We start from the raw sequence: 72089 nt of genomic DNA, 5'->3' as shown, positions 1-72089 counted from the left end.
GTGTAATGCATGCAGGTGTCAGGGTCCTGATCCACACTCCATCCTTACCTGAGAGTGAGATATCACACCTCTGGGTGAAGTGCAATACCTCTGTAGCAACCAAGCCCTCGGGGTGCTACAGTTCCATCTATCTTCAGCCTAGGTGACGTATTGCTATACAGGGCCGTGATTTGACTATAAAAGGGTCCCCCAAGCTTTTTAAGAGAATAATATATGGCGTGCCAGGAGACTCTATGGAATGCTTTCTCAGCATCCAACGAGAGTATCTAATTACAAATTTTTAACTGCATCTAGTCCAGGAAATACTTTGTGCCTAGTAGCAGTGTCTGCTAGTCAGCGGATTATCCCAGCTGTTAAGCAAGCTACACCACCTGTAGTTTGGACACTTAATTTTTTCAAAGGAAATGCTTCGGGACCCCGGGATACTCGGTGAAGAGCATCAGGAGGCGCCCCAAGGCATAGGGGCTGGGACTGGCGGTAGGACGCCTTGCGGTGGACCGCCGAGCTCGATCCTTCTAAAAGCTTTTTAACTGCAGCAGCTTTAGTGGACGCTACTGGAGCTGGAATTACGCGGCTGCTGGCATGAGACTTGCCCTCCAATAGATCCTTGTAAAAGGATTTAAAGTGTATTCATTCAAATTAGAGAGACAATTTAAATTAAAAAGCTTAGAGCTGCCTCCACCACAGGGGGGCTCGCTCAACCCACCAGCGGACAGGCACCAGTATTGGGAGAGGGGGGCTGGCTGTCAGGGTCCACCGCGGCTCTGGCACAAACCCGGCGACACGGAGGTGGCACGGGCAGAAACGGACTGGCCGTGTCGGCTTCTCACTTTTTGGATTTTAGAAGGGCATGACATGCCTATATCTGTGTCTCCCCCTCCTTTTACTCCTCCACCTCTTTTCTTTTCGCATGACTATATGTACTTGTCACTTTTCCATGTGTTAGTTATGTCTTCTGAGCAGTTTGTCAGCTTTTGGACACCTTTGAAGGTGTTTTCTATGTGTTTCTATGTGTTTTTGTTTGCCTGCCATTGGTTTTAACGGTGTTCGAAGGTGTTCGACGAACAGTTCAACGAACAGTTCGGCGAACACACGGGTGTTCGACGAACCGAACCGAACTCGAACACTACGGGGGTGGCTCAACACTACTTGTGACTGATGTTTATTTTGCTGTACTATTGTAAGAGGTGCTGAGCTATCCCTATGTCCCAGCATGTGATGTGTAAGCTAGTGACATGTGTTGTGAATTTGTGTCTCCTGAGTTATTCTCCGTCGTATTATTTGTGATGAATTCTTTGCATAGAAAGTTTCAACATTGTTTAATGAATGGGAGATGCAAAAAAGTAGAGAGCTAAAGTTTATTCTCTGCAGATAATAAACATCTTAGGTAACACTCATTTGTCTTACAAGATTGTCAAGATCTATACTACCGTTCAAAAGTTTGGGGTCACCCAGACAATTTTGTGTTTTCCAGGAAAACTCATACTTTTATTTATCAAATGAGTTGCAAAATGAATAGAAAATATAGTGCAGACATTGACAAGGTTAGAAATAATGATTTTTATGTGAAAGAATAATTTTCTTTTTCAAACTTTGCTTAAGTTAAAGAATGCTCCCTTTACAGTAGTTACAGCATTGCAGACCTTTGGCATTCTAGCTGTTAATTTGCTGAGGTAATCTTGAGAAATTTCCCCCCATGCTTCCTGAAGCCCCTCCCACAAGTTGGATTGGCTTGATGGGCACTTTTTGCGTACCACACGGTCAAGCTACTCCCACAATAGCTCAATGGGGTTGAGATCTGGTGACTGTGCTGGCCACTCCATTACAGATAGAATACCAGCTGCCTGCTTCTTCCCTAAATAGTTCATGCATAATTTGGAGGTGTGCTTTGGGTCATTGTCCTGTTGCAGGATGAAATTGGCTCCAATCAAGCGCTGTCGACAGGGTATGGCATGGCGTTGCAAAATGGAGTGATAGCCTTCCTTATTCAAAATCCCATTTACCTTGTACAAACTTCCCACTTTACCAGCACCAAAGCAACCCCTGACCATCACATTACCTCCACCATGCTTGACAGACGGAGTCATGCACTCTTTCAGCATCTTTTCAGTTGTTCTGCATCTCACAAATGTTCTTCTGTGTGATCCAAACACCTCAAACTTTGATTCGTCTGTCCATAAAACTTTTTTCCAATCTTCCTCTGTCCAATGTCTATGTTCATATTAATCTTTCCTTTTCATTAGCCAGTCTCAGATAAGGCTTTTTCTTTGCCGCTTTGCCCTGAAGGCCAGCATCCCGGAGTCACCTCTTCACTGTAAACGTTGACACTGGCGTTTTGCGTGTACTATTTAATGAAGCTGCCAGATGAGAAGCTGTGAGGCGTCGATTATTCAAACTAGAGACTCTAATGTACTTGTCTTATTGCTCAGTTGTGCTGCGGGGCCTCCCACTTCTCATTCTACTCTGGTTAGAGCTTGTTTGTGCTCTCCTCTGAAGGGAGTAGTATACACCGTTGTAGGAAATCTTCAGTTTCTTAGCAATATCTCGCATGGAATAGCCTTCATTTCTAAGAACAAGAATAGACTGTCGGGTTTCACATGAAAGTTCTCTTTTTCTGGCCATTTTGAGAGTTTCATAGAACAAACAAATGTAATGCTCCAGATTTTCAACTAACTCAAAGGAAGGTAAATTTTATAGCTTCTCAAATCAGCCAAACCGTTTTCAGCTGGGCTAACATACTTGTGCAAGGGTTTTCTAGGGTTTTCTAAACATCCATTATCCTTCTTACACAAAACGGGGACATTATTACATACATTGCCCAGGACTGGGACATTATTACATGCAGGGCTCAGGACGGGGACATTATTACATACAGGGCCCAGGACGGGGACATTATTACATACAGGGCCCAGGACGGGGACATTATTACATACAGGGCCCAGGACGGAGACATTATTAGATACATGGCCCAGGACGGGGACATTATTACATACAGGGCCCAGGATGGGACATTATTACATACATGGCCCAGGATGGGGACATTATTAGATACATGGCCCAGGACGGGGACGTTATTACATACAGGGCCCAGGACGGGACATTATTACATACAGGACCCAGGACGGGGACATTATTAGATACATGGCCCAGGACGGGAACATTATTAGATACATGGCCCAGGACAGGGACATTATTACATACATGGCCGAGGACGGGGACATTATTACATACATGGCCCAGGACGGGGACATTATTATATACATGGTCCAGTACGGGGACATTATTACATACATGGCCCAGGACGGGGACATTATTACATATAGGGCCTAGGATGGGACTTTATTACATACATGGCCCAGGACGGGGACATTATTACATACATGGCCCAGGATGGGACATTATTACATTCAGGGCCCAGGACGGGGACATTATTAGATACATGGCCCAGGACGGATACATTATTACGTACATGGCCGAGGACGGGGATATTATTACGTACATGGCCGAGGACGGGGATATTATTACGTACATGGCCCAGGACGGGGATATTATTACATACATGGCCCAGGACAGGGACATTATTACATACATGGCCCAGGACGGGGACATTATTACATACATGGCCCAGGACGGGGACATTATTACATACAGGGCCCAGGATGGGACATTATTACATACAGGGCCCAGGACGGGGACATTATTACATACAGGGCCTAGGACGGAGACATTATTAAGGGACAAGGGATGTTATTACAGGACAGGGGGCGTTATTACAGGACAGATGACATTATTATAGGACAGGGGACTTTATTACATACATGGCCTAGAGCAGGGATATTATTCCAGGATAAGGCCAGGACAGAGAATATTATTACAGGGGCCCCAGTCCAAATTTTGCATTGAGGCCCATAGGACTCTAGTTACACCATTGATCATCTGATGTCTGTGCACATCACACAGCACAGCACAGCCAGTATACAGATTAATATATACTATACTTTGGCTACAGACATCAGATGATGTATAATATAATGTGTACACTGAGTGTGTTATACTATGCACATATACAATGTTATATGCACTGACTGATCCTAGCTACAGGGCCTCACATGTTATAACATATGGTTATATATATACATATATATGATGTCCTGTAGGCTAAGGATCAGTCAGTGCAGGGTGCTGTATACACTGTGTGCAATCGCTGTATCTGACTCTCACTGAGTTATTGCTGCAGACTGAACGATCCGGTGATGCTGGAGCCAATGACCCCACTGACCTGATCTGTGTGAGGGTTCAGGCTGCTGCAGAAATTCAGACTGTGCCTCAGATAGCACATCTGCCAAATATGCTGAGGCCACTGTGAACATACCCAGAGGTGAGCCTCCTTCTGTCAGCTCCTCAATGGGGGATATCGGAGAGCACCTGCCTGTCCCCGGCCCTATGTTGCTGACCTTCTGTATCCTCTGCTAAGTGCTTACAGACTCGTCTCCTGACTCCTGCTAGCTGGAAGGCGCTGGTGAGGTGAGTTCTGCAGACAGTGTGGGAGTGTCTGCAGTGCAGGGATGCTGCTGGCCAGCACTTGCACAAGTTAAGGCTGCGTTCACACATAGCGTATTTTCGCGCTTTTTTGCGCGTGCTTTTTCAAAATACGCAATGTGCCTTGTGTCTGCCAGCAAAGTGAATGGGAAATTCACTTTGCCATTCAAACACAGTGTGATTTTACGCAGCGCGAAAGCGCAGCTGCGTAAAGAATTGACATGTCAATTCTTTATGCAGCTGCGTCCCGCGCTTTCTCCTATTGTGCCCATTATAAGCGATGGAATTACGCAGCGGTGTTCACACACTGGGTAATTCCAGCGCTTTTTTATGGAGGCGCAGGAGAAACTATGGATACTCACCTATCCGATGGATGGGAGAGGCGTCCGGTCCGGTCCCGCGCTTCCAGCATCTGCCGGTGAAGCGATCAGCTGTTAGCTAACCGGCTTGTAACCGGCTTCCGGTCAGCTGATTTACAAGCCGGTCACGTGACAGTCAGCTGATCGCTTCACGGCAGATGCTGGAAGCCGCGGGACTGGAGCGGACGCCTCTCCCATCCATCGGATAGGTGAGTATCCATAGTTTTTTTCTTTTAAAGCAGTGTATGTTCTATAGCCAGAAGCTGTCTGTACATACACTGCTAGGGGACACTCACACACACGACACATAGACACATACATTACACATGTCACACTTCATTTCACACTGCGTTTTTTGCTGCTCTTTTTTACGCAGTGTGTGAATGGAGGTGCTTTTTTACCTGCGTAAAAAAACGCAGGTAAAAAAAGCAGGAAAATACGCAGCGTAAAAAAACGCAGGGAAATACGCAATGTGTGAACGCAGCCTAAATGTTCAGTGTCGGCATCAGACACAGGGCAGCCCGAAACAGCTGCTGAGGGACCGGCCTGTGGGGCATTTGCCCCTCTGCCCCCCAACCCAGTCCACCCCTGGCTGAGTCCAAACCGTTGCTACTCCGGATCGTGGGCACGTACCCTAAAAGTCTGTTTACCCAGTTATACCAACACTGTGCATAAAGCCATTCATACACCTTAGTACCAGGGCGGTATTTGACGTTCATGCTGCCCTATGCACTTTAAGTGGTTACGCTCCATACTGATAAGTCAGACTAAGATTATGTCTCTGTAACATAAAAGCTAAAACAAATGAATATATGCACTGCAGTATAAAAACGATTTGTTGTTCATATGTTCAGACTTTTGAGCTTCTTTTAACCCCTTCAGGTTTTCAAATATACCAAGCAGTTAAAAGAACGGACCTGACCTTTTTTCGGGCAGCTCCCACTCGGAAGATGCTCACTAGTTGATTTAATACAATTTAAATATAAAATACGGTGGCCAAAAGATGTCAGAAAAGGCAATTGAAAAGTAGCAAAAAAGGGTCACTTAAGGACAAAAAAGATGCCAGTGTGTACTGGAGCGTATTCTGCCTGAAAAACTTGCAGGGTTTGCAGATGTCCAAAAGACATCATGTGCACATACCCTTTAGTTAGTAGTTAAAGGGGTTTTCCCACAAACAAAAGTACATTTTAATCAATAGATCTTGGAATAATAATCATCTCCACAATTGAATGTGTTTAAATAAAATGTTCCTGTGCTGAGATAATATTATAAATGTGTCCCTGCTGTGTACTGACTGTATAATGGCAGGTTCTCACCGTGCAGGAACATGGTCTGATCATACCACATCTCATGAGCAGGGGAGGAAGCAAAAGGGTATACAGCATGGGATCATTACAGACATTACAGCACAGGATTGCAAATTATTCTTTCTTTGAAGTAAAACATTGTTTAAAAACAGGCAGGAAAATATTTTACCTCACAAAAAGAATTAGCTGTGATCCCCTGCTGTAATATCTGTATTGTCTTTTGCTTCCTCCTCTGCCCAGGAGATGTGGTATGATCAGACCATGTTCCTATACGGTCAGACACGGCCATTACACAGTACACAGCAGGGGCACATTTATAAGATTATCCCAGCACAGGGACATATTATTTAAACAAAAATTGTGGAGGTGGAGGTTATTATTATTTCAAGATCTATTGATGAAAATGAACTATTGTTCGTGGGAAAACCTCTTTAAGGCACCCATAGACATTAAACTAACGTTATCCCAAACCAGGGATATTGACAGGTTCGGCTGACAGACTAGTGTATATAAGTGCCCGAGAATGACGATTTTCAGGGGAGATAAGGATCCGTCATGTCCAATTGTCAGACTGCGGATCCTTTTGTTTCCTAATGGAAAAGTCAACAACAAATTTCTTGCAACGGTTCTCTCACAGAGAACACAGGAGCGCTCCTGTGTATGTAAGAGTTCGGCATGACAGTTGCTGGCCGAATGATGGGACAACTGTTTATAGTGAATAGGGGCTTTTTTGTCAAACTTGTTCGGGTGACATATATGGCCTCATTAAGACGGCTGTATTTTTAGTCTGGCACACTGACCCAATAATGATCTAGTATGGTGTCTAATAAATTAAAGAGTACAACAACTACATCATCAGAACCACCGTCGGCACACGACTACTTCACCAGAACCACTGTCGGTAAACGACTACATCAGCAGAACCAAGGTCGGTATACAACTAAAACCACGATGTGACTATGGGCTCATTGTAATGCTGTATTCCTGCCTGTGGCTGCCACTCGATGCCCGGGAGGCGTAGCAAGCAAATGGTTAGTGAGGAGGAGAGGGTACTGTGACATGTGCATACTGTCTTTTCATTTCTTCCACACACTTCCTCTTCATTGAAGCCGCTCAAGCAGTAGCCAAAAACCAGGAACTAGGCACCAGAACACTCCCACAGCCACATTGTGTATGCCCACACTAAGATATGGAGCATCAATGGAGAGCTGTCAATAAAGACAAATGACTGGCTTTAATATGCAAAGACGAGAGTATACGCCACGCCAAGGGTGCACCTAAACACCCTCATTTGCATAATGTATAAAAGTTGATTTTTCTGCAAATATTAAAAAAACACTTGGGTAATTTTTTCCTCCTAAACCTCTGTAAATGTTTGAGTAGTGAAGTGTGTTAAGATATACTCGTCTTCTCCGGTATCTAGCGCTGTTCCGCTCCATTTTTGAGGCACGGATATTCAGACTCTTTGGATCACACTGCACTGTTTACAATGTAAATCTAGGAAGTGTTATAACGAGACACCATAGACTTGCATTATAAATTACTTCCGACTCACACAGACAGCTCAGTGTGATCTGGAGAGTCTGAATCACCTTCAGATGACTCAAAAGAGGAGCGGAGCGGCACTGGATAATGGAGAAGACAGTGATCATTAAATATATTGACATATGTACAGTACACTACACTAACATTTACACAGGTTTAGGGGGAAAAAATTAAAGGAAGTGCTTCTTCAAGTTTTTTAGGGGCTACATCCCCTAAATATGTATGCAGTTTAATTGGCATATCATCGTTCTCAGCAGCACATTGTCCTGTGTATACATGTGCTGCTGAGAACAATGGTTGTCTATCTGCACAAGACGATCATGTTAATGGTCGTTCTATGCACATGAAAGTGAGGTCACATCTAGTCTACCAGGCTATTAAATGATTGCTGATCGGCTTCATATTCTTATTCTGATTCTTGATAATGGTAAAATTTCTTTGATATGACTTTCGTTTATTTGTGAAAATTCGGAAATTTGGCGAAAATGTTGAAAATTTTGCAGTTTTCACATTTTTATTTTTATGCCCTTAAATCAGAGAGTCGTGTCACACAAAATAGTTAATAAATAACATTTTCCACATGTCTACTTTACATCAGGACAATTTTTGAAACATAATTTTTTTGTTTGTTAGGAAGTTAGAAGGGTTAAACGATTTCTCATTTTTACAACAACATTTACAAAACCATTTTTTTAGGGACCACATCACATTTGATGTGACTTTCAGGGGTCTATATGACAGAAAATACCCAAAAGTGACACCATTCTATAAACTGCACCCCTCAGTGTGCTCAAAACCACATTCAAGAACTTTATTAACCCTTCAGGTGCTTCACAGGAGTTAATGGAATGTGGAACGAAAAAATAAACATTTAACTTTTTCACAAAATTTTTCCTCTAGACCCATTTTTTTTTACTTTCACAAGGGTAACAGGTGAAAATGAATCCCAAAGTTTGTTGTGCAATTTCTCCTGAGTATGCCGATACCCAATATTTGGAGGAAAACTACTGTTTGGGTGCACGGCAGGGCTTGGAAGGGAGGGAGCACCATTTGACTTTTTGAATGCAAAATTTGCTGGAATAGTTAGCGGACGCCATGTGGCATTTGGAGAGCTCCTGATGTGTCTAAACAGTGGAAACCCCCCACAAGTGAAGCCATTTTGGAAACTAGACCCCTCAGAGAACGTACAAGTGCTTCTCACTAAATTAGAATATCATCAAATTGTTAATTTATTTCAGTTCTTCAAATCAAAAAGTGAAACTCATATATTGTATAGAGTCATTACAAACAGAGTGATCTATTTCAAGTGTTTATTTCTGTTAATGTTGATGATTATGGCTTACAGCCAATGAAAACACAAATGTCATTATCCAAGTAAATTAGAATAATTAACAAAAAAGACCTGCAAAGGCTTCCTAAGCATTTAAAAAGGTAAATTAGTCTGTTTCAGTAGGCTCCACAATCATGGGGAAGACTACTGACTTGACAGATGTCCAGAAGGCAGTCATTAACACACTCCACGAGTTGGGTAAGTCACAAAAGGTCATTGCTAAATAAGCTGGCTGTTCATAGAGTGCTGTATCCAAGCATATTAATGGAAAGTTGAGTGGAAGGAAAAAGTGTGGCAGAAAAAGGTGCACAAGCAACTGGGATAACCGCAGCCTTGAAAGGATTGTTAAGAAAAAGCCATTCAAAAATTTGGGGGAGATTCACAAGGAGTGGACTGCTGCTCGAGTGATTGCTTTAAGAGCCACCACACACAGACGTATCCAGGACATGAGCTACAAGTGTCGCATTCTTTGTGTCAAGCCACTCATGAGTGACCAATAGACAACACCAGAAGCAACACCTGGGCTAAGGAGAAAAAGACCTGGACTGTTGCTCAGTGGTCCAAGGTGTTGTTTTCAAATGAAAGTAAATTTTGCATTTCATTTGGAAATCAGGGTCCCAGAGTCTGGAGGAAGAGTGGAGAGGCCACAATCTAAGCCGCTTGAGGTCTAGTGTGAAGATTCAACAATCAGTGATGGTTTGGGGAGCCATGTCATATGCTGGTGTAGGTCCACTGTTTTTTTATTAAGACCAAAGTCAGCGCAGCCATCTACCAGGAAATTTTAGAGCACTTCATGCTTCCCTCTGCCGACATGCTTTTTGGAAATGGACATTTCATTTTCCAGCAGGACTTGGCACTTGTCCACACTGCCAAAAGTACCAATACCTGGTTTTGAAACAACAGTATCACTGTGCTTGATTGGCCAGCAAACTCTCCTGACCTTCACCTAATCTATGGGGTATTGTCAAGAGGAAGATGAGAGACACCAGAGCCAAGAATGCAGACGAGCTGAAGGCTGCTATCAAAGCAACCTGGGCTTCCATAACACCTCAGCAGTGCCACAGGCTGATCGCGTGCATGCCACGCTGCATTGATGCAGTAATTGAAGTAGCCCTGACCAAGTATTGAGTAATGACTTTTGAGTTTTCATTGCCTGTAAGCCATAATCATTAGCAGAAATAAACACTTGCGGTAGATCACTCTGTTTGTACTGACTCTATATAATATGAGTTTCACTTTTTGTTTTAAAGAACTGAAATATATTAAATTTTGATGATATTCTAATTTAGTGAGAAGCACTTGTATCTCGATGTGTGGTGAGCATCTTGAACCCCCATGGTGCTTCATAGAAGTTTATAACATTGAGCCGTGAAAATAAAAAAAATCAAATTTTTCCCACAAAAATGTCTTTTTAGCCGCAAATTTTGCATTTTCACAAAGGTAACAGGAGAAGATGGACCCCAAATTTGTTGTGCAATTTCTCCTGAGTACACCGGTACCCCATATGTAATAATAATAATAATAATAATTTTTATTTGTATGGCGCCAACATATTCCTCAGCACTTTACAATTAAGTGGGGACATATACAGACAATAAATTCAATACAACGTAAGAGAGTTTAAACAGTTAAATTAGGAGTGAGGGTCCTGCTCGCATGCTTACAATCTACAAGGGCATAGGGAGACACAATAGGTGAAAAGTGCTTGTTATTTCAGGGCTAGCAATTATAATAAATAGGGATTTTCATATAAAGCTGCATGATCCTGTTATCAGCCCGTATGTTTAAGTGCAATTATTAAGTATGAAGTGCAGTTATCCTGTGCATGGTAACTGGTAACCAGTGTAATGACTGGCACAAGATGGCGGCATCGGTGAAGCGGCTGGACAGAAATATGACCCTGGCTGCTGCATTCAGGACGGATTGGAGAGGAGAAAGTTTGGTAAGAGGGAGACCGATCAGAAGAGAGTTGCAGTAGTCCAGACAAGAATGAAGAGCGACAGTAAGAGTTTTAGCAGTTTCAAAGGTGAGGAAAGGTCGGATTCTGGAGATGTTTTTAAGATGCAGGTGACAAGAGTGGGTGAGTGATCGGATGTAGGGAATAAAGGAAAGTTTAGTGTCGAAGATGACCCCAAGGCAGCAGGTGTGCTGCTTGGGAGTTATGGTTGAACCCTCCAAAGTAATTTCAATGTCAAGTAATGTTAGGTTAGTAGAGGGGATAAACACAAGAAGTTCAGCTTTGAAAAGATTCAGTTTAAGATAGAGGGAGGACATGATATTAGAGACAGCAGACAAATAATCCTTGGTATTTCGTATTAGGGTAGGGGTGATGTCAGGAGAAGAGGTGTATATTTGAGTGTCGTCAGCATAGAGAGGATACTCAAACCCAAATCTACTGATTGTTTGTCCTGTAGGGTCTGTGTATAGAGAGAAGAGGACCGGGCCTAGGACTGAGCCCTGCGGAACCCCAATAGTAAGGGGACGAGAAGAGGAGTAGGAGCCAGCAAAAGATACAGTGAAGGAGCAGTCAGAGAGGTAGAAGGAGAACGAGGAGAGAACTGTGTCATTGAGGCCGATAGAGCGGAGCATAGTGAGCAGGAGCTGGTGATCCAGTGTCAAATGCAGCAGAGAGATCCAGAAGAATCAGCAGTGAGCAGTGACCTTTGGATTTAGCTGTTAATAGATCGTTAGAGACTTTAGTAAGGGCAGTTTCAGTAGAGTGTAAAGAGCGGAAACCAGATTGTAAAGTGGACCAAGCGTTCCAGGACTTAAGAGATGAAAGGGAGATTAGAGACAGGTCTATAGTTAGCAATTCTGGTCCAAGGATGTTTTTTAAGTAAAGGGTTTATGATGGCATGCTTAAATGAGGAGGGAAAGATACCTGAAGAAAGAGAGAGGTTAATTATTTTAGTTAGGTAAGTGGTGAACACTGGTGAGAGAGACTGCAGGAGATGTGAGGGAATAGGGTCACTGTTGCAGGTTGTAGGCTGAGAAGAAGCAAGGAGCTTGGCAACTTCTTCTCCAGTGACAGGCTCAAAGCTGGCAAGTGAACTTGAGGGGTGGCAGGCAAGGGGATCCAGGCACTGAGGATATTGGACTGAAATGTCCTGATGGATGTGGTTGATTTTTTCTAGGAAATAAGTGGCCAGATCCTCACCATTAAGGTTGGTGACAGAGGCCTGTGCTTTAGGGCTCAGGAGGGAGTGTAAGGTTTCAAAAAGTCGTTTTTGATTGTTAGCTAGTGAAGTGATGAGGGTTGTGAATTAGGATTGTTTGGCCAGATGAAGGGCAGAGTTATAGGTTTTGAGCATTAACTTATAGTGGATGAAATCCTCTGCTAAAAGTGACTTTCTCCACTGAAGCTCAGCGCACATTGAGCAACGCTGAATAAAACGTGTTTGCAGCGTGTGCCAGGGTTACCGTTGCCTGTGTTGGGTTTTTCTGCGTGTCGAAGATGCTGCTTCATCTAGGGCACTTTGCAGTGTATTATTGTAGTGTGTCAATGCTAAGTCTGGACAGGAGAGGGAGGAGATGGGAGCTAAAGATGTGGGTAGATTGTCCATAAGCTGCTGAGTATTAATGGTATGTGTATTCCTATAAGTGTGGTAAGTGGGGGTGTCTCGGGTGAGGAGACAATTCTTGACAGAGAAGGAAAGAAGGTTGTGGTCCGAGAGAGGGAAAGGAGAGTTAGTAAAGTCATGCAGCGAGCAGAGACGGGAGAAGACCAAGTCCAGAGTACTCCCGTCTTCATGTGTAGGAGAGTTAGTAAACAGTGAGAGGCCGATTGATGAGGTTAGAGAAAGTAGGTGAGAGGCAGATTGGGAGAGGGGATCATCGATGGGGATATTAAAGTCTCTCATGATGAGGGTGAGGATGTCAGAGGATAGAAAGTGAGGAAGCCAGGTGGCGAAGTGATCCAGGAACTGGTGGGAGGAGCCTGGAGGGTGATACACAACCACCACTCACAGGGAGAAGGGTTTAAAAAGTCTGACGGTGTGGACTTTAAAGAAAGGAAACATAAGTGAGGGAACCGGTGGGATGAGCTGGAAAGCACATTGTGATGAAAGGAGCAAACCAACACCTCCACCTTTTCTGTTCTCAGGTCTGCCGGTATGTGAAAATTTCAGCCCACCAAACGAGAGAGCAGCAGCGACGGTGGTGTCTGACTGCTGGATCCAGATTTCTGTAGGAGCCAGAAGGCTAAGGGAATTAGAAAGGAAAAAAAGTCAATGTATGTTAGCTTGTCACACACTGACTGTGCATTCCAGAGGGCACAATGAAAAGCAATAGGAGAAGGCATGCACTGAATGTTAATAAGATTGGCAGGGTTTCTATATGCAGCAGGAAGAGAATTATGTATACTGGTGGAGGGAGGCCTAGCGTTGGGGGAGATGTCACCAGCAACTAGGAGAAGGAGAAAAAAGAGAGAGCAGGTGGTGCAACAATTTGTATGAACGTTTTGAGTCCTGTATGGTGGTAGTGGATAGTTTGGAGTGGGTGAGAAATGTCAGTAGAGCCTTAGAGTTATATATGGGAGAGGGGAGAAGGGAGGGGTTGATGTGGAGAGAATGCACAGAATGTGTTAATGGGCGGAAGAGTTGTGAGAAAGCAGAAGTTGAAACATGTAAGAAGCAGAGTGATATGTCCAATACATAATGCAGTACAACTGGCCAAGAAGCATGTTTGTTTGAATGTCTTATGCACCTTAACTGTCTCCTCACCTCTCCAACTGCCATGTACAACTGCTAAACACTTTAAAATATTGCACGTGTGACCCAGCACTCGTGCTCTCCCTAGCCAGAACTGAATATATAAGAAATATCTGCTAGAGTCTAACACCAGTTGGCCACATCGCATAATTAACCAATTAGCACAAGACCAGAGCAGGCATTTCTATGGAACTTAAACAAACCCATGCTGAACAAAGAGGCCATAAAACATCAGTGAAAGAGATAGCTGTGAATACTTTAAAACAGAGGAAAAAAAGCAAGGATGGTTTAACCCCTTTACAACCCAAGGTTGTTTGCATGTTAATGACCAGGCCAATTTTTACAATTCTTGAGGTAATTACTCTGGAACGCTTCAACGGATCCCCCTGATTCTGAGACTTTTTTCGTGACATATTGTACTTCATGATTGTGGTAAAATTTCTTTGATATCACTTGCGTTTATTTATGAAAAAAATGGAAATTTGGCAAAAATTTTGAAAATTTAGCAATTTTCAAAATTTAAATTTTTATGCCCTTAAATCAGAGAGATATGTCACACAAAAAAGTTAATAAATAACATTTACCACATATCTACTTTACATCAGCACAATTTTGGAACCAAAATTTTTTTTTATTAGAGAGCTATAAGGGTTAAAAGTTGACCAGCGATTTCTCATTTTTCCAACAAAATTTACAAAAACATTTTTTTAGGGACCACATCACATTTGAAGTCACTCTGAAGGGTCTTAATGACAGAAAATACCCAAAAGTGACACCATTCTAAAAACTGCACCCCTCAACATGCTCAAAACCACATTCAAGAACTTTATTAACCCTTCAGATGCTTCACAGGAATTTTTGGAATGTGGAAGAAAAAATGAACATTTAACTTTTTTCACAATAATGTTACTTTAGACCCAATTTTTTTTTTTTTTCGCAGGGGTAACGGGAAAAACTGGACCCCAAAATTTGTTGTGTAATTTCCTCTGGGCACGCAGATACCCCATATGTGAGGAAAAAACACTGTTTGGGCGCATGGCAGGGTTCGGAAGGGAAGGAGCGCCATTTGACTTTTTTAATGTCGAGTGGGCGCGATCGCAAAGACGTATTAATACGTAACAGGCTCTTAAAGCCCAGGGCGCAGATACGTATTAATACGCATTGCGATGTGTTGAGCGAGCATGCTCGACACTGCTCGGTACTCGCCCGAGCATCTCACTACTCGGGATGTTCGGCAAGCACCGAGCATTTTCGGGTTACTCGGGCGGGAGCTCGGGTCTCCGCCCTGCATGTTTGGCACTCTTTACAGAGCCAATGAACATGCAGGGATTGCCAGCCAGTCACTGTAATGCTTCAGCCATGTTGGTTGTGGGCATTACAGTGATTGGCTGGCCGCACAGCATCACCTCGAGTATTTAAATCCAGGCGCCGCCATCTTGGACACAGTCGCTCCAGATCAGACAGTGTAGGGAGAGTGCTGCTGAGCTAGGGAGAGATTTATTCTGGAAATAGGTAGTGTAGGGTCTCTAAAGCCTGCAAAATCAAACAAACAGTCCTTCTGATATCCCAGATATCAGGCAGTCTGTATAGGAAATGCAGTGGTTAAACCAACAAACACTGCATTACAGTCCTGTGTGCTGCAGCTGCTCAAATTGCTAGACTTAGCCCCAGGTTTAAGGGGCCAGGAAAAATCCTTTTTTTTTTTCATCTAAATACTTTTTTTTTTCCTCAGTCAGACTGTACAAATACCCGTCTTATTAACCTTTCAGTATTCCCCCCCCCCCAAAAAAAAATTGAGTGTGTCTGTGAGTGTTCAGACACAAATATATCTGTTTAAAAGAGTCTGGTTTCGGCCAGATAACTAGAACTGTGGTTTTGCAGTTCCACAGTTCAAATCTCTGTATTATCCACTTTTTTACCTTTTTTCCATAAAAGAAAAACAGTTTGAGTGTCTCGCTGACTGTTCAGACACAAATATATCTATTTAAAAAAGTCTGGTACACGCCAGGAAATTAGAACTGTGGTATTCCTCTTCCACGGTTCAAATCTGGGTGTTATCCACCTTTTTGCCTTTTTTCCATAAAAAAAAACAGTTTGAGTGTCTCGCTGACTGTTCAGACACAAATATATCTGTTTAAAAGATTCTGGTGTAGGCCAGAGAACTAGAACTGTGGTTTTCCTCTTCCACGGTTCAAATCTGGGTGTAATCCACCTTTTTGCCTTTTTACATAAAAAAAAACAGTTTGAGTGTCTCGCTGACTGTTCAGACACAAATATATCTGTTTAAAAGATTCTGGTGTAGGCCAGAGAACTAGAACTGTGGTTTTCATCTTCCACGGTTCAAATCTGGGTGTAATCCACCTTTTTGCCTTTTTTACATAAAAAAAAACAGTTTGAGTGTCTCGCTGACTGTTCAGACACAAATATATCTGTTTAAAAGATTCTGGTGTAGGCCAGAGAAATAGAACTGTGGTCTTCCTCTTCCACGGTTCAAATCTGGGTGTTATCCACCTTTTTGCCTTTTTTACATAAAAAAAAAACAGTTTGAGTGTCTCGCTGACTGTTCAGACACAAATATATCTGTTTAAAAGATTCTGGTGTAGGCCAGAGAACTAGAACTGTGGTTTTCCTCTTCCACGGTTCAAATCTGGGTGTAATCCACCTTTTTCCCTTTTTTACATAAAAAAAAAAACAGTTTGAGTGTCTCGCTGACTGTTCAGACACAAATATATCTGTTTAAAAGATTCTGGTGTAGGCCAGAGAACTAGAACTGTGGTTTTCCTCTTCCACGGTTCTAATATCCTTTTTATTACCCTTTTGCCATTGTTAGTGCGAGTGTAAGCTATTTTACTTCATTTACAATGGGCAAGGCGCTTGGCAAGGGACGTGGAACTGGACGTTCTGGTGATGGTGCGTGCAGAGGACGGGGCCGTGGCCAAGGTGAAAATGTGCCACAACCAACAGCCACATCTTCTCGCTCCCAGTTCTTGACCGAATTACTAGGGAAGCACACAACAACACCACTATTGCGAACTGATCAGTGTGAACAGGTTTTTAATTGGATAGCAGATAATACTTCCAGTCACCTGGGCCCCACCACCTCCGGTCTGTCTTCCACATGGTCAAGTCTTAGTAGCTGTGAGTCTCGACCGCATACTCCTCCTCACCATGATGCTCCTTCCTCCCACCATGCCGAGTGTCGTCAGACAGCAACTGATCCCACACTTGGACACTCTGAAGAGCTGTTCACTGGTCCATTTCCATATTTGGACCCCTCGCCTGCTCCGCTTGAAGTGGTGGAAGAGGAGATCCCATGTAGCGATGGCCAAATATTTGAACAGCCACGGCCACAGGAAGGTGACCCTGGCAATTTGTCACAAGAGGTGGACGATGACAAGACACAATTGCCATGAAGTGAGGAGGAGGACCATGGTGCGGAAGAGGAGGAGGTGGTGGATGATCTAGTAACTGACCCAACGAGGCTGGAGAACACGCAGAGCGAGGCCAGCAGCACACAGGGGGAGGGAGGCAGAGTACCCCAACAGGCAGGAAGAAGCAGTGTGGTGGTCGCAGACAGAAGGCGGGCAACTGTTCCTCGTAACACCAACACGAGGGACGTTGCCAGTACAACCGGTAGGTCTTCCAGAGTCTGGAATATTTTTAAAGACTCTGCTGATAGCCCCAAAAAGTCCATTTGTACCAACTGCCAGGCCAGCATCAGCAGGGGTGACAAAACTACCAGCCTGACCACCACCAGCATGATCAGTCATATGTCAGCAAAGCACCCGACTTTGTGGGGCAAACCCCAGGGTCCACGACCAGTGTCAGCGGGTGTCACCACTGCTTCTTCCGCTGTTGTGTGTGTAAGAGAACCCCCTGTTGTGCGTGAAAGGCAATCCCCTGTCCATGCTGCATGCAAAGATGCCCCCTCCTCTCAGTCTTCACTTGTTATGGCAGTTTCTCAAGAAACAGCATCAACGTCCACGTCCCACCGAAGCATTCAATTGTCCATATGCCAGACCTTTGAACGAAAGCGCAAATTCGCAGCCAACGTCCCACAGGCCACAGTCCTAAATTCGCACATTTCACGACTGCTTGCACATTTCACGTTGGAAATGCTGCCTTTTAGGCTGGTGGAGATGGAATCCTTCTGCAACCTTATGGCGGTGGCCGTCCCTTGGTCCCTCGGTACTCAGTCCCCAGCCGATACTATTTTGCCCGGTGTGCCATCCCCCCACTACAAAAGCACGTGTCCCAAAACATCTGCCTTGCCCTCAACAACGCAGTTACTGGGAGAGTCCACCTGACAATGGACATGTTGACAAGTGCTTATGGCCAGGGACGGTACATCTCCCTGACGGCACACTGGGTAAACATAGTGGAAGCCGGGATCCAGTCGGACCTTGGGACGGAACACATCCTCCCCACACCGAGGATTGCGGGCCCTATGTCAGTCAGAGTTGCCCCCACAGTGTACAGCTCCTGCGCATCATCCTCCTCCTCCTCATGTTCAGCCTCCATCTCAGATATCACCACATCAGTTACAAGCTGGAAGCACTGCAGTACTGCCTCAGCCAAGCGGCAACAGGCTGTGCTGAAACTCATAAGCTTAGGTGATAAACCTCACGCTGCTTGTGAGTTGTGGACAGCTGTGAAAGAGCAGGCAGATCTGTGGCTGAGACCGCTGAACCTACATCCAGGCATGGTCGCGTGTGACAAAGGCCGTAATCTGGTGGCGGCTCTGAGGCGAGGCGAGATCACACACGTACCATGCCTGGCTCATGTGCTTAACCTTTTAGTTCAACGGTTTCTTAAATCGTACCCGAGTTGCCAGATCTGCTCATCAAAGTACGCCGGCTGTCAGCTCATTTTCGGAAGTCGGCTACAGCTTCCGTCGCCCTTGCTGTGTTTCAGTAGCATTTGCAGCTTCCGGCGCACCGACTGGTGTGTGATGTCCCCATACGTTGGAACTCTACCCTCCACATGTTGCAAATGATTTGTGAGCAGAAGAGAGCTGTTGTGGAGTACCAGCTGCAACAAGGCCGTCGATATTCAGGTCAGACTCCACACATAAGACCTCAGGAGTGGACCTGGATGTCTGACATATGTACCATCCTGACAAAATTTGAGGAGTCCACCAAGATGATGAGTGGCGATGACGCCATCATTAGCGTCAGCATCCCACATGTCTGTCTTTTGCAACTCTCTCTGCAGAGAATTAAAGAGGAGACATTGCAGCCAGAGTATGATGAGATGGATCAAGAAGCCGTAGTGGGCGATTACACACAGCCCAGCCTCATCCCAACGTGCATTGGGGGACAATGAGGAAGAGGAGGAGGAGGAAGAACAGGAGCTGGTATCATGCGCTGTAGACGGTAGTACCTGTACAACTGTCATACCGTCGGTTCAGCGTGGGTGGCCTGAGGACAGGGGAGGAGGAGGAGAGCATGGTCAGTCATCATCTTGGTGAGGACACGGAAGTCTTGCCCGTTACCAGTCTGGCGCGCATGGCTGACTTTATGTTACGCTGCCTTAAACGTGACCCTCGCGTTGTCAAAATGTTGGGTGACAATCATTACTGGTTGGTGATACTTTTAGACCCCCGCTACAAGGAGAACTTTTATTCTCTTATTCCTGAGGTGGAGAGGTCTACAAAAATGGGGCAGTACCAGAAGGCCCTTGCTGCAGAACTGTTAAAAAAATTCCCAACTGAACACACTAGCGGCAGAGGTCACAGTTCATTGCCCAACCAAGGCGTACAGGCGAGAGAGACGCAACTCCAATCCAGCAGAGGCAGGGGAACACTGTCAACGTTCTGGGACAGTTTTCTGAGACCCGCCCAGCTTACAGGCCCTGAGGCGCGGGGTACTCTCACAAGGAGTGGAAAGTTTCAAAAGATGGTGAGGGAGTACCTTGCCGACTGTACCAGCGTCCTCCATGATTCCTCTTGCCTTTTAATTATTGGGTATCCAAGCTGGACACTTGGAATGAACACGCCTTGGAGGTCCTGGCCTTCCCTGCCGCTAGCGTGTTATCAGAGCGTGTTTGTAGTGCCGCTGGGGGAATTATAATTGATAAGAGCACTCGCCTGTAAATTGACAATGCTGACAAGCTGACCCTTATCAAAATGAACAAGGGCTGGATTGGGCCTGACTTCTCATTACCACCAAATGACAGCAGAGTAACATAAAGTCAAATCCACTGTGTTATTTCGGGAGGTGTATTCACATGCACAGCTTCACATCCACACATGGGTATACGCTTCCTCATTTCGTCTGTTTTTTGCTCTTCTCCTTATCCCCAGCCTCCACAACCACTATACCACCAGGGTGACCGTGGTCCATGTTGCCAGCATTGCAAGTTCCACCGTCCTAATTTTTGGCAGCTTTTGCTTGGAAGGCATAGGCAAAGACTATGGGAGACCCACTCCGCAATAATGGGAATAATGTTTTTAATATGCTGTACTGCATGGCTGTTGTAAGGGGCATTGCAAGTTCCTCCGTCCTAATTTTTGGCAGCTTTTGCTTGGAAGGCATAGGCAAAGACTATGGGAGACCCACTCCCCAATAATGGGAATAATGTTTTTAATATGTGTACTGCATGGCTCTTGTAAGGGGCATTAAAATCGTCTTGTTAAGCTACTGTGACCTCTACGTCTATTCCAAGGGTCATTGATATTGTCTTTTTATTCCAGTGGGACCTCCACGTCTCTTCCAAGGGGCATTGATATTGTCTTTTTATTCCACTGTGACCTCCACGTCTCTTCCAAGGGGCATTAAAACCGTCTTGTTAAGCTACTGTGACCTCCACGTCTCTTCCAAGGGGCATTAAAACCGTCTTGTTAAACCACTCTGAACTCCACGTCTCTTCCAAGGGGCATTAAAATCATCTTGTTAAGCTACTGTGACCTCCACGTCTCTTTCAAGGGGCATTGATATTGTCTTTTTATTCCACTGCGACCTCCACCACTCTTCCAAGGGGCATTAAAACCATCTTGTTAAGCTACTGTGACCTCCCCATCTCTTCCAAGGGGCATTAAAACCATCTTGTTTAACCACTCTGAGCTCCACAGCTCTTCCAAGGGGCATTGAAATGTTGTTTTTAATTACCTCTAAGCTCCACGACTCTTCCAACGGGCATTGCATTTCCTCCTAATTTTAGTCAGCTTTTGCTTTTCAATGCATAGGCGAACACTAAGGGAGACCCACTCCCCAATAATGGGTAGAAGGTTTTTAGTACGCTGTAATCCACGTCTGTTTCAAGGGGCATTGCAGTTCCTCATAATTTTTGGAAAGCCTTCCATTCACTGCTTAGGCCAACAGTGTACAGGAGACCCAGTAGCTATAAATGGAAAAAAACGGTTTAGTTAAGGCCCTCTGACCTCCATGTCACTTCCAAGGGGCATTGGAGTTCCTCTAAATTTTTGGTAGGCATTGCACTCACTGTATGCCCTATAACTGTGTAGCCGAACCGCTCCTTTTGGTACAGAAACATATCCTACAAGACATGTGTATTTGACCTGATATTGATGTGAATGGTCCCTGTTCCTCCTGCTCTTTCTCCTTTGCCACCACCTCATCCATCATTCATCACCTGAAGCTTTGTTTTAACGGGAGTCATAGAACTGGGATAGTAGCAGGAAAACATCCAGCAATCCTCGGAGGAGGTAGGATATGCACCAAAACGCTGACCACCTCAGGCCTAGCCGCTACTACATACATGCGCTTGCATTCCAAGGAACAGAAAGCTAAGGAGATGGATGGCCTCATGATCATGAATAATTTACTCGTTGTGTAGGAGGCCGACCACTGCTGCTGTCTGTCCTGATTGACCCAGGACCCGCAATCCTCTATGTCTGGAGGACGTGTTGCATCCCAGTGTCCAACTGTGTCCCGGCTTCCACAATATTAACCCAGTGTGAAGGCGTCAGTGAGATGGACCATCCCTGGCCACATTCACTTGTCCACGTGTTTGTGGTTTGGCTGTCCTTCCCACTAAATGCACTGGGGAGGGCACAGGTAATGTTTTGGTGTGCGCGCCTGTGTGTAAGGCGCACCGGGACAAATAGGGTTGCTGGGGACCGAGTGTGGACACCCGGCCGCCGGGCGGTTGGGGACTGAGTATGGATACCAGGCCGCCGACGCAGCCATGACATGGTGGCCGGCTTCTGCCTCCACAAGCCTAAAAGGCCTCATTTCAAGTGCAAGCAAGCTAGCAGTATGGTATTGCAGCCTGGGGGTGGGTGGGTGGCAGGCTGCACACTTACACTAGCATTCCAAGAAAACAAAGCAGATGCTAACTTCTATCATCATCATCATGCTCCTCACCTTGGCACTCTCAACTCCCCTGATGGAAAATCCAGGGCACACCGGAGGAGTCTGGTTGTCTGGTGGGCTCGTCCAATGCTGCCCTAAAGCAGTCCAGGCTAAGAAAAGTGTGGGGAAGGTTACCGGGACAAATAGTGGCGGCTGGGGACTGAGTATGGACACTTCGCTGCTGAAGCAGCCATGAGGTGGTGGCCAGCTTCGGCCTCCTCCAAACTAAATGGCCCCATTACAAGTGCAAGCTAGCAGTATAGTATTGCAGCCTGCGGGTGGGTGGGTGGTTGGCTGCATATTTGCGCTTGCATTGCAAGGAATGGGGGAGGTACAATTGAACACTGCCCTGGGACAAGGACTTGCACAGGGATAGTTGCAAGTCTGCATCTTCTGATGCGGCAAGGATCACTTCAGATGGGCACACTTTAGGCAGTGACCTGGGTGTCAGAGATGCTTCCAGGGGTCTTCCCCATGCTGTTCCCATGTCTTTTCAGCACTGTATGCATGTGTCACACAGCACATGGCCAGATAAGGTTGTAAAATGTTAAAATGACATTTCCCGGTGAATGCATTTGTCATGGTTGAAAGCAATATAGAAGTGCAAAAACGCATAAAAAATGCTACTTGTGAACATAGCTCAAGGTGTGGAGGAGTATTTTTGTTTTTGGTTATTTATTTTACCTTATACACAAGTCTTTACCCTGGAAAGGATGTTCCTTAACATATTTCACTGGAAAACAGTTTCAGTTTCGTTTTTGAACGTTTTATTCTGAGCCCGTAATAGTGGCTTAATACCTCTGACCACGTTGTTGACAGCAGTGACCTGGGGGTCAGAAATGCTTCCTGGGGCGATCCCCATGCTGTCCCCATGTCATTTGAGCACTGTCACTATCGTTTTGGGCACTTTTTAGGTTTTCTACAGACTGCCGGGGGTGCCGCCGCAAAAATGCTCGGGTCTCCCATAGACTAACATTGGGCTCGTTGCTCGGGCCGAGCACCCGAGTATCACGGTGAGCTCGGCCCGAGCTTCGAGCACCCGAGCATTTTAGTGCTATCTCAACACTAGTCTTGGGCTTTAAAGGGGTTAAATACCATATAAAAAATCTTGCTAGATAGTATGAGTCTGTTCACACTTAGCAGATAGCACACAAACGTACGGATGTGTTCGAAAACTACTTTTGAGGCATAATGCAAAGCTAAGAAGGGAAGAAGCACCAAATTGGAGTTCAGATTTTGCTGGACTGATTTGAGGGTGCCATGTCACATTGGTAGTGTTACGGGTGTGTCAGAAATGACAGTCGCCCTGCAGTTGGTTGCAGGAGATCTCTATGTTTGTCATTACAGACATCTTCTTAGAGGCTGTCTCTAGGACCCATCGGCTACCTTTCTCTGGCTAATTAACACCCTGGCTTGGGTGTATAAATACCTGCTGTGTTCCAGAGGGAGGTGCCAGAGATATTCATTACTCCTTGCGAAGGCTTGGGCAAAAGCAGTACTTCTTCCTCTCTGGTGTTGAGGACGTGTGCGCAGATGTCTAGAGTCCTCTAAAGCTAAGATATTCCCCTTTGTTTGTCCCCCCTTGTTGTCTTTAGTGTCAGTGGTGATCGACTAGTGCTTATCTCCTCCCTTCCCTAGCCTTAGCCAAATGCCAGGGAAAGACAGGGCGAAAAACGCGTGCAGCGATTGGTGAAGAGCCAATATAGGGACGTTAGGGGAGACAGGATGATATTCTATCAGCCAGGAGGTCTCCACTTCCCCCTTTCCATAGCGTCTGGGCTTCCTTTCCCTCTTCCCTTTGTGTTGCACTAAGTCTTTCCCACACCTTGTGTGACTGGTAGAGCCCTTGAGGTGCCAGAACAGTAGAACCTCCCATAAGTAACCCCATTTTACAAAGTGTACCTTTTAATGAATTCATCTAGGGGTGCAGTGATCATATTGATACCACTGGTGTGTCACAGAATTTTATACAATCGGGCAGTGAAGAAAAAATAATTACATTTTTACCACCAAAATTTTGTTTTAGCCCCAGATTTTACATTGCCATACTGGGTGTACAGTACTGCTTAGCCACACAGCAAGACTCTGGAGCGACGGAGTGCCATTTGTCTCCTGGAGCTCATATTTTCCTAGAATAGTTTGCGGACTCCATGTACAGACCCCCTAAGTGCTAGAATCACCCCTCAAGTGACCCCATTTTGGAAATTATATCCCTTTGAGAATTTAGCTATAGGTGTAGTGATGATTTTGACTCCATGGGTGTTTTCCAGAAACAAGCAGTAGTGGATGTTGCTGAGTGAATACTGCAAACTGCCATTGTAGTGACCAGTATGTTGTAGTGATCAGTAAATTGTAGTGACCAGCTCATGCTTCTGGAGACACACACCTGTAAATTAGGCGGGCTCTCATTGCTACAGAAATGCCAAAAATGTGGATGCTAAATATGGTTTAGACACACTGGGTCTCAGAAGGGAGGAGGGCATTTGGATTTGGGAGCGCAGAATTTGCTGAAATTCTTTTGGGGGCGAGGAGCCATTTTGCTTTTCCAGAGCCTTTGTGCTACCAGTAATGTGGAAGCCCCCTATATTTCCATTGACAGATGACGGACCTGAGTGGGGACTTGCTTTTTTTGTGGATTGAGTTGAAACTTTTATTGAGAACACTTTACATAACATTTAGGATCATATTTATCCTGCGCTCTACACTGATCACTTAGTTTGGGGTTTCCATCTAAATCTCCAAGTGACATGACAGATGAAACCCCAATGAATCCATTCACTATAGTGAGGCAGCAGTTACTCTGGACTCCATCTGGCCTCTATCTAGCAGTGTCCTTATTTTCAATAGTGTACAAAACTGTAGCGGACTGCACTTTTATGCACGCCTAAAAAGACGGACACGGCCGGATTACAGGCCAGATGGCATCCACAGTACCTCCATCTGCCTCATTATAGGGAATCTTCTGTCGGGGGTTCCATCTGAATGACATATTTCAGAGATTTACACAGAAACCCCGATTTAAGCGCTCAGCGTAGAGTGCAGGATAAATGTGAGCCGAAGCTTACTGCAATCTTTGGGAGGCATAATAAACAAATCAATAGCAGGTGTACAATTGGTTTTATTTATTTTTTACACAGTTCTTTGTGCAGTATAAGTGATTAGACGACTTTATTCTTCGGTTCGGTGCGATTACAGTGATACCAGATTTGTACCGGGTTTTTATGTTTGGCAGCTGTCACACACTAAAAGACGCTTTTTATTGCAAAATCAAGTTTTTACATCCCCATATTTAGACAGCTATAATTTTTCTATATTTTATCTGACAGAGTCATGTGACAGCTTCTTTTTGCTGTGATGAGTTGATGTTTTTATTGGTACCATTTCCAGGTACATGACATTCTTTCTATTCCAATTTTTGGGAGGCAGAATGAACAAAAAACAGCAATTCAGGAATTGGTTTTGGGTTTATTTTTATGCCGTTTTGCGTGTGGTAAAATTGATAAGGCAGCTTTATTCTACGGGTCAGTATGTCAGTATGACTACAGTGATACCACACTAATTATATGTTTTACACAATAAAAACTATTTTCTAGAAAAAAATTTTTATTTTGCATCGCTTTATTGTGAGACCTATAGCTTTTTCATTTTTCCGCTGACGGAGCTATATGGCAGCTTGCTTTTTGCGGGACAAGATAACATTTTCAGCAGTACCATTTTTATTTACATTTGTCTTTTTGAACGTGTTTCATTGCACTTTTTATTCAGCGGTATAATGATAAGCATGTTTTGTTGCCTCGTTTTTTTATTTTTTACGGTGTTCACTGAAGGGGTTAACTAGTGGGCCAGTTTTATAGGTCGGGTCGTTCCAGACACGGCGATACCAAGTATGTGTACTTTTTTTTAACATAAGTAAATGTATTTATTGGATTAATATTTTTTTTCCTTTTTTCTGTTCTTTATTTTGAGATTTTTTTGAATATTTTTCCAATTTTTAACTTTATTTTTACTTTTTTACTATGGGACATCATCTTTATACTTTAGCACTGATCTGATACTCTGCCATGCTTCTGCATTCCAGGGCACCAGAGCAGCGTCTGACAGGCAGGGAGGAGGCGTGTCAGCTCCAGCTCTGAGCAGGAGATCACAGGCCGCCCTCCCTGAAGGACCTTGCAGCCATCTTGGGACCCGAGGTCACCATGGAGACCATCAGCACAAGGCGATCGCATCACATTGTGCTGATGACTCTCTCTGCGATGCTCCTCGATGTCGCTGTCACTATTGACAGCGGCATCAGAGGGGTTAAACGTCTGCAATTGGTGCAAGCACCGATCGTGGGCATTGCTGCAGGGTGTCAGTTATAATATAGAGCTGCTATGTGGTACAGTATCAAATGCCTTTGCTAAGTGCAGAGAAATCACAGCATCCGCATTACCAACATCCAGGTTTGCACTTACCGCCTCATAGAACTCCACATGTTGGTTAGACATGACTTATCTTTCATGAATCCATGCTGTTTGTCAGCTATTATATTATTCTCTGTATTATATTTCTGCAGGTCATCTCTTATGATGCCCTTAAAAACTTTGCACGCTACTGATGTCAAACTTACCGGACGGTAGTTACCTGGATCCACAGTCTTACCTTTCTTAAATATCAGTACCACATCAGCCATCCTCCAATCCTGTGCCACCGCCACTGTTACAAGAGAGTCTAAGAAGACGAGAAACAGCGGTCTGTCAATTAGTGAGCTAAATTTCCTCAATATTTGTTGATGAATACCATCTGGGCGGGGGATTTGTCAATGTTTAATTTACTCAGACACATGCATACTTCTTGTGTTAAACTAGTTATATTAGGTGCTGAACTTTGTTTTTTGCCCTGTTGAAAGATCCCTGTAACAGATGGTTTGTTGGTGAACATGGATGAAAAGTGTCTGTTTAATATCTCAGCTTTTTCTTTATCTCTATAATTATCTTGTTATTATTGTCTTTTAAGTGGCCGATACCATCTGTTTTTTTGTTTTTGGCATTAATGTATTTATAAAAAATGTTGGGATTTATTTTAATGTTGCTGGTGATTTGTTTCTCTGTAGATAATTTTACTAGCTTGATTTCTTTTTTACATTTGTTATTTAGGCTTTATGCTCCTGAAATGCTATTTATGTATTCTCGGCCTTCAAGATTTTGAATGCCCTTTGTTTTTGTCTTATTAAACTTTGTACTGTCTTATTAATCCATAATGGTTTCTTTTTATTCCTGGACATTTTATTACCACAGGGTATACATTTTCTACCGGATTCTAGTAGTATTTCCTTAAACATGCTCCATTTACTTTCGGTATCCCCAGTTACCATGGTCCCAGTCTACACGATTAGGTTTTTTCCTTAATTTGTTGAAATCAACTTTCCTAAAGCTTCAGGTTTTTGCATTTCCCCTTTGAAATGTTTTATTGGATATTACATTGAAACTTACCACATTATGGTGGCTGCATCCCTAATGTTCCTGAACCTGTAGATATGAAATTGTATCTGGTCTATTTGACAGAACCGGATCTAGCAAATGATCTCCTCTGGTTAAGCCCACTAGCCCACAGTCCATAGTAATAGCCCCCCTAACTACAGTCTACAGTAGTAGCCACTAATACTAAATCTGCAATAGCCCCCTTAACTCCAGTCTATAGTAATAGCCCCCTTAAACAACAGTATTATACAGTAACAGAACCCCTAAACTCCAGTCTACAGTAATAGCCCCGCTAAATCCCAGTCTATAGTAATAGCCCCTCTAACCCCAGTCTATAGTAATAGCCCCCCTGAATCTTCGGTTCTATAAGTGCTTTCCTGCTCCAGGCTCCAGTGTCTCTCCTCCTCTGTGGCGCTCTGCTATGACGTCTGCAGCATTGGAGATTGCGTCATCGCATCTTAAAGACGCGAATACAAATGAATGTGTGGCACCACAGAGGTACTGCACCTCACCCAGAGGTGTGGTGTCTCCTTCTCTCAGGTAAGGAGGGAGTGCTGCCCGGAACCCCAACACCCGCATTCAACACTACACTACTCCAGGCCGGCTGGAAGGGCAAGATGCACTGTGTTTCTGCTGAGCCCTGTCCCTGGCTGGAGTGGGGGGAACCAAAGAGAGGGGGAACCAGTAGTGGGTGAGGGTGGAGGATGCAGAACAGGGGAGCACCATAATAGGAGGTATATAAAGGGAAGCCATCTTAGGGTGGCAGGCAAGACAGAGAAGTGAGTGTGCAGTAAGTGGTGGAGCAGAGTCTCGTCAGGAGCTCTGCTCCCCAAGTGGGGCCTAGTAATAGAGGCCCAGGAGGGGAGCAGAGGAGAAAGGCTCCGTTTTATAGAAAGGATCCCAGGGGGTATGGTGAGTGCAGGACGGCACCCGTACGCCCCAAATCTGCCAGGTGTCAGAGGGATCAGGCCGCAAGAAGGGACCGGTCCCTGGCCCAGCCGTGTTACTCCAGGTCTCGGCTGGAAAATCCCGAGGCTTTTGCACTTCCATGGTGCAGTTGCCACAGTCTCACCCTAGTCACCGTGAAGGGCATCAAGTAGGTCCGGGAACTCCAGGTTGCCCAGAGGGACTTCAGAGCACCAGATCGGGACTGAGTGTGGGGAAGCGCAAGGCAGAAGGGAGAAGACCCAGCGTGAGAAGTCGGTCAAGTAAGGAACATAAAGAACGCGGGGTTCCGTCAAGCACTACTGATATATCTGAGAAAGTGCTGAACCCCTGGTCTGGTAGACGCAGTGCGACGGGGAGGCAGACACCCGTACAGTGTACCTGAGAACCTTGAACAAGAACTGTGAGTAAAACTCGGATGACTGCACTCCACTGCCTCCGTCAGTTATTTCAGCTGCGCCATCCCGACTGCACAACAAGCCCCAGCTTCACCACCCACCATCAAACTCTACACTGCCCTGAGGCCCGCTCCACCTGTGGGGAGCTGTTCCATCCTAGCTGCCCTATCAACTGCCTCAGAGGTCTGCAGCAGCACTGGTACAAATTACCAGAAACCACAGGTGGCGTCACGATCAAACTACAAATCCCATAGAAACTAAACCCTTTTTGTTGACCGCCCTGGGCCACGGACCGGGCTGCCGCCACTGTAACATATCCCTCCCCCAGCATCTACAGGCCCGGCACTGAGTACCCCACTGCCCTGGGGGCGTGTCATCTACAGGTGTGCACTCGCCCCTCCTCCAAAAATATAACGGTTTTGTTACACTGTCTAACGGAGGGGAGGTATAAAACATATAACTTTTTTGGGCCTCCTTCTTGAGGTTGTCTCAGGCAACCCACTACCCTAGGCGCCTGGCCTCCGGTGCCTAGTGGCAAATACAGGCCTGCTTAGTACCAATACACTCGTTTGGTCATCTATCCTTCCCTCAGCCAGGCCAATCGCTCATGTTGTTTTTGTTGGGAGACAAGAGTAAGGGTCCAATTACACAAACCAACCTGTGACCGAATATGACCGCCAATCGGTAAACCTTTACAGATCGGCAGTCGTTTCAATGTCTGTTTACACAGGCAGAATGAAACAAGCAATGAGCACTGACAGATCTGTAATAGATCATTCAGTGTGTATAGGCTGTCATGGTTCTCAGAAGTACAAGTTCTGTTTACATCAATGCACTGCCGAGAACGTTGCACTGTGAAAAAGATCATTTCATCCGATGAACAAGCATTTTGCTCATTCATTGGATGATCGGGAGCCTGTTTACACTGAAAGACAATCGTGAAATAAATGTTTGTAAGAACGCTCATTCACAATTATCTTTCAGTAGAAATTCAGCGTAAGCCAATGCCAGACAACTTTGGCAGCAGTTCATTTGCCGGCAGAATAAAAGGATCGTCAGATGGTTGGAGGTTCCTGCTGAAATTATTGGGTGTGACCTTGCCATTTACTAAATACTTTTCCAGCACTGAGCACCCATTTTCGTCGATCTTATATTTGTGTTTTGCTAGAAATTTGCTTGTTGTGTTTTGTTAGTGATTTGTTTGCTCATCAGTTCAACCTCAGATATCAATTCCATTCAGTGACCTTATCTCAGTGGCCTTGGGCCATTGTTCTTTCAGCCAACGGACCCCTTATGTAGTGTCATGGGTGTGTCGCCACGAAGATCGTCACGACTACTCAGCCTGACTTCTCGCAGCTGAGTTTTTGGTGCTTTGTGTTTTTTGGTTGTGAGGGAGTTAATTCTCTCTCTCTGTGCTTGACGAGGCTCAGCCTCGCCCAGCTGCAGTTAATGCTGCAGTATTGGGATTCCTTCAAATACCTGCTGGTCGGATAGGGAAGTTGTCGGTGAAAGCATTTCTTGCAGACCTTCAGAGTGGATCGTTGTTTGGTGGAGCGAGGAGTATGCGGTGTGGTTTGTTCCCTTCCTCCCTTTATCATTTATCTCCTAACCTGTTGTTGTTCCCTCTGTAATTGTGGTGTTAGTTTTTGTATGCAAGGTGATTTTTGGTTTTCCCCTTGTACTGTCTCGTTTGTCTAGTACTGTGTTTTGGGCATTTTCTATCCTGTTCCCCATTGTTGTGATCGGGGTCCTTCTCAGGACTAGATTACTGAGGTTCAGGGATATTCAGGAGTTTAGGGTTACGCTGGCGGCCTGGACCTCTGTACCATTAACAGTACCTCCAGGTTGAGGGATTAGTCAGGGCCCCCGTCTAGGGTCAGCTCAGGCCCCTGACCCCCTGTACGCTGAGACAGCGTGACATGTAGATGGAAAGCGTGGACTTAGTGGAACCGTCACCACAGGAGGTCTTACATGCAGTCTTACGTGAAGGCTCTTGTAATATTCTTCATTGTTTCAGCTAAAGTAAATGCTTAAGGGGGAGGGTGTCATCACTTCTGGCCTGTGGGAGGGGGCTGACCCCAGGGAGGAAAACGACGAACACATGCTTTAGTGAGGAAATTGTGGAAAGATGGCAAAGGGAGAGGATCTATGGCTAAAAGACGTGGAGCCGAAGGATGGATGGCTTATGGATTGTTGGAGATCAGAACCGGCTAAACTGGATAAACACGCTACAGTTATGGATATGTTGTTTGGCTATAAATTTTCTTAAAAGGACTGTTGCTGCTAGATACTTGTGCTTCCATCATTTTATCTGTCGTCTGGAGGAACGTGGACTGTGACTACAGACTATACTGGCTGGACATACGAAATCTGTGGGCCAACCAAAAGTTGGGAAACAGTGAGTTTTCCCTGGCACAAAGTCAGTGGAACTGCTGATCCCAGGTTGGGAACTTGAGGACTGAGAGAACTGTTTTTTGGCCATTTACCTGGAATTGCTTTATTACCATGGATGTGATTAATAAAATTTTGTTGCATTGTTAACCTACCTAGGTGATTACTTATAACTCACAACCTCAGATCTTTAGGCCATGTGCCCACGTATCGTTTTTGTAGCGTTTTTGCAACGTTTTTACGGCCACGAAAACGCTTGTAAAACAGTCTGCCATGCAAAGCAATGTGAATTCTAATGTGCTGTGCACATGATGCGCTAATTAGTGCGCCGAATTCGCATTGCGTTGCAAAACGCAGCATGACCATTTCTACCGCGATTACGCTGCAAAATTGCGGCCATTGAGGAACATTGAAATGCAACAAACCCGCAGGTATATGTGGGTTTGCTGAGTTTCAATTAAATTCAATGACCGCGAATTTGCAGCTTAATCGCGGTGCGTGTGGTACCCAGGATGAAGAGGAGACTACAATTCCTCTTCATCCCGGCTACAACGGGGTGAAAAAAAGAAATAAAAAAGTTAAAAATAAAAAAAACCTGTATACTCACCTCTCCGGCCTGCTCACGGTGGCGTCCTCTCTCCTCGTCATCCCGCGGTGTACTTGCAGGACCTGCGGTGACGTCATTTAGTCAGCTGATGGTCACGCGACCGCTGACGTCAGCTGACTAAATGACGTCACTGCAGGTACTGCAAGTACACCGCGGGAAGCCGAGGAGAGAGGATCGCCATCGGGAGGAGACCGGAGAGGTGAGTATACAGGTTTTTTTTATTTTTAACTTTTTAATTCTTTTTTTTTTTTTACTATAGATGCTGCATTTAAAGCATCAAAGTTGGTCACACAATATAAATCCATGCCAGTTGCATGGATTTATATTGTGTGACCAACTTGTCAAGCACTTTTCCAAGTGATGCTCAAAATCGCTTGGAAAAGTGCTTGAAAAAACGCATGCGAAAACACATGTAAAAACGCTGAAAAAACGCTTCTCTCTGGCAGAAAAAAACGCATGTAAAATCTGCATGTGTTTTTTCTGCCAGAGAGAGGCAAAAACGCTCTGCATCAAATCTGCTACGTGGGCACATAGCCTTACAGTGGGTTTGGCCAACTTTTCTCTATTATGTTTTGGAGTCTTAAAAAGGATGTGAACAACAATGTCTATTGAGTAAAAACAAACAAGAACTTTACAAACAAGTACTTACAAGCTATAAAGCATTTAGATTTTTGCCTGCTGATTTGCTCAGTGAATGATTTTGCGAGGCAAAACAGTTCCTTTTCCAAGACTAGCCCAACTATGCCATTCAATCTCCACACAGTCCTTCTAAGGACCCACATCATATTTACCTTTTAACAACCCCCTGTCAATCCAAGGAGACAAAGCCCTCCAGGACATACCCGCTTCAAATGTCTATTATGTCTTTCAGCAGTCCCAGGTGAAATGGTCCTCTAATAGTCAGTGACTCCATGGAGATCCTCAATGTTCTCCCTTACTGGTGCAAATGTTTTCTTTAATCTACTCCTGACTGCCCTTCCCTGCAGCCACCTTGTCATAGTGTGGTAACACAATACATCGGTATCTCAGGGCATGTCTTTCCAGTAACACCAAGCTCCCCATGGACATATGCAAATAACTGCAACCCACTGCAAATAACAGTTAAGAAGACTATTATTCTTGTAGCCATATACAGCATCCTCACTCAGTTTCAGTACAGGAGACCACGACCCACAGTTTAGGCATCCTATAAGGCTATGTGCCCACGATGCAGAAATGCTCCGGATTTTTTCCTGAGCATTTCTGCATCTCCCCGGCAGAAAAAACTGCCAGGGACATGCGGATGTGAAGCGTTCTTCACATGCATTTCCGCATGCGGGTTGGCAAGTGCTTTCGAAGCGATTTTAGCATCACTTGGAAAGTGCTTGACAACTTGGTCACGCTATATAAATCCATGCGAACGGCATGGATTTATATAGTGTGACCCCAAAGAATGTCAAAAAATAAATCTATACTTACCTTCCGATGGCCCCGGAGTCTTGCTTCACTCCGTCCTGGCTTGCCGGCAGCTCACGGTACACTACACTGAAGGACCATGACTAAATGACGTCAGCGCAGGTCCTTCAGTCCACCGCGATCTGCCGGCAAGTGAAGACAAGGAGACCGAGGGCCATTAGAAGGTAAATATAATATTTATTTATTTTTTATTTTATTTTTTTCTACATGTTCTATGGTACCCGGGTCTGGAGGAGAGTCTCCTCTCCTCCACACCCGGGTACCATCCGCACACTGAAACACATGGATTCCACATGTACATATGCAGTGATGCGTAATCCATGCGTTCCAATGCAAGTCAATGACGGCGAAAACGTAGCACTTCCGCAAAATAATTGGTAGTGCTGCGTTTTTTTCCGCAATGATAATCTGCAGCGGAAATTTCCACAGCATGTGCACAGCACATGCGGATTATCATTGGGAACATGGCAGGCATTCTACCATGCATTTTTTAAGCGTTTCTGCAGCGCTTTTGCCGCTGCGGAAACACTTAAAAAACACATCGTGGGCACACAGCCTAAAGAAAGCAATATTAACCCCTTAAGCCCCGCAGGTGGTTTGCACGTTAATGACCGGGCCAATTTTTACAATTCTGACCACTGTCAATTTATGAGGTAATTACTCTGGAACGCTTCAACGGATCCCCCTGATTCTGAGATTGTTTTTTCGTGACATATTGTACTTCATGATTGTGGAAAAATTTCTTCGATATCACTTGCGTTTATTTGTGAAAAAAATGGAAATTTGGCAAAAATTTTGAAAATTTTGCAATTTTCAAAATTTGAATTTTTAAGCCCTGAAATTAGAGCGATATGTCACACAAAAGAGTTAATAAATAACATTTCCCACATGTCTACTTTACATCAGCACAATTTTGGAACCAAAATTTTTTTTTGTTAGGGAGCTATAAGGGTTAAAAGTTGACCAGCGATTTCTCATTTTTCCAACAAAATTTACAAAACCATTTTTTTAGGGACCACATCACATTTGAAGTCACTTTGAGAGGTCTATATGACAGAAAATACCCAAAAGTGACACCATTCTAAAAACTGCACCCCTCAAGGTGCTCAAAACCACATTCAAGAACTTTATTAACCCTTCAGGTGCTTCATAGGAATTTTTTGAATGTGGAAGAAAAAAATGAACATTTAACTTTTTTCACAAAAATGTTACTTTAGACCCAATTTTTTTTATTTTCACAGGGGTAACAAGAAAAAATGGACCGCAAAATTTGTTGTGCAATTTCCCCTGGGCACGCAGATACCCAATATTTGGGGAAAAACACTGTTTGGGCGCACTGTAGGGCTCGGAAGGGAAGGAGCGCCATTTGACTTTTTGATTGTAAAATTTGCTTGAATAATTAGCGGACACCATGTTGCGTTTAGAGAGCCCCTGTGTGCCCAAACATTGGAGCTCCCCCACAAGTGACCCCATTTTGGAAACTAGACCCCCCAAGGCACCTATCTAGATGCATAGTGAGCTGTTGCAACCCCCAGGTGCTTCACAAATTGATTCGTAAAAATGAAAAAGTGAAAAAAAAAACACTTTTTCATTGTTACTAATCAATTTGTGAAGCACCTGGGGGTTCCAACTGCTCACTATGCATCTAGATAGGTGCCTTGGGGGGTCTAGTTTCCAAAATGGGGTCACTTGTGGGGGAGCTCCAATGTTTGGGCACACAGGGACTCTCTAAATGCAACATGGTATCCGCTAACAAATTGAATGGAAAATTTGCTCAAATTGTTAGCGGACACCACATTGCGTTTGGAGAGCCCCTCTGTGCCCAAACTTTGGAGCTCCCCCACAAATGACCCCATTTTGGAAACTAGACCCCCCAAGGCACCTTTCTAGATGCATAGTGAGCACTTGGAACCCCCAGGTGCTTCACAAATTGATTCGTAATAATGAAAAAGTGAAAAAAAAAACACTTTTTCATTTTTACGAATCAATTTGTGAAGCACCTAGGGGTTCCAAGTGCTCACTATGCATCTAGATAGGTGCCTTGGGGGGTCTAGTTTCCAAAATGGGGTCACTTGTGGGGGAGCTCCAATGTTTGGGCACACAGGGACTCTCCAAATGCAACATGGTATCCGCTAACAAATTGAATGGAAAATCGTCTCAAATTGTTAGCGGACACCACATTGCGTTTGGAGAGCCCCTCTGTGCCCAAACTTTGGAGCTCCCCCACAAGTGACCCCATTTTGGAAACTAGACCCCCCAAGGCACCTTTCTAGATGCATAGTGAGCACTTGGAACCCCCAGGTGCTTCACAAATTGATTCGTAATAATGAAAAAGTGAAAAAAAAAACACTTTTTCATTTTTACGAATCAATTTGTGAAGCACCTAGGGGTTCCAAGTGCTCACTATGCATCTAGGTAGGTGCCTTGGGGGGTCTAGTTTCCAAAATGGGGTCACTTGTGGGGGAGCTCCAATGTTTGGGCACACAGGGACTCTCCAAATGCAACATGATATCCGCTAACAATTTGAGCCGACAATTTGTTAGCGGATATCATGTTGCATTTGGAGAGTCCCTGTGTGCCCAAACATTGGAGCTCCCCCACAAGTGACCCCATTTGGGAAACTAAATCCCCCAAGGCACCTATCTAGATTCATAGTGAGCACTTGGAACCCCAGGTGCTTCACAAATTGATTCATAAAAATGAAAAAGTGTTTTTTTTTTCACTTTTTCATTATTACGAATCAATTTGTGAAGCACCTGGGGGTTCCAAGTGCTCACTATGCATCTAGAAAGGTGCCTTGGGGGGTCTAGTTTCCAAAATGGGGTCACTTGTGGGGGAGCTCCAAAGTTTGGGCACAGAGGGGCTCTCCAAACGCAATGTGGTGTCCGCTAACAATTTGAGACGATTTTCCATTCAATTTGTTAGCGGATACCATGTTGCATTTAGAGAGTCCCTGCGTGCCCAAACATTGGAGCTCCCCCACAAGTGACCCCATTTTGGAAACTAGACCCCCCAAGGCACCTATCTAGATTCATAGTGAGCACTTGGAACCCCAGGTGCTTCACAAATTGATTCATAAAAATGAAAAAGTGTTGTTTTTTTTTCACTTTTTCATTTTTACAAATCAATTTGTGAAGCACCTGGGGATTCCAAGTGCTCACTATGCATCTAGATAGGTGCCTTGGGGGGTCTAGTTTCCAAAATGGGGTCACTTGTGGGGGAGCTCCAATGTTTGGGCACACAGGGGCTCTCCAAACGCAACATGGCGTCAGCTAACAATTTGAACCGATTTTCCATTCAATTTGTTAGCGGACACCATGTCGCGTTTGGAGAGCCCGTGATGTGCCTAAACAGTGGAGCTCCCCCACAAGTGTCCAAACTATACCCCTCAAGGATTTTATTAAGGTGTATAGTGAACATTTTGAACCCAGAGGTACGGCACAGAATTTGTTTACATTAGGTCATCATATTGAATAAGTTGTCATTATTCTTGAGCGCAAGTGCTCGCTACTTGAGTTTGCATCGGGTACTCAGGTATGCACCATGTACAGCGTGTGCTCGAGTGACATGCTCGAGTCCCTGCTCCGCATGTTTCACGGTTATTAGACACCCAAAAAAAAACATGCGGGGATCGCTCGTGCATGGCAGGCAATCCCCGTAAAGTTTTTTGGCCGCGAAGCATATGGGGCAGAGACTCGAGCATGTCACTCAAATACCCACGATACTCAATGCATACCAGAGCACCCGATGCAAACTCAAGTAGCGAGCACTTGCTCTCAACACTAGTCGCCATATCGTCATCTTTTTTTCTTACTTTTGAAAAAAATCCCAACCCCAGCCCTAACCCTAGCACAACCCTAGCCCCAGCACAACCCTAGCCCCAGCACAACCCTAGCCCCAGCACAACCCTAGCCCCAAACCCAGCCCTAACCCTAGCCCAATCCTAACCCAAGAGTTTATTTTTGACGCCGTTCCTTGTGCGGTATAAGTGATTAGACGACTTTATTCTTTGGGTCGGTGTGATTACAGCAATGCCAGAATCATATGGGGTTTTTATGACTGACAGCTGTCACACACTAAAAGACTCATTTTTTGTAAAATCTAGTTTTTGCATCGCCATATTTTGAGAGCTATAATTTTTCCAGATTTTGGCAGACAGTCATGTGACGGCTCGTTTTTTGCGGGATGACTTGACATTGCTATTGGTGCCATTTTCAGGCACGTGACATTTTTTGATCGCTTTCTATTCCGATTTTTGGGAGGCAGAATAAACAAAAACCAACAATTCAGGAATTGTTTTTTTTTTTGTTTTTTTTTATTCTGTTCCGCGTGTGGTAAAATTGATGAGGTAGCTTTATTCTTCGGGTCAGTACGTTTACAGCGGTACCACATTTGTATCATTTTTCTATGTTTTGGCGCTTATACACAATAAAAGCTATTTTATAGAAAAAAATATTTTTTAGTATCGCTTTATTCTGAGAGCTATAACTTTTTTATTTTTCGGCTGATGGAGCTGTATGGCAGCTTGTTTTTTGCGGGACGAGATGACGTTTTCAGCGGTATCATTTTTATTTATATGCGTCTTTTTGATCGCGTGTTATTCCACTTTTTGTTTGGCGGTATGGTGATAAAGCATTGTTTTTTGCTTCGTTTTTTTTTTTTTTTTTTTACCGTGTTCACTGAAGGGGTTAACTAGTGGGACAGTTTTATAGGTAAGGTTGTTCCGGACGCGGCGATACCAAATATGTGTACTTTTATTGTTTTTTTTTTGTTTTTTTTAATAATAATATTTATTGATGGGTACATTATATTTTTATTTTTGGTGTATTATTTTTTTTATTTTTTTTTAATATTTTTGCACATTTTTTTTTTTTTTTTTCCACTTTCACACAGTTTATACACTTTATTACTTTGTCCCACTCTGGGACTTTCACTTTTTTTTTTCTGATCGCCCGCATAGCATAGGGATGGAGCACCATCCCTATGCCATGAAGGCTGTCAGAAGTGCACAGTGTGAAGATTGCTTGGAGATGCACTGCGCATGTCCAAGCAATCTTCCTGCTCTCTGGTGACCCGGATGTTGTCATGACGACATCGGGTTGTCATGGCAACACCCGGGAAGCCTTTGCAGACTGCGCTGGAAGCCGGAAGAGGAGGTGAGTATCGGCGATCACCTCCCCTTGTCCCCGCAATGCCGCGATCGACTTCGATCGCAGCATCGTGGGGGTTAATGTGCTGGGAACGGTGCAGGACCGCTCCCTGCACATAGTACCGGGTGTCAGCTGTGACAATCAGCTGACACCCGGCGGCGATCGCGCCCGCATAGCCTGTGTGCGCGCGCGATCGCGATGACGTACTAATACGGGTCTGGCTCTTAAGTCCCAGGGCACAGACGCGTATTAGTACGTCAGATGTTATTAAGGGGTTAAGTACACAGAATATACAATCTCAATTCAAAAAAGTTGACACCTGTTTAAAAAGTAAAGAAAATAAGAATACAATCATTTTGAAATCTCTTATTGACATATTTTATTCACATCAGGACACAGATCAGAATTTGAAAGTCAAGCATTTTTTAATTTCATTTGAAAACTAACTCATTTAGAAACTGAGGGCAGCAACACATCTCAAAAAAGTTGAGACAGGATTAACAAAAGGCTGGAAAAGTAAGTGATATTAATAAAAAAAACAGCTGATGGGTCAATTTTCAGACTGGATGTGTATATAAAAAAAAATGTTAGATATGCAGAGTCTCTCAGAAGAAAATATGGTCACAGGCAGGGCCGGCTCCAGGTTTTTCTGGGCCCCGGGCGAAAGAGTCTCTGTGGGCCCCTTTAACACATACACGATTCATGATGCACAGATACGGCGGAGAAATATACATATAGTACACAGGGCCCAGCCTGCCACCTCATCCTTCACATATGCAGACATGCGCACGCACACACGGTACGCAGACATGCACACACGGTACGCAGACATGCGCACGCACACACGGTACGCAGACAGGCGCACGCACACACGGTACGCAGACACGCGTACGCACACACGGTACGCAGACACGCGCACGCACACACGGTACGCAGACACGCGCACGCACACACGGTACGCAGACACGCGCATGCACACACGGTACGCAGACACGCGCACGCACACACACGGTACGCAGACACATGCACGCACACACACGGTACGCAGACACATGCACGCACACACGGTACGCAGACACATGCACGCACACACGGTACGCAGACACATGCACGCACACGGTACGCAGACACATGCACGCACACACGGTACGCAGACACGCGCACGCACACACGGTACGCATACACACGCACGCACACATGGTACACAGATATGTACACATACAGACATACACACATTTTTACACAAATTCTTAAAAACATATATAAAACAGACAAATATATATACACAGTCATACACACTGACATTCACATACATGCACTCACACAGACCCATTACAAATATTTTTAATATGGGGATTGGGGAAGCCTCACTCACCTGTCCCCGTTCCAGTGTCCTGTCCAGCAGCTCCTCGGGTATGGGGCAGTGCAGGGCCCCCGGCGTGTCACAGACTTCATGGCCCTGGAACATCAGAGGGGCCCACTTGCGGTCGGGTCCGGGCCGCTCCCCCCCATCTGTGCAGGACCTCCGACCGTGTTTGATTGCCGGCACTCCCCCCAGACATGGCCGCGCGCTGTGCGGCTGTGTCTGCTAGTAATGACGCAGCAGGGGCGACACACAAGCACAATTAAAGGTGCAGTGCCATCGATCCTGCCGTGTCATTACTAGCAGACACAGCACACTGTGCGCGGCCATGTCTGGAGTGCTGGCAATCAAGCAGCACCTGCGTCACTGAACAGGTGCCGAGGAAGCGGCCAGGGCCCCGACAGTGAGTGGGCGGTGGGCCCCGACAGTGAGTGGGCGGTGGGCCCCGACAGTGAGTGGGCGGTGGCCCCTCTGATTTTCCAGGGCCCCGGCACTTGCCCGGGTACGCCAGGTGCTGACGCCGGCCCTGGTCACAGGTTTGCCAATCTGAACAACTGCCTCTAAAAATTGTGGAACAATTTCAGAAAAATGTTTCTTAAAGTAAAATTGCAGACTTTGAATATCCTGCCATTTACAGCACATAATATCATCAAAAGATTCAGAGATTACTGAGAAATCCATGTACACAAAGGACAAAGACGATCAATATTGGCTTGCGATCTCTAGACCCTCAGACAGCACTGCATTTGTAACATGCATAACTTGGTTGTGCAAATCACTGCGTGGACTCAGGGACACTTCCAAAAATCATTGTCTGTGAAAGCTATATAATGTAGTGAAGTAGCCATATACCAACACAATCCAGAAACGCTGCTGTGTTCTCTGGACCAAAGCTAATTTTAAATGGATTGAGGCAAAATTGAAAAATGTTTTGCGGTCAGATTAGCCAAACTTTGAAGTTCTTTATGGAAATCACATTGCCATGTCCTTCAGACTCAGGAGGCGATTGACCATCCAGCTTGTTATCAGTGTACAGTTGAAAAGCCTTAATCTCTGATGGTACGGGGTTGCATTATAGCCTATTGCATAGCCGGCTTACACATCTTGAAAGGTACTATCAATGCTGAGAATTATATTGAGGTTTTAGAACATATGCTCCCATCTAGACAACGTCTATTTCAGGGAACACCTTGCATATTTCAGAGAGACAATTCTGAATCCATCACAACAGCATGACTTCACAGAAGAAGAGTTCGGGTGATGAACTGGTCATATTCAGTCCAGACCTTTCATCAATAGAAAACATTAGATGCATTATGAAATGAAAAATCCGACATAGGAGACCCTGGACTGTTAAGCAGCTAGGATCCCACATCAGATAAGAATGGGACAACATTCTTCTCCCAAAACTCCAGTAATTGGTCTTCTCACTTCCCAGAAGTTTACAAACTGTTGTAAAAAGAAGAGGGGATGTTATACAATGGTAGACATGACCCGGTCCCAACTTTTTTGAGATGTGTGGCTGCCGTCATTTTCGAAATGAGGTTTTTCAAATGAAATGGAAAAATGTTTAACTTCGGATTTGTATTCTATGTTCTGTTGTGAATAAAATATGACTATAAGAGATTTCCAAATCATTGCATTCTTGTTTTCTTTACATTTTACACAGAGTCCCAACTTTTTGCAATTGGGATTGTACATAAAACACAGTCTTTTAGATAACTCAATGAGTCCATTTACAGGGATGTCAAACTCAAACACACAGAGGGCCAAAATGAAAAACTTGAACAAAGTCGTGGGCCAACCAGTATACAGTATAATGGCCCCATAAAGTCCTCCGTACAGAATAATGAGCCCCACATAGTCCTCCATACAGAATAATGGGCCCCACATAGTCCTCCATACAGAATAATGGCCCCACATAGTCCTCCATACAGAATAATGGCCCCACATAGTCCTCCATACAGAATAATGGGCCCCACATAGTCCTCCATACAGAATAATGGGCCCCATATAGTCCTCCATACAGAATAATGGGCCCCACATAGTCCTCCATACAGAATAATGGGCCCCACATAGTCCTCCATACAGAATAATGGGCCCCACATAATCCTCCATACAGAATAATGGGCCCCACATAGGAGTGGTGGTACTGGTGTCACAGGACAAATAAAACCACCCAAAGGGCCAGAGTTTGACATGTATGATTTAAAGGATACTTTATTACTCCATGGGTTGCTATAAAATCATGACGGTCGAACAGTTCTTTACTGTGCTACTATTGCCTGGCTTCTCCCTTATCTGCACAAGACCTAAAGGTAATTCTGACATAAGCCTACTTTAAGACACATTTTAAAAACAAGAGAATTAAGACTGTTCACTGGGGTAAATACTAGAACAAAATTTATTTTTCACACACGTAACAGCTTTCATTCCAAACCTCTACTAAATAATCATTACAATAAAGGTAGCAATAAAAATGAGGATTGCATCTCAAATCATGACAGATTTTGGAAACAATTAGCCACATTAACATAAACAGTTGTATAATTTGAGCTAAAATGTAAATTCACCTTGACAGGTACAATTTAAGTTATGTATTAGAGATACAAAAGGGTTTAATTATTTATTGCATTTGTAACTTTTAACACTGAATGGTGGTAGACAAATAAATGAAAATGGCCATATCGTTCACTGATTAAAAACGGCAAATATAAACTACTATTGCAAAAAAACAAATATATCTAGAGTATATCATTACTAGCACTCTAATACATATTGACTAGTGTTGAGCGAGCATGCTCGACACTGCTCGGTACTCGCCCGAGCATCTCACTACTCGGGATGTTCGGCGAACACCGAGCATTTCCGGGTTACTCGGGCGGGAGCTCGGGTCTCCGCCCTGCACGTTTGGCGCTCTTTACAGAGCCAATGAACATGCAGGGATTGCCAGCCAGTCACTGTAATGCCGCAGCCATGTTGTTTGTGGGCATTACAGTGATTGGCTGGCCGCACAGCGTCACCTCGGGTATTTAAAACCGGGCGCCGCCATCTTGGACACAGTCGCTCCAGATCAGACAGTGTAGGGAGAGTGCTGCTGAGCTAGGGAGAGATTTATACTGCAAAATAGTTAGTGTAGGGTCTCTAAAGCCTGCCAAATAAAACAAACAGTCCTTCTCAGGACAAATATCCATCCCAAATATCAGGCAGGCAGGCTGTATAGGAGACGCAGCGGTTATACCAACAAACACTGCATTACAATCCTGTGTGCTCCTGCTGGTCAAATTGCTAGACTTATCCCCAGGTCTCAGGGGCCAGGAAAAATCCTTTTCTTTTCATCTAAATCCTGTTTGTTTGTTTTTCCTCAGTCAGACTGTACAAATACTCGTCTTATTAACCTTTTGGTATTTTTTCCCCCCAAAAAGAAAAATGGAGTGTGTCTGTGAGTGTTCAGACACAAATATATCTGTTTAAAAGAGTCTGGTATACACCAGGAAATTATAACTGTGGTTTTGCAGTTCCACGGTTCAAATCTCTGTATTATCCACTTTTTTGTCTTTTTTCCATAAAAAATAACATTTTCAGTGTCTAGCTGACTGTTCAGACACCAATATATCTGTTTAAAAGAGTCTGGTGTAGGCCAGAGAAATAGAACTGTGTTTTTCCTCTTCCACGGTTCAAATCTGGGTGTTATCAAGCTGCTTGCCTTTTCTCCATAAAAAAAAAACTGTTTGAGTGTGTCGCTGACTGTTCAGACACAAATATATCTATTATAACAAGTCTGGTATACACCAGGAAATTATAACTGAGGTTTTGCAGTTCCACAGTTCAAATCTCTGTGTTATCCACTTTTTTATCTCTTTTCCACAAAAAAAATATTTTCAGTGTCTCGCAGACTGTTCAGACACCAATATATCTGTTTAAAAAAGTCTGGTGTAGGCCAGAGAACTAGAACTGTGGTTTTCCTCTTCCATGGTTCAAATCTGGGTGGTATCAAACCGCTTGCCTGTTTTCCATTAAAAAAAAACTGTTTGAGTGTGTCGCTGACTGTTCAGACACAAATATATTTATTTTAACAAGTCTGGTATACACCATTAAATTATAACTGTGGTTTCGCAGTTCCACGGTTCAAATCTCTGTGTTATCCACTTTTTTCTCTTTTTTCCATAAAAAAACAAACAAAAACATTTTCAATGTCTCGCTGACTGTTCAGACACCAATATATCTGTTTAAAAGAGTCTGGTGTAGGCTAGAGAACTAGAACTGTGTTTTTCCTCTTCCACGGTTCAAATCTGGGTGTTATCAACCTGCTTGCCTTTTTTCCATGAAAAAAAAACATTTTCAGTGTCTCGCTGACTGTTCAGACATCAATATATCTGTTTAAAAGAGTCTGGTGTAGGCCACAGAACTAGAACTGTGTTTTTCCTCTTCCTCGGTTCAAATCTGGGTGTTATCAACCTGCTTGCCTTTTTTCCATGAAAAAAAACAGTTTGAGTGTGTCGCTGACTGTTCAGACACAAATATATCTATTTTAACAAGTCTGGTATACACCATTAAATTATAACTGTGGTTTCGCAGTTCCACGGTTCAAATCTCTGTGTTATCCACTTTTTTCTCTTTTTTCCATAAAAAAACAAACAAAAACATTTTCAATGTCTCGCTGACTGTTCAGACACCAATATATCTGTTTAAAAGAGTCTGGTGTAGGCTAGAGAACTAGAACTGTGTTTTTCCTCTTCCACGGTTCAAATCTGGGTGTTATCAACCTGCTTGCCTTTTTTCCATGAAAAAAAAACATTTTCAGTGTCTCGCTGACTGTTCAGACATCAATATATCTGTTTAAAAGAGTCTGGTGTAGGCCACAGAACTAGAACTGTGTTTTTCCTCTTCCTCGGTTCAAATCTGGGTGTTATCAACCTGCTTGCCTTTTTTCCATGAAAAAAAACAGTTTGAGTGTGTCGCTGACTGTTCAGACACAAATATATCTATTTTAACAAGTCTGGTATACACCAGGAAATTATAACTGTGGTTTTGCAGTTCCACGGTTCAAATCTCTGTGTTGTCCACTTTTTTGTATTTTTTCCACAAAAAAATATTTTCAGTGTCTCGCTGACTGTTCAGACACCAATATGTTAGGAGGGTGGTTGCAGATAACTTTATTATAATGGAACGCAACCGACCCCGGGGTCCGCGATGCAGCCTGGAGGACTGCTGCCAAACACTTTCCGGGTGAAACGGAAAGCAACCAACTTTAATGATGTGCAAAACGGGGTAATGGGGCACTTGCAGTGGTTGCAGTATTCACCGCAACTGAGTTAATAATATTGGCTGCTAGAGTAGCCGCCTGGGTAGCTACTGCAGTGATATCAGCGACCGGGACAGCTTGTTCCAGAGATTTAAGTCTGGCCTCAATACGCTGTATATACTGCAGCAATTGCTGGTTGTCGACCATGTTCGGCAAGACCCTGGCGCTCTGATACTGTTAGGAGGGCGGTTGCAGACAACTTTATTATAATGGAATGCAACCGATCCCAGGGTCCGCGATGCAGCCTGGAGGACTGCTGCCGAACACTTTCCGGGTGAAACAGAAAGCAACCAACTTAAATGATAAACCCTTCAGTGTTACTGCACACAGGAACGGGTATAGCGGTTCGCTCTATCTCCATTAACAGCATGGGAGATGTGCGACAGGGAAACTATCTGTAGCCCTGTTAACTACATAGGGACTACACTGGCGGCGCTAGGATGCGTGTGTGACTAAGCCGACGGGTACACGTGCCTCCAGGCAGCGTGCTACCGGACTGCAGGGTATTACTCCACGTGTCTGACAGACGATAGCCGTGAACAGGACGTCAGCAGGCTGCTCGGGGTGTTAGGCGACCCCTTTGGCTGAGCCAGACTGCTAGACGAAGCTACCTGCCTCTATGGAGCTAACCTGCCTAGCGGAAACTACACGTGGACCACAGTCGTCCACACAACAGCATCACTGCTCAATGATCAGAGCGCGCCGCCATGTTTGTGGGCGGGCCTTTTAAAGACTAAGCCCTGCCCACCGACGCGCCATTGGTAACGCTACCCGTAGACCAATCAGGCGGTGCCAGGTCACTGGGTCAGGTGGGTGCCAAACCACCAATCACGATCCGCCAGGTCATGGGCATGCTTAGTGCGGCGAATCCTGGACTTAGACTCCAAAAGCCCTGTCTCCCTCTGCAACCTATGCTTAACATTGCTAGGCACAAATACCCAGGAGACAATCTGCACATCTCGTGGACCAGCTAGGCATTGGGGCTGACGACGATGCTGAGCAGCATCAGCCCCAGCTAGACCAAAATAAGTGACCGCAGAAGGTTCTGGACCCATTTCAAATCCAGCAACAGACCGACAACTAACACCAATGTATCTATTTAAAAGAGTCTGGTGTAGGCCAGAAAACAAGAAATGTGTTTTTCCTCTTCCACGGTTCAAATCTGGGTGTTATCAACCTGCTTGCCTTTTTTCCATAAAAAAAAAACTGTTTGAGTGTGTCGCTGACTGTTCAGACACAAATATATCTAATTTAACAAGTCTGGTATACACCAGGAAATTATAACTGTGGTTTTGCAGTTCCACGGTTCAAATCTCTGTGTTATCCACTTTTTTGTATTTTTTCCATAAAAAAAAAACATTTTCAGTGTCTAGCTGACTGTTCAGACACCAATATATCTGTTTAAAAGAGTCTGGTGTAGGCTAGAGAACTAGAACTGTGTTTTTCCTCTTCCACGGTTCAAATCTGGGTGGTATCAACCCGCTTGCCTTTTTTCCATAAAAAAAAACAGTTTGAGTGTGTCGCTGACTGTTCAGACACAAATATATCTATTTTAACAAGTCTGGTATACACCAGGAAATTATAACTGTGGTTTTGCAGTTCCACGGTTTAAATGTCTGTGTTATCCATTATTTTGTCTTTTTTCCATAAAAAAAAACATTTTCCGTGTCTCGCTGACGGTTCAGACACCAATATATCTGTTTAAAAGAGTCTGGTGTAGGCCAGAGAGCTAGAACTGTGTTTTTCCTCTTCCACGGTTCAAATCTGGGTGTTATCAACCTGCTTGCCTTTTTTCCTTAAAAAAAACAGTTTGAGTGTGTCGCTGACTGTTCAGACACAAATATATCTGTTTAAAAAAGTCTGGTGTAGGCCAAAGAACTAGAGCTGTGTTTTTCCTCTTCCACGGTTCAAATCTGGGTGTTATCAACCTGCTTGCCTTTTTTCCATAAAAAAACATTTTCAGTGTCTCACTGACTGTTCAGACACCAATGTATCTATTTTAACGAGTCTGGTATACACCAGGAAATTATAATTGTGGTTTTGCAATTCCACGGATCAAATCTCTGTATTATCCACTTTTTGAATTTTTTCCATAAAAAAATATTTTCAGTGTCTCGCTGACTGTTCAGTCACCAATATATCTGTTTAAAAGAGTCTGGTGTAGGCCAGAGAACGAGAACTGTGTTTTTCCTCTTCCACGGTTGAAATTTGGGTGTTATTAACCTGCTTGCCTTTTTTCCATAAAAAAAACAAAAAACAGTTTGAGTGTGTCACTGACTGTTCAGACACAAATATATCTATTTTAACAAGTCTGGTATACACCAGGAAATTATAACTGTGGTTTTGCAGTTCCACATTTCAGATCTCTGTATTATCCACTTTTTGTCTTTTTTCCATAAAAAGAAACATTTTCAGTGTCTCGCTGACTGTTCAGACACCAATATATCTGTTTAAAAGAGTCTGGTGTATGCCAGAGAACTAGAACTATGTTTTTCCTCTTGCACGGTTCAAATCTGGGTGGTATCAACCCGCTTGCCTTTTTTCCATAAAAAAAAACAGTTTGAGTGTGTCGCTGACTGTTCAGACACAAATATATCTATTTTAACAAGTCTGCTATGCACCAGGAAATTATAACTGTGGTTTTGCAGTTCCACGGTTGAAATCTCTGTGTTAACCACCTTTTTGTCTTTTTTCCATAAAAAAAACATTTTCAGTGTCTCGCTGACTGTTCAGTCACCAATATATCTGTTTAAAAGAGTCTGGTGTAGGCCACAGAACTAGAACTGTGTTTTTCCTGTTCCTCGGTTGAAATCTAATTATCAACCTGCTTCCCTTTTTCTATAAAAAAAAACAGTTTGAGTGTGTCGCTGACTGTTCAGACACAAATATATCTATTTTAACAAGTCTGGTATACACCAGGAAATTATAACTGTGGTTTTGCAGTTCCACGGTTCAAATCTCTGTACTATCCACTTTTGTCTTTTTTCCATAAAAAAAAAACATTTTCAGTGTCTCGCTGACTGTTCAGACACCAATATACAGTCATATGAAAAAGTTTGGGCACCCCTATTAATCTTAAGCTTAATGTTTTATAAAAATTGGTGTTTTTGCAACAGCTATTTCAGTTTGATATATGTAATAACTGTTGGACACAGTAATGTTTCTGCCTTGAAATGAGGTTTATTGTGCTAACAGAAAATGTGCAATCTGCATTCAAACAAAATTTGACCGGTGCATAAGTATGGGCACCCTTATCATTTTCTTGTTTTAAATACTCCTGCCTACTTTTTACTGACTTACTAAAGCACTTTTTTTGGTTTTGTAACCTCATTGAGCTTTGAACTTTATAGCCAGGTGTATGCAATCATGAGAAAAGCTACTTAAAGTGGCCACTTGCAAGTTGTTCTCCTGTTTGAATCTCCTCTGAAGAGTGGCATCATGGGCTCCTCAAAACAACTGTCAAATGATCTGAAAACAAAGATTATTCAACATAGTTGTTCAGGGGAAGGATACAAAAAGCTGTCTCAGAGATTTAACCTGTCAGTTTCGACTGTGAGGAACATAGTAAGGAAATGGAAGAACATAGGGACAGTTCTTGTTAAGGCCAGAAGTGTCAGGACAAGAAAAACATCAGAAAGGCAGAGAAGAAGAATGGTGAGATCAGTCAAGGACAATCCTCAGACCACCTCCAGAGAGCTGCAGCATCAACTTGCTGCAGATGGTGTCACTGTGCATCGGTCAACTATACAACGCACTTTGCACAAGGAGAAGCTGTATGGGAGAGTGATGCGAAAGAAGCCGTTTCTGCAAGTACGCACAAACAGAGTCGGCTGAGGTATGCAAAAGCACATTTGAAGAAGCCTATTTCTTTTTGGAAGAAGGTCCTGTGGACTGATGAAACCAAGATTGAGTTGTTTGGTCATACAAAAAGGCGTTATGCATGGTGGCAAAAAAACACAGCATTCCAAGAAAAACACTTGCTACCCACAGTAAAATTTGGTGGAGGTTCCATCATGCTTTGGGGCTGTGTGGTCAATGCCGGCAGTGGGAATCTTGTTAAAGTTGAGGGACGCATGGATTCCACTCAGTATCAGCAGATTCTTGGCAATAGTGTTCAAGAATCAGTGATAAAGTTGAAGTTACGCAGTGGATGGATCTTTCAGCAAGACAATTATCCAAAACACCGCTCCAAATCTACTCAGGCATTCATGCAGAGGAACAATTACAATGTTCTGGAATGGCCATCCCAGTCCCCAGACCTGAATATCATTGAACATCTGTGGGATCATTTGAAGAGGCTGTCCATGCTCGGCGACCATCAAACTTAACTGAACTGGAATTGTTTTGTAAAGAGGAATGGTCAAAAATACCTTCATCCAGGAACTCATTAAAAGCTACAGGAAGCGACTAGAGGCTGTTATTTTTGCAAAAGGAGGATCTACTAAATATTAATGTCACTTTTCTGGTGAGGTGCCCATACTTATGCACCTGTCAAATTTTGTTTGAATGCAGACTGCACATTTTCTGTTAGTACAATAAACCTCATTTCAAGGCAGAAACATTACTGTATCCAACAGTTATTACATATATCAAACTGAAATAGCTGTTGCAAAAACACCAATTTTTATAAAACATTAAGCTTAAGATTAATAGGGGTGCCCAAACTTTTTCATATGACTGTATCTGTTTTAAAGCATCTGGTGTAGGCCAGAGAAATAGAACTGTGATTTTCCTCTTCCACTGTTCAAATCTGGGTGTTATCAACCTGCTTGCCTTTTTTCCATAAAAAAAAACAGTTTGAGTGTGTCACTGACTGTTCAGACACAAATATATCTACTTTAAAAAGTCTAGTATACACCAGGAAATTATAACTGTGGTTTTGCAGTTCCACGTTTCAAATCTCTGTATCATCCACTTTTTGTCTTTTTTCCATAAAAAAATACATTTTCAATGTCTCGCTGACTGTTCAGACACCAATATATCTGTTTAAAAGAGTCTGGTGTAGGCCAGAGAAATAGAACTGTGGTTTTCCTCTTCCACAGTTCAAATCTCCTTTTTATTACCCTTTTGCCATTGATAGTGCGAGTGTAAGCTAGTTTACTTCATTTCCAATGGGCAAGGTGCGTGGCAAAGGACATGGAACTGGATGTTCTGGTGATGGTGCGTACAGAGGATGGGGCCGTGGCCGAGGTGAAAATGTGCCACAACCAACAGCCACATCTTCTCGCTCCCAGTTCTTGACCGAATAACTAGGGAAGCACACAACAGCACCACTATTGCAAACTGATCAGTATGAACAGGTTATTAATTGGATAGCAGATAATACTTCCAGTCACCTGGGCACCACCACCTCCGGTCTGTCTTCCACACGGTCAAGTGTTAGTAGCCGTGAGTCTTGAGTGCATACTCCTCCTCACCATGATGCTCCTTCCTCCCACCATGCCAAGTGTCGTCAGACAGCAACTGATTCCACAGTTGGACACTCTAAAGAGCTGTTCACTGGTCCATTTCCATATTTGGGCCCCTCGCCTGCTCTGCTTGAAGTGATGGAAGAGGAGATGACATGTAGCGATGGCTAAATATTTGAACAGCCACGCCCACAGGAAGGCGACGCTGGCAATTTGTCTCAAGAGGTGGACGATGACAAGACACAATTGCCACAAAGTGAGGAGGAGGACCATGGTGCGGAAGTGGAAGAGGAGGAGGTGGTGGATGATCTAGTAACTGACCCAATGTGGCAGGAGGACACGCAGAGCGAGACCAGTAGCACACAGGGGGAGGGAGGCAGAGTACCCCAACAGGCAGGAAGAAGCAGTGTGGTGCCCGCACACAGAAGGCGGGCAACCGTTCCCCGTAACACCAACACGAGGGACGTTACCAGTACAACCGGTAGGTCTTCCAGAGTCTGGAACTTTTTTAAAGACTCTGCTGATAACCCGAAAAAGGCCATTTGTACCACGTGCCAGGCCAGCATCAGCAGGGGTGACAAAACTACCAGCATGATCAGGCACATGTCAGCAAAGTACCCGACTTTGTGGGGTGAACCCCAGGGTCCACGACCAGTGTCAGCGGGTGTCACCACTGCTTCTTCCGCTGTTGTGCGTGTAAGAGAACCCCCTGTTGTGCGTGCAAGGCAATCCCCTGTCCATACTGCATGCAAAGATGCCCCCTCCTCTCAGTCTTCACTTGTTATGGCAGTTTCTCAAGAAACAGCATCAACGTCCACGTCCCACCGCAGCGTTCAATTGTCCATATCCCAGACCTTTGAACGAAAGCGCAAATTCGCAGCCAACGCCCCACAGGCCTCAGTCCTAAATTCGCACATTTCACGACTGCTTGCATTGGAAATGCTGCCTTTTAGGCTGGTGGAGATGGAATCCTTCCGCAACCTTATGGCGGTGGCTGTCCCTCGGTACTCGGTCCCCAGCTGACACTATTTTGCCCGGTGTGCCATCTCCGCACTACACAAGCAAGTGTCCCAAAACATCTGCCGTGCCCTCAACAACGCAGTTACTGGGAGAGTCCACCTGACAACGGACACTTGGACAAGTGCTTGTGGCCAGGGATGGTACATCTCCCTGATGGCACACTGGGTAATCATACTGGAAGCCGGAACCCAGTCGGACCTTGGGACGGAACACATCCTCCCCACACCGAGGATTGCGGGCCCTATGTCAGTCAGAGTTGCCCCCCACAGTGTACAGCTCCTGCGCATCATCCTCCTCCTCATCATGTTCAGCCTCCATCTCAGATATCACCACATCAGTTACAAGCTGGAAGCTCTGCAGTACTGCTTCAGCCGAGCGGCAACAGGCTGTGCTGAAACTCATAAGCTTAGGTGATAAACCTCACACTGCTTATGAGTTGTGGACAGCTGTAAAAGAGCAGGCAGATCTGTGGCTGAGACCGCTGAACCTACATCCAGGCATGGTCGTGTGTGACAATGGCCGTAACCTGGTGGCGGCTTTGAGGCGAGGCGAGATCACACACCTACCATGCCTGGCTCATGTGCTTAACCTCGTGGTTCAGCGGTTTCTTAAATCATACCCCGAGTTGCCAGATCTGCTCGTCAAAGTACGCCGCCTGTCAGCTCATTTTCGCAAGTCGACTACAGCTTCCACCGCCCTTGCTTTGTTGCAGCAGCGTTTGCAGCTTCCGGCACACCGACTGGTGTGTGATGTCCCCACATGTTGGAACTCTACCATCCATATGTTGCAAAGCATTTGTGAGCAGAAGAGTGCAGTTGTGGAGTACCAGCTGCAACAAGGCCGTGGATATTCAGGTCAGACTCCACACATAAGACCTCAGGAGTGAACCTGGATGTCTGACATATGTACCATCCTGACAAACTTTGAGGAGTCCACCAAGATGGTGAGTGGCGATGACGCCATCATTAGCGTCAGCATCCCACTTGTCTGTCTTTTGCAAAGCTCTCTGCAGAGAATTAAAGAGGAGGCATTGCAGCCAGAGTATGATGAGATGGATCAAGAAGCTGTAGCGGGCGATTACACACAGCCCAGCCTTATCTCATCCCAACGTGCATTGGGGGACAATGAGGGAGAGGAGGAGGAAGAGGAAGAACAGGAGATGATATCATGCGCTGTAGACGGTAGTACCTGTACAACTGTCATACCGTCAGTTCAGCGTGGGTAGCCTGAGGACAGGGGGGAGGAGGAGGAGAGCATGGTCAGTCGTCATCTTAGTGAGGACACGGAAGTCTTGCCCGTTACCAGTCTGGCACGCATGGCTGGCTTTATGTTATGCTGCCTTAACCGTGACCCTCACGTTGTCAAAATGTTGGGTGACAGTCATTACTGGTTGGTTTCACTTTTAGACCCCCGCTACAAGAAGAACTTTCAGTCTCTTATTCCTGAGGTGGAGAGGTCTACAAAAATGGGGCAGTACCAGAAGGCTGCAGAACTGTTAAAAAAATTCCCATCTGAACACGCTAGCGGCAGAGGTCACAGTTCGTTGATCAACCAAGGCATACAGGCTAGAGAGACGCAACTCCAATCCAGCAGAGGCAGGGGAACACTGTCAATGTTCTGGAACAGTTTTCTGATACCTGCCCAGCTTACAGGCCCTGAGGCGCAGGGTACTCTCACAAGGAGTGGAAAGTTTGAAAAGATGGTGAGGGAGTACCTTGCCGACCGTACTAGCATCCTCTGTGATTCCTCTGTGCCTTTAAATTATTGGGTATCCAAGCTGGACACTTGGAATGAACTCGCTCTGTACGCCTTGGAGGTCCTGGCTTGCCCTGCCGCTAGCGTGGTATCGGAGCGTGTTTTAAGTGCCGCTGGGGGAATTATAACTGATAAGCGCACTCGCGTGTCAACTGACAATGCTGACAAGCTGACCCTTTTCAAAATTAACAAGGACTGGATTGGGCCAGACTTCTCATCACCACCAAATGACAGCAGAGTAACATAAAGTCAAATCCACTCTGTTGTTTCGGGAGGTGTATTCCCATGCACCGCTTCACACCCACACATGGGTATACGCTTCCTCATTTCGGCTGTTTTTTGCTCTTCTCCTTATCCTCAGCCTCCACCACCACTATACCACCAGGGTGACTGTGGTCCATGTTGCCAGCATTGCAAGTTCCTCCATCCTAATTTTTGGCAGCTTTTGCTTGGAAGGCATAGGCAAAAACTATGGGAGACCCACTCCCCCATAATGGGAATAATGTCTTTAATATGCTGTACTGCATAGCTCTGGTACAGGGCATTGCAACTTCCTCCGTCCTAATTTTTGGCAGCTTTTGCTTGGAAGGCATAGGCAAAGATTATGGGAGACCCACTCCCCAATAATGGAAATAATGTTTTTTATATGCTGTACTGCATGGCTCTTGTAAGGGGCATTAAAACTGTCTTGTTAAGCTACTGTGACCTCTACGTCTCATCCAAGGGGCATTAAAACCGTCTTGTTAAACCACTCTGAACTCCACGTCTCTTCCAAGGGGCATTAAAACCGTCTTGTTAAGCTACTGTGACCTCCACGTCTCATCCAAGGGGCATTAAAACCGTCTTGTTAAACCACTCTGACCTCCACCACTCTTCCAATTCCAAGGGGTATTAAAACCATCTTGTTAAACCACTCTGACTTCCATGTCTCTTCCAAGGGGCATTAAAACCATCTTGTTAAACCACTCTGACCTCCACCACTCTTCCAAGGGGCATTAAAACCGTCTTGTTAAGCTACTGAGACCTCCACGTCTCTTCCAAGGGGCATTAAAACCGTCTTGTTAAACCACTCTGAACTCCACAGCTCTTCCAAGGGGCATTGAAATGTTGTTTTTAATTATCTCTAACCTCCATGACTCTTCCAACGGGCATTGCATTTCCTCCTAATTTTAGTCAGTTTTTTCTTTTCAATGCATAGGCGAACACTATGGGAGACCCACTTCCCAATAATGGGTAGAAGGTTTTTAGTGCGCTGTAATCCATATCTGTTTCAAGGGGTATTGCAGTTCCTCATAATTTTTGTAAAGCCTTCCATTCACTGCTTAGGCCAACAGTGTACAGGAGACCCAGTTGCTATAAATGGAAAAAACAGATTAGTTAAGGCCCTCTGACCTCCATGTCACTTCCAAGGGGCATTGGAGTGCCTCTAAATTTTTGTTAGGCATTGCACTCACTGTATGCCCTATAACTGTGTAGCCAAACCACTCCTTTTTGTACTGAAACATATCCTACAAGACATGTGTGGTTGACTGGCCTGATATTGATGTGAATGGTCCCTGTTCCTCCTGCTCTTCTCCTTTGCCACCACCTCATCCATCATTCATCATCTGAAGCTTTGTTTTAACGGGAGTCATAGAACTGGGATAGTAGCAGGAAAACATCCAGCAATCCTCGGAGGAGGTAGGATATGCGCCAAAACGCTGACCACCTCAGGTCTAGCTGCTACTACATACATGCCCTTGCATTCCAAGGAACAGAAAGCCAAGGAGATGGATGGCCTCATGATCATGAATAATTTACTCGTTGTGTAGGAAGCCGACCACTGCTGCTGTCTACCTTCTGAACTTTGTGTTGAAGCATGATTGACCCAGGACACGCAATCCTCTATGTCTGGAGGACATGTTGCATCCCAGTGTCCAACTGTGTCCTGGCTTCCACAATATTAACCCAGTGTGAAGGCGTCAGTGAGATGGACCATCCCTGGCCACATTCACTTGTCCACGTGTTTGTGGTTAGGCTGTCCTTCCCAGTAAATGCACTGGGGAGGGCACGGGTAATATTTTGATATGCGCGCTTGTGTATAAGGTGCACCGTGACAAATAGGGGTGGCTGGGGACCGTTTATGGACACCCGGCCGCCCCAGGTGACTGGGGACCGTGTGTGGGCACCCAGCCGCAGGGCGGCTGGGACCGAGTATGGACACCTGGCCGCCGGGCGGCTGGGGACAGAGTATGGATACCAGGCCGCCGACGCAGTCATGACATGGCGCCTGCCTCCACAAGCCTTAAAGGCCTCATTTCAAGTGCAAGCAAGCTAGCAGTATGGTATTGCAGCCTGGGGGTGGGTGAGTGGCAGACTGCACACTTACGCTTGCATTCTAATAAAACAAAGCAGATGCTAACTTCTATCTTCATCATCATCATGCACCTCACCTTGGCACTCTCAATGCCCCTGATGGAGAAGCCAGGGCCCACCGGAGGAGTCTGGTTGTCTGCTGACCTCAACCAATGCTGCCCTAAAGCAGGCCAGGCTAAGAAAAGTGTGGGGAAGGTTACCGGGACAAATAGGGGCGGCTGGGAACCGAGTATGGACACCCGGCCGCCCCCTGGCGACTGGGGACCGAGTGTGGACACCCGGCCGCCGGGCGGCTGGGGACTGTGTATGGATACCAGGCCGCCAACGCAGCCATGACATGGTGGCCGGCGTCTGCCTCAACAAGCCTAAAAGGCCTCATTTCAAGTGAAAGCAAGCTAGCAGTATGGTATTGCAGCCTGAGGGTGGGTGGGTGGCAGGCTGCACACTTACGCTTACATTCCAAGAAAACAAAGCAGATGCTAACTTCTATCATCATCATCATGCTCCTCACCTTGGCACTCTCAACTCCCCTGCTGGAGAAGCCAGGGCCCACCGGAGGAGTGTGGTTGTCTGGTGGGCTCGGCCAATGCTGCCCTAAAGCAGGCCAGGCTAAGAAAAGTGTGTGGAAGGTTACCGGGACAAATAGCGGCGTCTGGGGACCGAGTATGGACACCCGGCCGCCCCCTGGCGGCTGGGGACCAAGCGTGGACACCCGGCCTCCGGGCGGCTGGGGTCTGAGTATGGATACCAGGTCGCCGACGCAGCCATGACGTGGTGGCCAGATTCCGCCTCCACATGCCTAAAAGGCCCAATTTCAAGTGTAAGCAAGCAAGCAGTATGGTATTGCAGCCTGGGGGTGGGTGGGTGGCAGGCTGCATACTTGCGCTTGCATTGCAAGGAATGGGGGAGGTACAATTGAACACTGCCCTGGGACAAGGACTTGCACGGGGATAGTTGCAAGTCTGCATCTTCTGATGCGGCAAGGATCACTTCTGATGGGCACACTTTTAGGCACTGACCTGGGTGTCAGAGATGCTTCCAGGGGTCTTCCCCATGCTGCTCCCATGTCTTTTCAGCACTGTATGCATGTGTCACACAGCACATGGCCAGATAAGGTTGTAAAATGTTAAAATTACATTTCCCGGTGAATGCATTTGTCACGGTTGAAAGCAATACAAAAGTGCAAAAACGCATAAAAAATGCTACTTGTGAACATAGCCCCAGGTGTGGAGGAGTATTTTTGTTATTGGTTATTTATTTTACCGTATACACAAGTCTTTACCCTGGAAAGGAAGTTCCTTAACATATTTCACAGGAAAGCCGTTTCAGTTTTGTTTTTGAACGTTTTATTGTGAGCCCGTAAAAGTGGCTTAATACCTCTGACCATGTTGTTGACAGCAGTGACCTCGGGGTCAAAAATGCTTCCTGGGGCGATCCCCATGCTGTCCCCATGTCATTTGAGCACTGTCACTATCGTTTTGGGCACTTTTTAGGCTTTCTACAGACTGCCGGGGGTGCCGTCGCAAAAATGCTCGGGTCTCCCATAGACTAACATTGGGCTCATTGCTTGGGTCGAGCACCCGAGTATCACGGTGAGCTCGGCCCGAGCTTCGAGCACCCGAGCATTTTAGTGCTCGCTCAACACTAATATTGACCTGCAACTCTTTTGTATATCATTTTACAAAGAAACAGTAATTTTATTTGCATTAGCAAACTGATGGCTCAACATCACAGGGAGGCAAATAGTCATTAAAATGTAATGTGAAAAACAAAGAACCAAAAAAGTGTATGTAAAATCAAAACTGCACATCCAAAATTAGAAAAAATTTTATTACTCAATTAGTGGTAATTATAACATAGCAGGTAAAACATTTTAAAAATACCAACTGGTGCATAGATGTCCATTGTAGTGGACCACAAAGTCAACCACGTCCTTCAAAACAATTATACTGAATTCAGATAAAAATTCACCACAATAAGAACAATAATAGCAAACATATTATATACGTGCAATTCACGTACAACATAGGAGTTCAATGTAAGCCTACAAAGAGAGAACAAGTCACATGATATGTAAGATTTCAATGAAAACCTACAAGGAGTGAGTAGTTCAAAAGGAAATATCAAAAAAAAGATGATAAAATAAATTAATAAATAAATAGATATGACATCAACCATATTCAATGAGGAAAAATGGAGAAATAAGACATGAGACGGAAAAACAGCAGGAGTGAAATTAAAGAGGCGATGTAGTTAATACTTCAAAGAGTAAAATAATCCAAGAAGATCATAAGCCATGCCTTACCTACTCCTAAATCCAAGTGACTGGTAAAGACGTAGAATGTCAGACGACATCATGACTCAGCCACCCGTAAATGTACATATGTACAAGCAGATGCACGAACTGCATGGCAGCGTAGGCACACCAACTAAAAGTAATGGCGCTGGTGAGCAGACATCAATGCTGTGGAGCTAGACCATACACAATTGGCACATGATATGAAAGTGCTACAAAAAGTGTGCAGGCTCTACAGTCATGGCCAAAAGTATTGAGAATGAGACAAAGTAATTTTTCCAAAGTTTACTGCTTCATTTTTTGTAATGGCAATTTGCATATACTCCTGAATGTCAAAGAGTGATCAGCTTAACAGCAATTACTGTACTTGCAAAGTCAATATTTGCCCAGAAAATGAACTTTAACCCCCAAAACACATTTCAACATCATTGCAGTCCTGCCTTAAAAGGAGCAGCTAACATCGTTTTAGTGATTGATCCATTAACACAGGTGTGGGTGTTGATGAGGACAGGGCTGGCGATCAATCAGTCATGATTAAGTAAGAATGACATCACTGGACACTTTAAAAGGAGGCTGGTTCTTGGTATCATTGTTTCTCTTCAGTTAACCATGGTTATCTCTAAAGAAACACGTGAAGCCATCATTGCACTGCACAAAAATGGCCTAACAGGGAAGAGTATCGCAGCTACAAAGATTGCACCTCAGTCAACAATCTATTGCATCATCAAGAACTTCAAGGAGAGAGCTTCCATTGTTGTCAAAAAGGCTCCAGGGCGCCCAAGAAAGACCAGCAAGCGCCAGGACCGTATCGTAAAACTGTTTCAGCTGCGGAATCGGACTACTAGCAGTGCTGAGCTTGCTCAGGAATGGCAGCAGGCTGGTGTGAGTTCTTCTGCACGCACTGTGAGGCGGAGACTCTTTGAGCAAGGGCTGGTTTCAAGGAGGGCAGCAAAGAAGCCACTTCTCTCCAGAAAAAACATCAGGGACCGACTGATATTCTGCAAAAGGTACAGGGAGTGGACTGCTGAGTACTGGGGCAAAGTCATTTTCTCTGATGAATCCCCTTTTCTATTGTTTGGGACATCTGGAAAACAGCTTATTCAGAGAAGAAGAGGTGAGCGCTACCACCAGTCTTGTCTCATGCCAACTGTAAAGCATCCTGAAACCATTCATGTGTGGGGTTGCTTCTCAGCCAAGGGAATCGGCTCACTCATAGTCTTGCCTAAAAACACAGCCATGAATAAAGAATGGTACCAGAATGTCCTCCAAGAGCAACTTCTCCCAACCGTCCAAGAGCAGTTTGGCGCCCAACAATGCCTTTTCCAGCATGATGGAGCACCTTGCCATAAAGCAAAGGAGATAACTAAATGGCTCATGGAACAAAACATAGAGATTTTGGGTCCATGGCCTGGAAACTCCCCAGATCTTAATCCCATTGAGAACTTGTGGTCAATCATCAAGAGACGGGTGGACAAACAAAAAACAACAAATTCTGGCAAAATGCAAGCATTGATTATGCAAGAATGGACTGCTATCAGTCAGGATTTGGTCCAAAAGTTGATTGAGAGCATGCCAGGGAGAATTACAGAGGTCTTGAAGAAGAAGGGGCAACACTGCAAATATTGACTTGCTGCATTAACTCATTCTAACTGTCAATATAACCTATTGGTACTCATAATATGATTGCAATTATATTTCTGTATGTGATATAAACATCAGACAAACACTAATAAAAACCAGAGGCCAGCAGATCATGTGAAAATATAATTTTGGTGTCATTCTCAAAACTTTTGGCCATGACTGTATATACATCGGTTCATAAAACAACGACACAACATTCCCAATAGTCAAAAAAATAATGACTATCAAGTGACAACAAACTTGGACTAGTAATAGATCATGAATATACATAATGAGGCTGAAAGGATGTGAACATGTATATATTAAAGTTATATGTGCAGACATGAGTAAAAGACAATGCATAACGGGAGCAAACAGGCTAACATGTGCCCATAAAAGGCGATATGACTGCAAATAAGAAAACAAACAGCAATAAATGGATGTAAGAGAGAAGGCGTGTGGCTACATGAGTTGAATGCTTATATTAACCAAATCAAAGAAAATAGGCCTGTAGATACAATAAATAAGAATGATAATATGGATCTAGTAGAAAAAAAAATATGTGTGTGGCGGCGGGGTGGGGGGTATGTAAGTGGCTAATTTATGATGTCCCATGAAAATCCAAACAAAAGGAACATAGTGATGAATCCAGTTGGAAATAATATGTGAAAGATTTTAGTGAAAGTGGAAGAACTCCATAAAGATAAGGTGGAGGTGTAGAAGAGGAATCCAAATGTCCAAATGGTGAATATTGTAGATTAATGAGAGAACGAAGCAAAACACAAGCAATAATCATGGATATAAATAAGTGGATCAAATGTGACATCCATCAGTGTGTAGTTAATGGTGATGGGAATGTAAGTGAAGGAGTAAAGTGATGAATCTGGACAAAGATGGTAAGTAGATGAATGATATGAAGAATTAAGGAGTTTCATGTAGATAACATGAAGAATTGGTGAGTAGTGTTGAGCGATACCTTCCGATATCAGGAAATATCGTATCGGATTGGATCGGGCCGATACCCAAAAAGTATCGGATATCGCCGATTCCGATACCGGAAACCAATGCAAGTCAATGGGACACAAATATCGGAATGAAAATAAACCCTTTCTTTCCTTGTAGGTTAATTCTACATGAAGTAAAACAACTAAGAATAATGTAGAATGACATGAAAAGCCGGCAATTCATCAGCGGCATACACCGGTACCCGACAATTTACAACAGAAAGAATAGAGCTTCACACATAGATTAGATAGATAGAACCATGTCAGTCACATATATATGAAGTACAGTGACAGTGTTGCTTACTGTACTTGTCATTTAGTGTAAAGGATTTATTAAAAAAAATATTAGTGTTTTCGTGCACCGTCTCTTTAAAAAAGCCGGCCGGCAATTCAGCAGCGGTACCCGACAATTTAGAATAGAAAGAATAGAGAATCACACATAGATTAGATAGATAGAAACATGTCAGTCACATATATATGAAGTACAGTGACAGTGTTGCTTACTGTACTTGTCATTTAGTGTAAAGGATTTATTTAAAAAAATAATAGTGTTTTCATGCACCGTCTCTTTAAGAAAGCCGGCCGGCAATTCAGCATCTGTACCCGACAATTTAGAACAGAAAGAATAGAGAATCACACATAGATTAGATAGATAGAAACATGTCAGTCACATATATATGAAGTACAGTGACAGTGTTGATTACTGTACTTGTCATTTAGTGTTAAAATAAAGGATTTATTTAAAAAAAAATTGGCGTGGGGTTCCCCTTAATTTTAGGCTCTAGCGGAGGTTAAGCAGACAGCTGGGGCAAATGTTTGAAGCCTGGGAAGGGGGTAATACCCACGGAGCTTCCCAGGCTACTAATATCAGCCCCCAGCTGAATACATAGCCTTTACTAGCTATTAAAATGGGGGACCCCCCAAAAAAATAACGTGGGGTCCCCCCTAATTTAATAGCTAGCACAGGCTAGGCAGACAGCTGGGGGCTGATATTAATAGCCCAGGAAGGGAGCCATGAATATTGGCCCCCTCCCAGGCTAGAAACACCAGCCGTCAGCCGCCCCAGAAATGGCGCATCCATAGGATGCGCCAATTCTGGCACTTAGCCTCGCTCTTCCACGCTGCCCTGGTGCGGTGGCAGGGGGTAATAGGGTTGGGGTTGATGTCAGCTTATAATGCCAGCTGACATCAAGCCCAGGTTAGTAATGGAGAGGCGTCTATAAGACACCCCCATTACTAACCCCATAGTCAAAGTTAAAAGAAAACACAAACACCCAGAATAAAGTCCTTTAATTGAAATAAAGACACAATTCTTTATTGTTCTAAATTAAACCATACTTACCATCACGCCCATTCCAGCTGAAGCCAACGATCTCCTGCAATAAAAGTAAAATAATAAACCAACCTCATCCTTACCTTTCGATGGTTCCCAGGACAGCTCCAGCTCTGCTACATCGAGATGACAGGCTGGACCGCAGCAGAAAGCTGCCATCCAGCCTGTCATCCCGCAGACACTGAGAAGCGCAGGCATGCTTGCGCTCCTCAGTGTCTCTCTGTGACGTCATCCAGATGAGCCGAGTTCATGTCCAATGAACTCAGCTCACCTCATGCACGTCACTGACAGCGTGGGAAAGTTCTCCTGCACTCAGCGCTTCAGCGTGAGAATTCTCCCACGCTGTCAGTGACATACATGAGGTGAGGTCATGTCCAATGAACTCAGCTCACCTCATGCACGTCACTGACAGTGTGGGAAAATTCTCACGCTGAAGTGCTGAGTGCAGAAGAATTTTCCCACGCTGTCAGTGACGTGCATGAGGTGAGCTGAGTTCATTGGACATGACCTCGGCTCATCTGGATGCCGTCACAGCGAGACACTGAGGAGCGCAAGCATGCCTGCGCTTCTCAGTGTCTGCGGGATGACAGGATGGATGGCAGCGTTCTGCTGCGGTCCAGCCTGTCATCTCGATGTAGCAGAGCTGAAGCTGTCCTGGGAACCATGGAAAGGTAAGGATGAGGTTGCTTTATTATTTTACTTTTATTGCAGGAGATCGTTGGCTTCAGCTGGAATGGGCGTGACTGTAAGTATGGTTTAATTTAGAACAATAAAGAATTGTGTGTTTATTTCAATTAAAGGACTTTTTTCTGGGTGTTGTGTTTTTTTAAATACTTTACTAGAAATTCATGGCGGTCATGTCTAATATTGGCGTGACCCCATGAATTTCGGGCTTAGGGCCAGCTGATAATGCCAAGCTGGCCTTAACCCCTTTATTACCCAGTGAGCCACCGCACCAGGGCCCTGGATGAGTTGGGTACAGCGCCAGAAGATGGCGCTTCTATGAACGCGCCATTTTCCGGGGCGGCTGCGGACTGCAATTTGCAGCGGGTGGGGCCCAGAAAGCTTGGGTCTCCCTGCGCTGCAGATTCCAGCCCCCAGCTGCCTAGTTGTACCTGGCTGGACACAAAAATAGGGCGAAGCGCCACACATTTTTTTTTTAAATTATTTCATGAAATTCATGGAATAATTAAGAAAAAAAGGGCTTCCCTATATTGTTGTGTCCGGCTAGGTACAAATAGGCAGCTGGTGGTTGGGGGCAGCCCGTTCCTGCCTGCTGTACCTGGCTGGACACAAATATAGTGCGAAGCCCCACGTCAATTTTTTTTTAATTATTTCATGAAATAATTTTTTTAAAAAAGGGCTTCCCTATATTGTTGTGTCCGGCCAGGTACAAATAGGCAGCTGGTGGTTGGGGGCAGCCCGTTCCTGCCTGCTGTACCTGACTGGACACAAATATAGGGCGAAGCCCCACATAATTTTTTTTTAATTATTTCATGAATTTCCTGAAATAATTAAAAAAAAATTGACGTGGGGCTTCACACTATATTTGTGTCCAGCCAGGTACAGCAGGCAGGAACGGGCTGCCCCCAACCACCAGCTGCCTATTTGTACCTGGCCAGACACAACAATATAGGGAAGCCCTTTTTTTCTTAATTATTCCATGAATTTCATGAAATAATTTAAAAAAAAAAAACGTGGAGCTTCTCCCTATTTTTGTGTCCAGCCAGGTACAACTAGGCAGCTGGGGGATGGAATCTGCAGCGCAGGGAGGCCCAAGCTTTCTGCCCCCCCCCCCCCCCCCCGCTGAAAATTGCCGTCCGCGGCCGCCCCGGAAAATGGCGCGTTCATAGAAGCTGGATGCTGTACCTGGCTGGCATACAAAAATATGGCGAAGCCCACGTCAAAAGTTTTGGGAAAAATTTATTAAAAAATAAATAATAATTTAGGGACTGCATCTTTATTAAGTCCTCAAATGTCATTTAGTGTTAAAATAAAGGATTTATTTAAAAAAAAAATGGCGTGGGATCCCCCATAATTTTAGTCTCTAGCGGAGGTTAAGCAGACGGCTGGGGCAGATGTTTGAAGCCTGGGAAGGGGGTAAAACCCACGGAGCTTCCCAGGCTACTAATATCAGCCCCCAGCTGAATACCTAGCCTTTACTAGCTATTAAAATGGGGGACCCGCCCCCAAAAAAATGACGTGGGGTCCCCCCTATTTTAATAGCTAGCAAAGGCTAGGCAGACAGCTGGGGGCTGATATTAATAGCTCAGGAAGGGTGCCATGAATATTGGCCCCCTCCCAGGCTAGAAACACCAGCCGTCAGCCGCCCCAGAAATGGCGCATCCATAGGATGCGCCAATTCTGGCACTTAGCCTCGCTCTTCCACGCTGCCCTGGTGCGGTGGCAGGGGGTAATAGTGGTGGGGTTCATGTCAGCGCCAGCTGCCATGAAGCCCAGGTTAGTAATGATGGGTGTCTATAAGACACCCCCATTACTAACCTACAAAGTGTTAAAAAGAAAAAACACACTACACCCAGAAAAAAATAATTTATTTGAAATAAAACACCATTTTATTTAATTCTTAGTTTACTAAAAAAAAATAGTTACCTGTCCACGTTCCTGCGCTGATCTCCCATGCATAGCTGTCACATCTGGAGATGGTGACAGCTGTGCATGGCTGCTGTAAGCTCACGCTGCCGGGAACACGTCCGCTCCCGGCAGCGGGAGCCACTGACTGAGGTTACCGGAGTGCATTCAGGCAGCGCAGCTCCGGAGACCTCCTTTACGGCAGTGCTGTACCGTGGGAATTTCTCACGATACAGCAGTGCCGTAAAGCAGCTAACCGGAGCAGCGCTGCCTTAACTCTGGTGAACCCTTACGGCCCCGTCATTCTAGCGGCGGCAGCGGTTCAGAGCGGTCACATTCTATGTGGCTGCTCTGAACTGGAGATCTTCGTGGGACACTCGTGGACTACTACGGAGGGGTAAGGATAAGGTTGTGGTTTATTATTTTATATTTTATTACAGGAGATCGATGGCTTCGGGGAATTAGGTGTCTAGGTGAGTATAGGTGTAGTTTTTTATTTTTTACTTTATTTTAGGTGGCGATCGGCGGGGACAGGTAATGTATAAACTAATTTCTTTTAGGTAACCACTGGCCACCAATGACATATATTTAAAATTTATTGGGGACACAGTAGGGCAATTTATATAGCAGGATCAGGCTGATGGGAACTACTGCTCCCATCGAGCTGATCCTGCTGGCACGAGTGGACGGGGGACAGACATAGGCCGATGGGAGTAGTAGTGTCACATCGGCCTATGTCTGCCTGCACGCACAGACACCCCGCGCACACACACACACCCCGCACACACACACACCCCGCACACACACACACCCCGCACACACACACACCCCGCACACACACACACCCCGCACACACACTAATCATGACGGGTCTGGGAGGTGAGGCTGACCTGTGCGGCCGTGGGAAAGTTCATGTGAGTTCATGCAATGCAGTCAAGCATGAACTCACATGAACCCTCTGAGGGCACCGCGGCTACTTCAAATGAACAGCTGATCGGCATCACCTGATACCTCAGCTGTTCATTTGAAATAACCGGCGGGAAAGCGCAGCACAGAACGGGAAAGCCGGCGGTGAAGTCTTTTCACTGCCGGCTTCCCCGCCCAGGTCCTTCGCTCCTTGGTGCTGCGCTCCCCGCCCGGTCCTAATTTACGATTGGGATTGGAGGTGGCGAGGGGAGCGGAGGATCGGGGTGGGAGGCTGCGGGGAAGCAGTATGGGGCTGTGTGATTGTTTAAAAGCCGGCGGCTTTTTACCGCCCGCCGGCTTTTAAACAATCAGGAGAATTCTCCCCCGCTGGGATGGCATTCTGATGACAGGCTGGATCTCAGCTGAGCGCTGCCACCCAGCTTGTCATACTTCACAGACACTGCAGAGCGCAGGCATTATGGGAACTTCCGATTCCGGTATTCGATATTATAAAAGTATCGGAATTAAGTATCGGAATTCCGATACAGTGAATATCGGCCGATACCCGATATTTCAGTATCGGAATGCTCAACACTATTGGTGAGTAAAAGGAATTGAAATATTGAAATGGCAAGTATTGGAGACCAAGAAGAAAACAAAAAAACAAAACAAACTATAGACAAAAATAAAAATAGAAGTATGAAGTAAAAAGAAAAACAAGGAATTACATATACCGCCGATGCGTCTTTTCACGGCGGTCGTTAAGGGTACTTATTCCTCAGCGCTGCTCGTTCACGGCGTTGAGGAATAAGTGAACAGCGCCCCCCGGCGGCAGCAATTCCCACAGGTATTAGCTACATGTAACAGCTGACACCCTGCAGTATTGGGCCCGGCCAGTTTTGATGCCAATTGGGGCCAATTAACCCCTTAAATACTGCTGTCAATCGTGACAGTATTTAAGTTGTTACAAGGGGGTCTCAAGATCCCCATAGTAACCATTGGACCCCCGCGGTGAGAATCGGGGTTCCCAATGGTTACCATGGTACCCTGAGGTCATGTGATGACCCCAGGGTATGGTGGCCTGTGAGATCCAGCAATAAGCTGGGTCTCACAGACTGAGTTAGTGACTCACTGACTGTTTACATGCACTGCAGTATATGAGTACTGCAGTGTATGAGATCAGTGATCAGAAAAAATATATATACATGTCCCAGGGTGAAAAACTTAAATAAAATAAGAGTAAATAAACCAAAAAAGAGCGCATAAAAATCTTTAAAATCTGTTTCGCCACTCAAAATTCAGCATTTGTGATAAATGTACAGTTATATGAAAAAGTTTGGGCACCCCTATTAATCTTAAGCTTAATGTTTTATAAAAATTGGTGTTTTTGTAACAGCTATTTCAGTTTGATATATGTAATAACTGTTGGACACAGTAATGTTTCTGCTTTGAAATGAGGTTTATTGTACTAACAGAAAATGTGCAATCTGCATTCAAACAAAATTTGACAGGTGCATAAGTATGGGCACCCTTATTTTCTTGTTTTAAATACTCCGACCTACTTTTTACTGACTTACTAAAGCACTTTTTTTGGTTTTGTAACCTCATTGAGCTTTGAACTTCATAGCCAGGTGTATGCAATCGTGAGAAAAGCTACTTATAGTGGCCACTTGCAAGTTGTTCTCCTGTTTGAATCTCCTCTGAAGAGTGGCATCATGGGCTCCTCAAAACAACTGTCAAATGATCTGAAAACAAAGATTATTCAACATAGTTGTTCAGAGGAAGGATACAAAAAGCTGTCTCAGAGATTTAACCTGTCAGTTTCCACTTTGAGGAACATAGTAAGGAAATGGAAGAACACAGGGACAGTTCTTGTTAAGGCCAGAAGTGGCAGGCCAAGAAAAACATCAGAAAGGCAGAGAAGAAGAATGGTGAGATCAGTCAAGGACAATCCTCAGACCACCTCCAGAGAGCTGCAGCATCAACTTGCTGCAGATGGTGTCACTGTGCATCGGTCAACTATACAATGCACTGTGCACAAGGAGAAGCTGTATGGGAGAGTGATGCGAATGAAGCCGTTTCTGCAAGCACGCCACAAACAGAGTCGGCTGAGGTATGCAAAAGCACATTTGAAGAAGCCAATTTCTTTTTGGAAGAAGGTCCTGTGGACTGATGAAGCCAAGATTGAGTTGTTTGGTCATACAAAAAGGCGTTATGCATGGCGGCAAAAAACACAGCATTACAAGAAAAACACTTGCTTCCCACAGTAAAATTTGGTGGAGGTTCCATCATGCTTTGGGGCTGTGTGGCCAATGCCGGCACCGGGAATCTTGTTAAAGTTGAGGGACGCATGGATTCCACTCAGTATCAGCAGATTCTTGACAATAATGTTCAAGAATCAGTGATAAAGTTGAAGTTATGCAGGGGATGGATCTTTCAGCAAGACAATGATCCAAAACACCGCTCCAAATCTACTCAGGCATTCATGCAGAGGAACAATTACAATGTTCTGGAATGGCCATCCCAGTCCCCAGACCTGAATATCATTGAACATCTGTGGGATCATTTGAAGAGGGCTGTCCATGCTCGGCGACCATCAAACTTAACTGAACTGGAATTGTTTTGTAAAGAGGAATGGTCAAAAATACCTTCATCCAGGATCCAGGAACTCATTAAAAGCTACAGGAAGCGACTAGAGGCTGTTATTTTTGCAAAAGGAGGATCTACTAAATATTAATGTCACTTTTCTGGTGAGGTGCCCATACTTATGCACCTGTCAAATTTTGTTTGAATGCAGATTGCACATTTTCTGTTAGTACAATAAACCTCATTTCAAGGCAGAAACATTACTGTGTCCAACAGTTATTACATATATCAAACTGAAATAGCTGTTGCAAAAACACCAATTTTTATAAAACAATAAGCTTAAGATTAATAGGGGTGCCCAAACTTTTTCATATAACTGTATTCATAATTGGTATCGCCACGTCCGGAACAACCCGCTCTACAAAAGTGGCATGTTATTTATTCCATATGGCAAACACCGAAAAAAAAAAAATAAAAACACGTAAAAATAACGCTTTTGAATAAAAAGCGATCAAAAAGTCGTATGTAAAAAAAAATTGTATAAATGAAAACGTCAAACCGTTCCTAAAAGAACAAGCCCCAATATGATTCATTCAGCAAAAAAATAAAAAAGTTACAGCTCTCAGAATATGACGATGCAAAAACAAATTCGTTTTTGTAAAATATTGTTTTAGTCTGTAAAAATAGCAAAGCATAAAAAAACAATATAAATCTGGTATCGCTGTAATCGTACCGACCCAGCGAACAAATCAGTCTTATTACTTTTACCGCACAGTGAAAGGTGCAAAAAATAAAAACAATAACTGAATTGCTGTTTTTTGTTCATTCTGTTTCTAAAAAATCTGAATAAAAAGCAATCACAAATTACTATGGGCCCCAAAATGGTACCTAAAAAATCTGCAACCCATCACACAAACAATAAGCCCTCATACAGCTCTGTTCGCGAAAAAATAATAAAGTTACAGTGATCAGAATATGGTGACGAAAAAAACTATTTTATAAAAATATATTTTTACTGTGTTACAGCAGCAAACCTAAAAAAACAAACAAATAAATCTGGTATTGCAGTAATCGCACCAACCGGAAGAATAAATCCACCTTATCACTTATACTGCATGGTGAACTGTGGAAAAATAAAAATAAGGACTATTCTTGTATTGCTGTCAATATTTTCATTCAGCCTCCCAAAAATTGGAATAGGGCTCTGGTCACGTTTATCCTGCGCTCTCCACTGAGCGCTTAAGTCGGGGTTTCCGTGTAAATTCACTATATGGTTCACTATATGGGGCTATTATACTGTGGGGCACTATATGACACCATTATACAGAGGGCTCAGCAACTCTGATGAGCGGTGTAGTTACTGAAGTCACTGCTCATCACAGCCGCTGGGTCTCATGGAGCGCAGCGGGACCCGGAGTGGCTGCTGCTACAGCCTATAGAGAGTCGTTCTCTGAACAAGGCTCCATAGCCTTTGGACGTCGGATTCGAGGATCGGCGTGGGAGTGCCATGGACTACGTCGAACCTGAATGGGTTTGTTTTTTTTTTCAAAAGCAAATTGGTGAACAAAGGAAAGTGTCTGGGAGTCTTTATTCAAGTAAAATTTTGTTTTATGTCTGCATAACTGCATTACTAACCCCAGAGCTTGATGGCAGCTGTGATTTTTGACAATTCACAGCTGTCATCAACCCCAACTACCATGCCACCGCACCACAGCAATTGGTAATTGGACAAAGCGCTAGAATTGGCGTATCTAATGTGATGCGCCAATTCTGGGGGTGGCTGCGGACTGGTATTTTTAGGCTGGGAAGGGCACAATAACCAGGGACCTTTCCAGCCTGATAATATAGACCCACAGCTGTCTGCTTTACCTTGCCCGGTACCAAAAAATAGTTGAGGGGGGGACCCCACGCTGTTTTTTTTTTTATTTATTAGGGTAAACACTCTTTAGTACCACATGAAATGCACTAAAAAGGTGCAAGTTTATTATATTTAATGGGATTTTAGGGGCTTGTTTTTAAAGTTTTTTTTTTGCTTTGTGTGCTAATAAAGATGAAATAAATAATTACATTTTGAAATTTTTGGTATATTTTATTCTATACCTTATCAATGTTTATATTAATGAATGATGCAAGTTTATTATATGTAGGGGCTTGTGAAATTATATATCTACAGGACATTTATCCATTCTGTTACACAGCTGCTCCTATAGAAGTGGACGGAGCGGGGTCACACATTACAACAGTGCTCCCATAGAAGTAGACAGAGGGGTGTCGTACATTACACCACTGCTACTACAGAAGTGGATGGAGCAGGGTCACACATTTCTAAGGGAGTAGTGGTGTAAAGTATGACCCTGCTCCTTCCACTTCTATGGCAACAGTGGTGTAATGTGTGACCCCGCTCTGTCCACTTGTATAGAAGCAGTAGCGTAATGCGTGACCCCGCTCTGTCCACTTTTATGGGAGCAGTGGTATAATGTGTGACCCCGCTCTGTCCACCTCTAAAGGAACAGTGGTGTAATGTGTGACCCCGCTCCGTCCACTTCTATAGGAGCAGTGGTGTAATGTGTGACCCCGCTCCGTCTACTTCTATAGGAGCAATGGTGTAATGTGTGACCCCGCTCCGTCCACATCGTAAGGAGCAGTAGTGTAATGCGTGACCCCGCTCCCTTCAATTCTATGGGAGCAGTGGTGTAATATGTGACCCTTGCTCCGTCCACTTCTATAGGAGTAGTGTAATGTGTGACCTCGCTCCGTCCACTTCTATGGGAGCAGTGGTATAATCTGTGACCCCGCTTCGTCCACTTCTATAGGAGCAGAATTTAGTGGACGGGTCATGCATTACACCACTTCTCCCTTAAAATGTGTGACCCTTCTCCATACATTAGATACTGTGTATCTAATCCCATCCTGTGTGATACACTCCACTGAGCTCAATATCTAATCTCATAATGTTATACATGACACTTAGCCCTGTATGTAATCCCAGTGTGTTACTCTAAGCATATCTAATCGTGCACGTGATTAACTCCATGTATCTAACCCCAGCTTATGATGCTGTGAGCAGCACCAACTAACAGAATCAGTGCTGCCGGCCATCCTCAGTGATAGTCTATCTGTCAGCATCACTGGCAGTGACCAACAAAATGCTCGATATGCCCCAGACCGATGAATCTAATCCAATCATGAGCAATATGCCCTAGACTGGTGTATCTAATCCCATTATGCGCAATATGCCTCAGACCGGTGTATCTAATCCCATCATGCGATACACTACACTGAGGCCTGTAAGTAGATATGTGTAGTTAATCACATGCTGTGAATAATCCCAGTGTGTGTTACTCTCCATGTATCTAACCCCAGCTTATGATACAGCAAGGAGCATCACCTAACAGAATCGGTGCTGCCGGCCATCTTCGGTGACACTGTACTTGTCAGCATCACTGGCAATCACCAACAAAATGCCTCCACATTGTGATCCTAAGCTTCATCCTTTCTTATCCTGTTGCAAACACCCAGAAGGGAAGGAGAGGAGTGACATCCCACACATGTGAGCAGATCAAGCCCACATTAACTGCAGTCCCTAATGTGAGCTAGTTGTCCACTAGGTTTTCATGGCAAATTTCAGCAGCTGTTCCCCCTAGTGTTTAAAAGTGATAATACCAAACCTTTTTAAATTAGTTTTCATATTTTACTTAATCAAAAACAAATGATGATATTTAAAAAAAAAAATCAAAACATTAATATTTAACATTTTTTTTTGTTGAAAAACATTTTTTATGGCACCTTCCCTTTAAGGACATCCAGTCATTGGATCCCTCCTACCCTCTTTCTGACTCCCTTAAAATCTGCTTTCTGAAATCCAACCTTGAAATCTGACTCTGCACAGGTCTTCCTCTTCTAGTTATCCAAAATTCTATGATAGCCTCCCTTACCTCCTCAGCCATTTCCTCCCTGTTTATGAGGATTAGATCCAAGGTAGCAGATCCCCTTGTTTTCTCCCCTACCTTTTGGAAGATAAAGTTGTCAGCAAAAGAGGA

This window comes from Phyllobates terribilis, unplaced genomic scaffold, assembly GCF_046119375.1.
Source record: "Phyllobates terribilis strain yellow unplaced genomic scaffold, ASM4611937v1 Scaffold_1__5_contigs__length_1240528914, whole genome shotgun sequence".
Lineage (NCBI taxonomy): Eukaryota > Metazoa > Chordata > Amphibia > Anura > Dendrobatidae > Phyllobates > Phyllobates terribilis.
The sequence above is the reverse complement of the archived record's forward strand: the minus strand, read 5'-3'. Positions refer to the sequence as shown.